Source organism: Nymphaea colorata, chromosome 10 (assembly GCF_008831285.2).
Source record: "Nymphaea colorata isolate Beijing-Zhang1983 chromosome 10, ASM883128v2, whole genome shotgun sequence".
In the NCBI taxonomy this organism is placed as follows: domain Eukaryota; kingdom Viridiplantae; phylum Streptophyta; class Magnoliopsida; order Nymphaeales; family Nymphaeaceae; genus Nymphaea; species Nymphaea colorata.
The window spans coordinates 8,207,172-8,279,260 of NC_045147.1; the positions used below are offsets into that span (position 1 = coordinate 8,207,172).

General features: G+C 39.3%; 4 protein-coding genes across 6 annotated transcripts; 2 read left to right on the plus strand and 2 right to left on the minus strand.

Annotated features, from left to right (window-relative positions):
* Positions 1-1,616: 1,616 nt before the first annotated feature.
* On the plus strand, positions 1,617-7,607 carry LOC116262541 (glutamate decarboxylase 4-like). Its single transcript, XM_031641994.2, has 6 exons — positions 1,617-1,799; positions 1,940-2,144; positions 2,783-3,198; positions 5,777-6,030; positions 6,261-6,313; positions 6,852-7,607. The coding sequence occupies exons 1-6, from the start codon at positions 1,708-1,710 to the stop codon at positions 7,296-7,298; spliced, it is 1,467 nt and encodes a 488-aa protein (XP_031497854.1). The 5' UTR covers positions 1,617-1,707; the 3' UTR covers positions 7,299-7,607.
* A 330-nt stretch (positions 7,608-7,937) lies between these two features.
* Positions 7,938-25,325, minus strand: LOC116261695 (putative D-cysteine desulfhydrase 1, mitochondrial). The gene is made up of 10 exons (XM_031640494.2): positions 25,009-25,325; positions 24,714-24,779; positions 24,443-24,637; positions 24,107-24,217; positions 22,160-22,251; positions 21,120-21,212; positions 9,901-9,958; positions 9,699-9,812; positions 8,652-8,749; positions 7,938-8,404 (listed from the first exon to the last, which is right to left on the minus strand). Exons 1-10 carry the CDS (start codon positions 25,186-25,188, stop codon positions 8,200-8,202), a joined length of 1,212 nt encoding a protein of 403 aa, XP_031496354.1. The 5' UTR covers positions 25,189-25,325; the 3' UTR covers positions 7,938-8,199.
* On the minus strand, positions 17,775-21,101 carry LOC126410446 (uncharacterized). Its single transcript, XM_050080029.1, has 2 exons — positions 18,933-21,101; positions 17,775-18,651 (listed from the first exon to the last, which is right to left on the minus strand). Exons 1-2 carry the CDS (start codon positions 20,014-20,016, stop codon positions 18,614-18,616), a joined length of 1,122 nt encoding a protein of 373 aa, XP_049935986.1. The 5' UTR covers positions 20,017-21,101; the 3' UTR covers positions 17,775-18,613.
* Positions 25,326-31,504: 6,179 nt separating the features above from the next.
* LOC116261934 (uncharacterized) lies at positions 31,505-34,874 on the plus strand. 3 transcript variants are annotated; one of them, XM_031640887.2, is made up of 4 exons: positions 31,505-31,796; positions 31,877-32,020; positions 32,109-32,258; positions 34,663-34,874. In XM_031640887.2, exons 1-3 carry the CDS (start codon positions 31,605-31,607, stop codon positions 32,250-32,252), a joined length of 480 nt encoding a protein of 159 aa, XP_031496747.1. In that variant the 5' UTR covers positions 31,505-31,604; the 3' UTR covers positions 32,253-32,258; positions 34,663-34,874. The 3 variants fall into 3 exon arrangements, with proteins under 3 accessions (XP_031496747.1, XP_031496748.1, XP_049935818.1); XM_031640888.1 differs by lacking the exon at positions 34,663-34,874 and adding an exon at positions 32,397-32,559; XM_050079861.1 differs by lacking the exon at positions 34,663-34,874 and having other exon boundaries at positions 32,109-32,559.
* Positions 34,875-72,089: the final 37,215 nt, after the last annotated feature.

The window sequence follows — 72,089 nt, forward strand, 5'->3', positions numbered from 1 at the left end:
CTCAATCTGTATTAACTTGAATGTCAGTCTACGAACCGAATCCTATAACCTTTCAATTACACAAAGCAAAGATTAAAGAATTTGTGGCAGTCAAGGTCTGTGCGATGAAATTGGCACCCTGTAGTTTGGGCAGGGCTACTTTTCCATCTAAGCAGCGACGGTAGGGTTCGACGGAAAGAAGGGCACCAACCCTTCAGAATGAGCCGTCATATACAACTAAAAGACAATTAGAAATCACTCTTTGTTCGCTTTGCTTTGTGAGTGTTTTGTGCAAAGCCCTACGGCAACAGAATATATGGCAGATTTACATAACTCGAAGATCAGGTTCTTATACAAAATGAAACTACTTAGCTTTTTACTGCAACAAATTATATGCGTGTATGAAGTTTGGTGAGAAAGACACAAAGGACGAGCAGTTGATAGCGAGGTGTAACGTTATGGAGAATCTCTATCATACAGCTCGTCGATTAAGTTGTCTGTTTTGGAAAATGTGTACGATATTTATTGTCGTCTTTTAAAGCATGACTTTTAAATTGGATTTAAAAGGTTGTTGGTGCTTCTCATCAAGTTTGTTGTTACTTAACCTTGCGTTTGAGTTGTAGATCCACACATCACTAGAATGGGGACCAAACCCAGATTAGCTAAATGTGATTATTAAAGCATTCTCTCTCTCTCTCTCTCTCTCTTGCAATCTAACCTAACACAGATATGATCATATGAATAAGTTGATGGACAATATATATTAAGTTAATCATTTTTGGAGTTTATTAATGTTTTTAAGTAAGAAAAAATGAACATTACATCAGTATTTTGATAATAGAACAACGCAAAATTTATAAAATATAACTTAAACTAAAGCACGTTTTATATTGAATTAGTTTTCACAAAATTATTAAGATGTTTATAATTTTTTTAAGATATATTTTCAACAAGTATAATTTTTTTTTTACTTAACCTTAGTGGTACGAGATTTAACAATATATATATATATATATATATATATATATATATATATATATATATATATATATATATATATATATATATATATATATATATATATATATATATATATATATATATATATATAATGAACATTGCATCAGTATTTTGATAATAGAACAACACAAAATATAAAATATAACTTAAACTAAAGCAGGTTTTATATTGAATTAGTTTTCACAAAATTATAAGATGTTTATAATTTATTTAAGATATATTTTCAACAATATATATATATATATATATATATATATATATATTATGATTGTTAGATTTCTCCCGGCTTCTCACAGATATAGGAGATGAAATGATAGGATAATTTTGAGCTTCCTTCAATCACAACCATCTGTTGTATTGTAATCGGATGGGTAATGGGTATGACTAAACACATTGCCATACGATAACGTATTGTGTCAGTTAGAAACATTTTTTTCGTCCAAATTCAGATAGAAAAATCCACAAATCCAATTATACGTATATGAAACAGACATACATACTGTGAGTGGTTAGCAACGCATCGGTCCCATATCATAGTTTTCAACCCGCGATTGATGCGCCTCCATTTTACCTTACTAGCCGTCTTTTTCTAGAAAATATACAGGCGGTTTTAAAGGGAATCTGTAACGCGGTTTTCAGCTTTTCTCTCTTAAAACACCTGAAGATTAGAGAGAGAGAAGTAAGGTCGGGAAGGAAAAGGCGAAGAAAATGGTGATCAGTACCACCGTGCCCGTGCAGAACTCCGACGAGAGTGTTCATTCGACCTTCGGCTCTCGCTATGTTCGTTCCTGTCTCCCAAGGTAAAGTACCACGAACCCCAAAATCTACACTTCTCTCTTTCTGTCTCTGTTTCTCTAGAAATGAAGTGTTGTTCCCGAACGGATTGATTATGATGGTTTACTCTCCCTGCGATATGTCGCCGGGAAATTAATGGTTGCAGGTTCAGGATGCCGGAAAACTCGATACCGAAGGAGGCGGCGTACCAGATCATAAACGACGAGCTGATGCTTGACGGGAACCCGAGGCTGAATCTGGCGTCGTTCGTGACGACGTGGATGGAGCCAGAGTGCGATCGACTGATGACGCAGGCCATCAACAAGAACTACGTTGACATGGACGAGTATCCCGTCACCACCGAACTCCAGGTAAAACCACCCTTCCTCCTTCTCCTTCTCCCCCCATTAATCCCTCTCTCAAGGTCGTCCTTTCCTTTTTCCTTCTTGATGCCTTTTATTCTCAAGAAGTGTTTGTAAAGCAGCGGTCATTCTTAGTGCTCTTGTTTTTTTTCTAATTAATTTAAGGATTTCCATTGGTGTCACCGTGGGATTTGGCCATCCGAAGACAAGTGGCCCCTTAAATATTGAATCTCACTCTTCTGCACAACCAAACCATCTTGCCGACACGCTATAAACGGGCAAGTCGACATATTTGTCTTTCCAGATCCACTTTTGGTTTTTCTTATTGCGCTTAGTTCGATCAACTCGAGCGATCAATTTTTTCCTTTTCTGTCTGTTTTTCTGACAGTTGGAAGTCGCTCGAGGTTAACTAATTTGTGCACAATCTGTATCGATCTACGTCCTTTTAGGGGCTGTTTGGCATGGCAGAATGAGTGTTGTTCCATTAATGTGCTTTAAAGGTCGGGGAAGAGACTGATGGATCTGCCCCAACCTTTGAGGCACATTCATGTTTCTGCTGCCAAACGACCTTGGAAGGATGAAAATTGGAGAGCTTGTGTTGTGCCGGAGGTCGGAAGGTGATGGGTGCTTGTGTGTGAATTTGTCAGAACCGGTGCGTGAACATGATCGCGCATCTCTTCAACGCGCCGGTGGGAGAGGAGGAGACGGCGGTGGGGGTGGGGACGGTGGGGTCGTCGGAGGCGATCATGCTGGCGGGGCTGGCGTTCAAGAGGAAGTGGCAGATCAAGAGGAGAGCGGAAGGGAAGCCGACGGACAAGGCCAACATCGTGACGGGGGCGAACGTGCAGGTGTGTTGGGAGAAGTTCGCCCGCTACTTCGAGGTGGAGCTGAAGGAGGTGAAGCTGAGGGAGGGCTACTACGTCATGGACCCCCTCAAGGCCGTCGAGATGGTGGACGAGAACACCATCTGCGTCGCCGCCATCCTCGGGTCCACCCTCAACGGCGAGTTCGAAGACGTCAAGCTCCTCAACGACCTCCTAACCCAGAAGAACAAGGAAACCGGGTATGTATGTGTGCTTTAACTTCTCCGTTTCAGTGCTTCAACCAAATCAAAAGTTGTTGACAGGTTAGGTTTATCATCATCGCGTTGAAGGCCTGAGGCCACGCCCTCCAAGTCCTACTTATCATTGAGATCGAGGCCAACCAAGCACCATAATAATTAATTGGTCCGGTCCAGTACTGACCAGTCCCTTTGTCTCGCGGAGGGCGTTGTCGTCCTCCATTGACTTGCCCCGCTGTTGTGAAGAGGCTCCATAAGTTAACAACAAAACCTTGGTAGTATACTATATCGAACTTAAAGCTCCATAACAATAAATCGTGCAAGACCTGAAGCGAGTACCAATTGGGCCTTATCTTTCACCGAGGTGGATGTGTTTTTGGTCAATATATTGATTGGAAACACGGTTTTCTTGTGTCACTTGAGCGTGGACTCATAAGAGCTTGAAATTTGACCCAACTGTATCGTTACCTTGGAGAAGAAGAAGGCTGCTGATGAGCTCCAATTGCTGGTGAAAGTTCTCAAGGTTAGAGAGGCTCTCATTCGAGGGCTTTCTGTTTTTAAAGATGAATTAGCAGAACCAGTCTAGAGGTTTACCTCTAGTTACAAAAGAAGGGGTTTAAGTTCTGCCAAAAGTACCATCCCTGCAGTGGCGGAGTCGAAAATTTCTGGCTGAAGAGCCCAGCCCTTTAAGTTTAAATGTCATATTGTAAGGGACACTCATAAATAAACAAAACCTGGAGCAAGATGAACAACCTGAATTACTTTCTAACTAATGAGAGATGCCGACTGGACCATGTGATGAGGTGACCTCGATGGCCAGACACCTAGTTACGTCCAGTCCCGAAAACAATATTGTTTTCCTTTTCAAGAACACTCTACGAAAGCACATAATAACGAAAACAGATTCACATTCGGATATTTTAAGTCCACTTCCTTCCATTAACTCTCTAATAAGTGAAAACATTCTAACTTGAGTGTGTTTTTTATGTTCAGCTGCTTGAATTAGCTGGCGAAATTGTGTGTAAATGAAAAGTTTCCAACTACTGTTTTTTCATGGTACCAATAAAAGTTAGGTACCTCTTCATGTTATTCTCTCTTCTTTTCCGTTGTTCATCCCCTCTTTTTCAAAGACAAGAAAGCGTGAAACCGCGTTGTTTGCAGAAACCAGGTTATGACTATAGCGATTCTGGTGTAAACTAGGCCGGTTTAGTAGCTCAATGTTTAAGTATTCTGTTTATCCTTTCTAACTAATTAGTAATAATATATATATATATATATATATATATATAGAGAGAGAGAGAGAGAGAGAGTTCTTATCAAAAAATGTTTTAAACCAAATTGAACGTTCTAATATACATGTCTATAAATAGTAACGTCAAATGCTTTTTAATTCAAGTTTTTCTTGGGAAAAACCTGAATTATTTTTCTACTGTTAGAATTTTGATGTTGTAAGAGCAATTCATTTCTTATTACTATCAAAATATAATTAAACTGATCAAAAAATGATTAACTTATTATATTTTTTTCATTGAACATTTTTAGGGTCATACCTATCAATTTTGGGGATTTGATTTTTTTCCTAGCATGTTATGCAGTATGGGTTTTTGATTTGAACAAGAAGAAAGATGTGAGTTACATTAGGAAAAGGATGCAAATGCTTGGTTTGAGTTTGGGTGGTTTTGATTTTATTCATGAAGCAAAGATCTTCACATTTTATTAATTATTAATTGAGCAAGCATATGACCATGTACTAGTTTCTATCAGCGTCGTCTTCTGAACCGAATTAATGCAGCTGCCGGTTTTCAGCTTAATCGGCTGTGAACGACAAGATAATTTAAAAAAAAAAAAGATATATTATTAAATCACCCACTGAATTGAATAGAATATTAGCCACCGTTCAATTATAATAATCCGAGTAATGCAGGAGCGCTTTATATACAAAGAGGATTCGTTTTACAATGATTCGTTTCGTTTATTTTCCTCATTTTCCTTTTCCCTGCTTTCCAAATCGTATTCTTTCATCTTCCTGCATCCAAACATAGCTTTCAAACGATGCAATGATCAGCTTCTCTTCTGGTGTGAGCGGTTAACCATGTCCCTACTTGAATTGACGGCCCAGATCGCATAATCAGATTGCATGGGAAATCACATCAAGTTGAACTCGGCGCGATAATTAAAAAAAGGGAAACAAAAAGAAGCCAAAACTCTGGAGCCATCCGTTGTCAAATCCAACGGCTATACTTGGGAAGAACCATATTTCCCATCAAGCAAAACGTGATTAGATTATTCCATTGTTTCGATTTTCAAGGCAACGAGAAGACACATTCTAGGTATATTGCACCTTTGATTCTTTAACTTAAAAGGTCCTAAATTTAAATCCCCAATAAATCCAACCAAAGGTAATGGAGTTTTTGTTGGTCAACTCGCTCCTTTAAAACTTAAAAGTAATGAAAACTTACTTTAATTTCCGTGTCGTCCTTAAGAGTGGTTTTCATGGATGCCTGTATTTTAAAAGCCCTACGTGTATCAAGGTGAGGGACATGAATCTTATTTAAGAATTATGGTTATTGTTTCATTACAGGTGGAACACACCCATTCATGTCGACGCAGCGAGCGGTGGATTCATTGCTCCATTCTTGTACCCCGAATTAGAATGGGATTTCAGGCTGCCATTGGTGAAGAGCATCAACGTCAGTGGGCACAAGTATGGGCTGGTGTATGCTGGTGTTGGATGGGTTGTCTGGAGGAGCAAGGAAGACCTACCTGAGGATCTCATATTCCACATCAACTATCTGGGGGCCGACCAACCCACTTTCACCCTCAATTTCTCCAAGGGTATTGTCATGTGCCTCTTACATTCCTTTAAGGGCAGTTTGAGATTAAGGATAAGATGGGAGCGTTCCATAGATTTAAGGTAGATTCATGAAACATTTGAACAAAGTGTCTCCTAAATGAACCCTAATTTTGTCATGCAACATGAACATGATGTTCCTAATGTCAGACGCCCCCCTTAATAACCCATGGTGCTTTGTGCTAATTCCAATTTGGCAATATGATGGGTGCAGGTTCCAGCCAGATCATTGGGCAGTACTACCAATTCATTCGCCTCGGATTCGAGGTAAATCTTGAGCTTGATTTAAAATCATCTGCCTATAACTTGCTTCTCTATATGGTCGCAAATGCAGGCATATATGAGAACAGTTAGATGAAAATTGCTGATGTTAGCTTGATGTAGGGGTTCTACATGACCCTGCTTATCAATTAAAGGGACAGACATTTGCAAGAAGCTGGTAGGAACTCACTGCCGAACAAGGACAAGACTTGTTTTAGTCACTAATAGGCATCACTAGAGCTAATAATCTTCTCAAGCTTCTCCTGTCTGTTGAAGGTTTACAAAGTGGGTTAATGATACTGGACGGGTTTATAATTAGTAGTATGATCCCCTTTCTTGTGCCATTGCGGTACCAGATATTAATATTGATGCACAGATTCCTAGTGTTAAAAAATGTCTAGATATCACATACTACGGATTTTATATTTATATATTTTTTATAGTTACAAAAGCAGCATTGCATAATACTTGGACCGTGAGACCTACTTTGCACTAGTAAAGAGTTGGACATACATACTTCCTACTGCTTTTTCTGATGAACCAGGGTTATAAGAATATCATGGAGAATTGCATGGAGAACGCCAAAGCATTGCGAGAAGGAATTGAAAAAACTGGTCGATTTGAGATTGTCTCAAAAGAGATGGGCGTCCCACTTCTGGCATTTGCTCTAAAAAATACTTCTAAGCATGATGTGTTTGAGATATCAGACAGCCTACGACGATTTGGATGGATAGTGCCAGCTTATACGATGCCAGCAGATGCTCAACACATTGCAGTACTTCGTATTGTTGTCCGTGAGGACTTCAGCAGAAGCTTAGCGGAGAGGTTGGTCTCTGACTTGCAGAAAGTTCTGAAAGAGCTGGATTCTCTTCCATCCAAAGTCCCAGTTCCTGTTGCTCCAACCAAGGCAGATGGCTCGGAGAATGCAGAGAAAATAACCAAGTATTGGATGAAGCTTGTTGCCAAAAACAAGACCAGTGGAGTGTGCTGAAAATCTGCTGCTTTATTTTCTTGTTGTTTGGTTGCAGAACTACGTTGAAGGTGTGAGAGAGAGACTGCAAGGGGAATAACCAAGTGCTTAAGGAAGCTTAGCTCTGCAAGCATGGGCTTAGATATGCTATAAGTGTGTTATTTTCCCTGGTTCCTTGCTTTTTCAGTTGACATTCAATAAATAAGTAGAATTTCTATGACAAGTGTAAGTCTATGACATGAGTGCAGGTGACTGTCTTGTTTGTTTCGTAGTTTTGTACTCGTGTGACTGTAACTTGTGTTCAATGAATTATTATTTCATTGTATAGTATGTCATGTTATTTTATATATAATTTCAACTTCTTCATTTATTTGTAATAAAAATACACTACAAAAATTTATGACCTGGAAAGGCCAAGTCTCCAAGTCAACTTGCTGACCTGGCGACTTAGTCTTCGGCCGACTCTGACTCGGGTTTGCCAACTATGGTCTAGAATGAAGTTCTGGGGTTTCAGACGTATGACATTATAGAGAAATTAACACATCTTACCACGTAAATTATCAGAAAAATCAGAATCTTTATGTATATATTCCAATAATCCAATCAAATGACGCACAAAAAGAAACTAAGTTTGCACAACAAAATAGTCCTTGTCCAATATTTCCACCACAAATAGTAGTCCATATGAAAGCTTATGACACCCCTTGTTCATCAATAAATTAAATCAATTCAAATATGCTAGAAGATCTTGTCAATTCCATCTTTTCTATGAATAGTTTAATCACTATTCGTTTTTGGCAAAAAAAAGAACCAATTTTCTCAACAGAGTAGTCCATGCCCAAGATTTCCACAATAAATAGCACTCCATGTGAAAACTTATGACACCACTTGATGCCCAATAACCCAAATCAATTTAAATATGCTAGAACATCTTGCCAGTTCCATCTTTTCTAGGAACGGTTTGATCAATATCCATCTTCCGCCATCTATGCACCAGTGGCATTATCTGGTCAGCCTTATCAAACAAACCAAGAAGCCCACCAGTGTGAATAAACAGAACTTTCCTCCCCACCCACTTGTCTGGATTCTTTTCCATGTCCTTTAACATTCTGTAGGCTGCCTTTCCACTGCCAGAAACGAAAGGAGTCTTTAAAAAAAATAAGTGAGGCACAACCTTTTCAAAAATATAGAAGTATTTGCCCTAATAAATGCATGTCGCATAGTCATAGGCTATCAAGAAAAATTTGCATCAGCATGATCACAGGATGTAGAACCGTTTAATGATTTCTAGCAAGAAAAAGCAGCTGAGAGCACTCCCTCTTTTTTATAATTAACAAATATGCCAGTTACGAAGGAGAGGAAAAAACTGTGCACCTGTAGACAGGATCAAGGATTACCCCTGTTGCTTCAGCTATTTCCTTGACAAATTCCATCTCTTTGGAGGTGCTTATAGCATAACCTAAACCTTTAGCCTGAAATAAACAATTTTAAGAAAAACTCAATTACATTCACTTGAGGAAGCAATGGCAAATCTAGAATCATACCAACTGACGTATAATTACTTCCTTTCATATTAATCCACTTAGTCCTCTCAATTTCAAGTAAGCTTTCCTTTTCCTCTTCCTGGCACCTTTTAGGCTCTAGCTCAGTTACTTACCTCAGGTCTCAAAAGTTCCAGACAACACCCCACCATAAACTATATTATCCAACAGCTATAGTATTTTTAGTACAATTTTCATTTCTTTCCCTTTTGCTCTTGGCCTCTTGCCCTAAATTATTTACTTATTTCTGTTTCAAATGTACCAGACAACCCCAACTGCAAAATATGAGCACCAAAAACTATCCTATTTTGTAGCACAATTTTCATTTCTTTGCAAGTTCTAGACATCTACCTTTAGTTGGATAAGAAGACTAATACCACATTACATCTACCAAGTAAATTGCCATATTTAGGAGGTGATATGTGTAATCCCAACTCTATCCTTTAAATGTATGAAACAAGGAAAGTTTTTTGGAGGAGATAAACGAAATATTTTAGATGGTCAGACTGTAATTCATAAACAAGACCTAGGTTCAAATTGGACCCACAGCCTGGCAAGGCGTTTAGGTACTTTTGATCCGCTGTCCAAACTTCTCTACACAAACAAGCAGCATCATCACAAGGAAAACAACCGGCATGATAATACAAACACAGAACTTGAACAAACAAGACCATTAACATTTCATAGCTTGAGTAAGAAGGAATCAAATGCTTTAATGATACAGACGTGTTTAACAAATTTCTTTGAACAAAAGGCAAAAACACTGATAATTTGACATACCAGGAAACTTGTATACTGAATGCACAATGAAAAATATAGAGAAAGTGCACATAAAAGCAATCTTATTGTAGCAGAATAAATATGTATTCAAGTTTCTCACATCTTCAATGTGAACTAAATCTCGTGAGTCAACTCCAGCATGTAGTCCATCAAGCAAGCCTTGAACATAATCATAAAAGTAACCAGGATCATCACAAACACCAAATGCGTGAACCTGCAAAGTTTGGTAAGTAAATATAGTAAGGAAAGCATGAAAAAATAAATTAGCATCCACAAGTAAGCTTAGAGGAGAGATGCATTACTTTTGCCTTTAGTGTGCTTAACCATGAGCCTAAGGCCAAGCCAGCAGTACTTCCTCCACTAAAAGTTGCATCAGGCATAAACAGAACAAGTTAATTGACCATTAATAAGATTTACAAGGGAGAAATCACAACATAAATAACCTTCACTTCTCTATGGTTTTCTTGGCCATATATCTCACCAACTGTTCACATAGCCTACAAGAAACAAAATTGCACCATACCGATCCTTTCGCAATTTTTGTTTTCAATGAATCTCCCACATTTCAATAAACCAGCCTAAACACCAGGCATGCCGAACGTCCTGACCTTTTTTCTCTCTAAGGAATGCAAAGAAAATGATCGCAAGCTACCATTATATAAGGAGACCAACTAACAGAAAGAACAGATTGAACTCCAGGTGCCAGCATGATTAGCACCGGGCAAAATAAATGTGATGCACAAAAATCCTAAACCAAGTCCCTTGCATCTAGTTCAGTAAGAAAATGAATACCTTCAATTTACACAGCCCATATCCAAGACTATGTGCCACTGCCATACAGCAGCCAATTTCTTGCCCATAATGACAATATTAATAGCAAATAACATGGAAATCACTGTACCAACTGCAAATGTCTAATCTAATGTCTAAATAGTTTTTTGAATCAGCCAGCGAGACGCGCACTGGCCACTGGTGCCACCTGGCTATGAGAACCTGGCCATGAGACAAAATCCGCCATGAACCCTTGAGCAAACCCATATTCCTAGGGTAACCATAAAATATCAAGCACGTGGACAAGACCAAACTTTGTGACAAGTATCAATATGAGAACCTTGGTGCTGTTAATTGTGATGCTGTATTTAGACAGAGCAGGCCATTCCAATTTCACATAAAGCATCTGTTACGAGAGAGAGAGAGAGGCAGCAAAAAGTTATCTTACATTACGTGACCCTAATCTCTATTAAGAGATTAGGGTTAGGGAAAATTACAAGAGAAGTCCACTAAAAGTAACAAAACATTTAAAGAGACCTTCCCTAACTTCCTAATATTTCAGAAAACCCCTTTTTTGTATCTTTAACACTCCCCCTCAAGCTGGAGCATATATGTCAATCATGCTCAGCTTGTTACAACATATTAGGAAATCACCTATGGGAAGAGCTTTAGTGAGAATATCTGCTGCCTGATCTTCTGAGGAGACATGAATAGTGCTAACAATTCCTTCATGAACTAAGTCCCGAATATAGTGGCAATCCACTTCAATGTGTTTAGTCTGCTCATGGAAGACAGGATTGTTAGCGATATATGTAGCTGCCTTGTTGTCACAATACATCTTCATTGGGAGATTCACTGAGACATCCAACTCTACAAGTAATGATCTAACCCACGACATTTCAGCCACAGTTTGAGCCATAGCCCTATATTCTGACTCAGCACTAGAACGAGCCACAACATTCTGCTTCTTGCTCCTCCAGGAAATAAGATTACCGCCCACAAAGACACAAAACCCGGTAGTAGACTTCCTATCATCTACAGATCCAGCATAATCAGCATCACTATACGCCTCGATGTCAACACATTCTCCTTTCTTGAACCATAGCCCCTTTCCCGGGGCTGATTTCAAGTATCTTACAATCATTAGAGATGCATCCCAGTGAACTTTTCGGGGTTTTTCCATGAATTGGCTCAACTTATTCACAGCAAAGCTAATGTCGGGACGAGTGACAGTCAAATATAACAGTTTCCCTATCAGAGATCTGTAAGATCTAGAGTCAAACGGCTCTGAGTCATCATCATGTATATGAATGCGAGGATTCATGGGAAGTGTGGCAGGTTTAGCCCCCAATAGTCCTGTTTCCTGTAGAAGATCAAGAGCATATTTCCTTTGAGACACTACAACTCCTTTATTACTACGAGCCACCTCAATACCAAGAAAATAACGAAGTTGTCCAAGGTCTTTCGTAACAAAGTGTTGCTGTAAAAACTCCTTTGTTTGAGCTATCTCTTGATCATTTTCCCCTGTAAGAACAATATCATCCACGTAGACAATCAATATCACAAGTCCTGCTGAGCCTCGCTTGATAAACAATGAGTGATCAAGTTGGGATCGGCTAAATCCACACTTAGATAACACTTCAGTAAGCTTTTGGAACCATGCACGGGGACTCTGTTTGAGTCCATAAATAGCCTTCTTTAACTTGCATACCTTGGAACACTCCCCTTGTCGCTCAAAACCAGGTGGTTGCTGCATATAAACAATTTCAGAAAGGTCTCCATACAGAAAGGCATTTTTGACATCCAATTGAAAAAGAGGCCACTCTCGTTGGACAGCAAGAGAGATAATCAAGCGAATAGTGCCCAACCGGGCCACAGGCGAAAAGGTCTCAAAGAAGTCAACACCATAAGTCTGAGTATAACCTTTTGCGACAAGACGGGCCTTGAACCTTTCAACTGACCCATCAGAATGATACTTGATGGTGAATACCCATCGTGAGCCAACCACATCACAGCGTGTTGGGGGGTCTACCAAATCCCAAGTCTCCCGAGAAAGAAGAGCATCCATTTCCTCCTGCATAGCTTGTCGCCAACGTGGATCTAACAGGGCGTGATGGTGCGAGGACGGGATAACATGACTAGATAAAGCTTGATCAAACTGTACTAAGTGTGTACTCAGATGAGCAGTAGAGACAGAATTAGATATAGGATGTAAGGTACACTGTCGCTTGCCCTTGCGAATAGCAATAGGGAGATCTGCTGCAGAATAGTCATCACTTAAACCTGAGTCAGTCTTATCAGTAGGGCTTACCTCTTGAGACGATGCTGGTGGACGGTTGAGAGAGGGACCTAGACGACGAGTGTAAACCAACGGAGGCTCAAGAAAACGTTCATGTGACCTAGGTTGAGATGATGGAAATGACTCAAGTGACACTGGTGGAATAGGAAGAGGTATAGGTGCATGCATCTCAGATGAAGAGGGACTTGACGGAGGGAAATAAGGACGAGACTCAAAGAAGGTAACATCCGCACTGATAATGTCTTTCTTGGTCACGGGATCAAAGCATTTGTATCCCTTTTGATTAGCTGAATAGCCAATAAAGATACATTTGATAGCTTGGGCAGCCAGTTTGCTTTTGTTCGGGCCTAGGATATGTGCGAAGCAAGTGCATCCAAAAACTTTGGGAGGTAAATGAAATAATGAACGCCCTGGATATAGAATTTGAATTGGAATACGGTCTTGAATGGAGGAAGAGGGTAATCTATTAATGAGGTAACACGCAGTAAGGATAGCATCACCCCTGTAGAAACATGCAACACACGAGAGAAGAAGAGAGGAACACACGATATACGTGGAAAAACCTCAGAAAGAGGAAAAAACCACGGGAAGCTCTGACCTAGGTGCACACCGCAACCCTAGGAGAGAGAAAAGTTATATTCACTTAATCACACAATTACACTTAAGTGAAGATTATATAGGAGGGAGAGAAGAATGCCGCCTAGGGTACCGAGCCGGCCTCGGTACCCGTGCCCCATGGGACCGGATCCAGAAATGGACCCGGTTCCCCATTACATCTATTTTAACACTCCCCCTCAAGCTTGGCATACATGTCAAACATGCCAAGCTTGCTAACATTTTTCTCAAATTGAGATGTACATAAAGACTTAGTTAAAACATCAGCAACTTGATCTTCAGACTTCATGTAGGGCAGGATCAACTCCTTAGAATCTATGCGTTCCCGTATGAAATGGCGATCGATCTCCACATGTTTGGTTCTGTCATGCAAGACTGGATTGTTTGCCAAGTTAATAGCCGACTTGTTGTCACAATACATCCTCATCTTCTCTTCCATTTTCACCCCAATATCTGCTAACAGAATTTTGAGCCATAACATTTCTGTAACCCCCATGGCAACCGCCCTGTATTCAGCCTCAGCACTGGACCTGGAACAAACTTCTTGTCTTTTACTTCTCCATACCACCAGGTTACCTCCAAGAAAGATGCAGTATCCTGTGGTAGACCTTCTAGTATCTGTGCAACCTGCCCAGTCGGCGTCAGAGTATCCTTCAATACTGAGTTGACTTTGTCGAGTATAGAGCAGTCCTTTCCCTGGGTCATTCTTTAAGTATCCCAATACTCTTTCAGCACTTTTCCAATGACAATCAGTAGGGGCATGCATAAACTGACTTAACACACCCACAGCATACGTAATATCCGGGCGAGTAAGGGTGAGATAAATGAGTTTACCAACCAGCCGCTGATACCTCCCTTTTCCTTCCTCATCCAAGATCGTCCCAGTTTTGATACTTATCCTTGTTACTGGGAAAAGGAATGGATGGACCGGACGTTCCTCTTCCTTGGAGGCTTGCGTGATGAGTTTGAATCCATTCGGAGTCAAATTCTCAACTGTGATGAGATTCCTGGAATAGAAGATGTTTATGCCAAAGTGGAATCCGAGGAACAAAGGCGTCAAGTGATGCAAATTGACCCCAGTCACGGGACTGGTCCCTCGGCCTTTGTTAGCCGTTCTTCTGTGTCTGGACCGCGCCCTGTTAGGCGATGTACACATTGTCACAAATCAGGACATTCTGTTGACTTCTGTTGGGATCTTCACCCTGAGAAGAGACTTGTTCGTGGTCGCCCTCCGTCTAGTCGGCGAGGTCCTCTTGTGCAGGACTCAACTCAGAGTGGTTCTTCAAGTGGTGAAAAATCGAGGCTTTCTCCTGATCAAATCAAGGAACTACAAGCTTACATCAGTCGCCTTTCTACTACGTCAGAGGACACATCTACGTCTGATGGAGCTAAATTAGCTCAGGCTCTTGTTGCTACAAGTGATCAAGGTAATTCCTCTCCCGGTGATTGGATTGTTGACAGTGGGGCTACTCATCATATGACCGGGGACCCTAAGATGTTTCAAGAATACAAGTTGACTTCTGGGCAGCAGCGTGTTTCTATGGCTGCTGGTTCTTCTATTTCTGTGGCTGGAAAAGGGAGTTTATCATTACTGAACAAATATTGTCTTCATAATGCCCTGCATGTTCCTAATATTCCCGTGAATTTGTTATCTGTCAGCAGTATTACCAAAGAGCTAAACTGTAATCTAATATTCTCTGCTGATCGCTGTTTACTGCAGGACTTGGGGACGGGGCAGAAGATTGGGATTGGTTCGGCTATTGATGGTCTCTACAGAATGCCAGTACATGTTGCCTCTGCTTTGATTTCAGCCACCAGTGGACAGTTATCTGACGTGGAGGACAGATCCGCTATTATGCGCTGGCACGAGAGACTTGGTCATCTTCCTTTTCAGTTGATTAAACAATTGTTTCCTAAGATGTTTCAGTCTGTTTCTTTGGACACCTTCGCCTGTGAAGTGTGTCAGTTGTCTAAGCATGTTAGGGCCTCGTACCCTATTTCGTTCAATAAAACCAGCCGTCCTTTTGCTTTGGTTCACTCTGATGTTTGGGGTCCTTCGGGAGTGCCCACCGGTCGTGGTTTTCATTATTTCATGACTCTTATCGATGACTACTCTCGTTGTACGTTCGTGTACTTGTTGAAAGAACGTAGTGAGATTCCCGGCATTGTCAAAAACTTCGTTGCATTTGTTGAAACTCAATTCCAAACCCCTGTTCAGACCCTTCGTACTGACAATGCTCGAGAGTATGTCTCCCTATCCCTTGATGACTTCTTGCGAAGCAAGGGTATTATACATGAAACATCCTGTAGCTACACACCTCCTCAGAATGGCGTGGCTGAAAGGAAGAACCGTCATTTGTTAAATGTCACCCGGGCCATTATGTTTCAACTTCATGTCCCTAAGCGGTACTGGGGTGATGCACTTCTCACTAGTGCTCATCTCATTAACCGTATGCCTACTCGTGTGTTGAATGGTCATTCCCCTTATTCTGTTTTGTGGCCTAATCAGAGTCCCTGGCCTTTGACCCCTCGGGTGTTTGGGTGCGTTTGCTTTGTCCATGATCATAGCCCCACTCTCAAGAAACTTGATCCTCGGTCCATCAAAGCGGTCTTTTTGGGGTATTCCTCCACTCAGAAGGGATACAAGTGTGTTGACCCTAGCACTTCCAGAGTCTATGTCTCCAGGGATGTTACCTTTCATGAACACGAGGCATACTTTCCTGCGAATCCTCTTCAGGGGGAGTGTTTAGGTGAGAGAGTGGACGAGTATTCTTCGCATCAGTTGATTCAGTTCACAGATTTCTTGGATTACACGGCTAGTTCTCCGAGTGTGAGTGTGGTTGACACAGTCAGTGAGGACAGAGACAGTCAGATGGAAGGGGGCCCTGTGGAAGAACAGTCCCGTGATCATTTGTTTGGTCAGGTATACAACAGGAAGAAGAATGATGTGATGGAGGTTGTTGATGTTACCAATCCCGATCTTGTGAGCTCCCCGGATGATCCAAGTCCAATGAATGAAGATCTTCCCATAGCCCTACGCAAAGGCACCAGGTCATGTACTTCTCACCCTATTCAGAGATTTGTCTCGTATGCTAAACTCAGTAAAGACTACAAGTGCTTTATTACCTCTTTATCTATGGCTGTTATTCCCAGGTCAGTGGAGGATGCCAGGGAGGATCCCAAATGGCTACAGGCCATGACAGAGGAGATGGACGCCCTGGCAAAGAACAATACGTGGGAGGTTGTTGATATTCCTAATGGAACTCACTTAGTTGGTTCCAAGTGGGTGTTTACTGTGAAGTACAAACCTGATAGCACTGTAGAATGCTATAAAGCTCGTCTTGTTGCAAAGGGGTTTAGCCAGAAATATGGGATTGACTATCTTGAGACGTTCGCTCCCGTTGCTAAACTGAAGACAGTAAGGGTCATCTTAGCTCTGGCAGTACAAAAGAAGTGGAGCATGGACCAACTTGATGTCAAGAACGCCTTCTTGAATGGTCACCTTGAGGAAGAAGTCTATATGAGCATGATCAGAACCACAGTCCCAGTTATCATTCACATGATAATCAAGTTCCTCCCACTTAGTTTTCAGGGCTGCATAGAAGGAGGCAACAGACAGGTCACCCTGTTTCAGAGAATAAATACTGCGTTTAATCTGATACGTACGCAGAACCCTTTTCTTGCGACCATACATCCTTGCAAGCACAGTTCACATATCAAACGAAGTCGGCTTCCGCAGAATAAGAGGCTGAATATCAGCGGACACAGAGCTGATGATCCACACCTTAACCTGACTGTCTTCCAACACCCACGTCGCCCATTGAGGATCAGTTTTGCTGGGCGCCGGTTTGTCGCCTGTGATATAGGAAAGACGACCACGGCTCGTTATCCCAATCTCGAGAGCAGCAGACCAAGAGAGATAATTGTCTTTAGTCAGACGAATGGGCGTGACCTGAACCGGCAAGATCTCGCTCTTGGGAGCGCTGCCCGCGTCAAAGGCCATATCACTTTTAGGTGCAATCTCTTCCGCCATCACAAGCAGTCAAGTCAGACACAACACCAGGCAGCAACAAGACAGCACGGCGGCGGCTGAAACACCAGCACCACACGGAACCTTAGGTGTCGGCGACGGCGTTTGATCGCCCGACGGCGGCGACGCAGAGGCGTGACGGCGCTGGACACCCACGGCAGCGGAAAGATGGGATGGCGCTGGATCGTCCGACGGCGGAAAAGGAGACACCCACGGCAGCGGAAGTCACAAGCGGCAACAGGCGGCGGCGCTGGATCGTCTGACGGCGGCGGCGCAGAAGATCCCAATGGCGGCGGCGTGGGAAACCCTAACGGCGCAGGCGGCAGCGGTGCAAGGGCGACTACGAACATACGAGACGAAGCCGAACGATCTCACGGCTCTGATACCATGTAGAAACATGCAACACACGAGAGAAGAAGAGAGGAACACACGATATACGTGAAAAAACCTCAGAAAGAGGAAAAAACCACGGGAAGCTCTGACCTAGGTGCACACCGCAACCCTAGGAGAGAGAAAAGTTATATTCACTTAATCACACAATTACACTTAAGTGAAGATTATATAGGAGGGAGAGAAGAATGCCGCCTAGGGTACCGAGCCGGCCTCGGTACCCGTGCCCCATGGGACCGGATCCAGAAATGGACCCGGTTCCCCATTACATCTATTTTAACAACCCCAAAAATAGGCAGGCATGTGAAAATGTAACATGAGGGTACGAGCTACGTTTAGGAGTTGCCGATGTTTGCGTTCGGCTACACCATTCTGTTGGGACGTATGTGGACAAGTATATTGAGGTCGAATTCCATGGTCGGCATAAAACTGAAGTAGAATGGAAGACTTGAATTCAAGAGCATTATCAGTGCGAATATTTTTTACAATGAATCCAAACTGAGTTTTTATTTCCTTGATAAATTTTTGAAGAATACATATGACTTCAGATCTTTCCCTTAACAAGAAAACCCAACTGAATCTAGTAAAATCATCAACTAGAACAAGATAATATCGAAAACATGATCGAAAAGGAACCCGACTAGGACCCCATACATCCACATGAATGAGATCAAAAGGACTCTGACTCGATGGACTCTGACTCGAAGGAAAGCTGCTCCGTGTATGCTTGCCCAACTGGCAGGCATCACATAAGAAGGACTCTGATGCAGGAATGTCTGGAAACATGCGACGAAGTTTTGGTACGGAAGGATGACCCAATCTGAGATGCCATTGGAAGGGAGAAGGCTTGGAAGGGACTGAAGATGCAGCAACATCAACTGGGATTGACAAAAAATAAAGGCCCTCACGCTCATGGCCGCCACCAATCATCTTCCCAGTTGGTAAGTCCTGAAAAGAACAAGAGTCAGATTCAAAAATGACTTTACATTGTAAGTTGATAGCTAGCTGCTTCACAGATATCAAATTAACAGGAAACTGAGGTGCATATAGCACATGTGTAATAGTGCCTAAATGTGGAAGATAAATATCACTGCTACCCAAAACAGGGGACAACTTGCCATCAGCCAGCTTAACATACTGTGGTGTAGAAAATCTGACAAATGATGAAAAATTTTGTGGTTGATTACAACAATGTCTAGAAGCGCCTGAGTCTATCATCCATGTCATACCTGGATCAGCAGTAGGAGCACCAACAGAGAATGCTGAATCTACAACAGCAGCATTGGTAGATGTAGAGGCAGATGTAGAGCCAGACCTCTGAGCAAGAACACGATCATATTCATCCTTACTTAGGTTAAGAGAATATGACATAGATATAGAAGGATCAGTAGAAGACTCAACCATAGATATTGTTGCCTTTGAATGAGTTGCCTGGGATGAAGAAGGACCTCTGCTTGTGGTGATTCTACCTCCACCACGTCCAGAGGAAACATTAGACCTGAGGTGAGGATGTTTGTCCCAACAACGGTCCTCTAGATGACCAATTTTGCCACAATAAGAGCACTGAAATCTGCCACGTCCAGCACCACGGCCTGTACCACGCCCCCTAGTGCCTCCAAAAGAACTGGGGCCCCGTCCTCCTGATATCACAAGTGCAGAGACTGGTATGTCATGCGTAGTCTGAGAAAGAGTGGCTGCAAAGCGACTCAGCCTATTATACGTGTCTGCTAAATCTGGAAGTTCACTGCCTGTTAGAATTTGAGACTTTGCCACAGAGTATTCTGAAGATAGGCCAGATAAGAACTTTGCCACCATACCAGTCTCAACGTGTGATGCATAACAATGCTGGCAAGGTGGGCGAAGAGCCTTTAACCGTTCATATGCAGCAGTCAAAGTAGCAAAATATTGAGATAGGTCCTGATCCCCTTGTCGAATGTTGCATAACTCCTCTTCTAGTTGTAGGATCTTGATTACATTAGTGGCATGCGAGTATGTCTTTCTCAAGAAAGACCACATATCCTTGGCCTTGGTATAATATGCAATAGTTGGGGCTATATGAGACTCCACACTATTCATAATCCAAGACATAACAATATAATTATCTTCATCCCACGCAACATATATTCCTTTTTTCTCAATAGGTTCATCCTCCTCAAGAATATATTTCTTCCTATGACCAGCCACCGACATTATGAATACCCTAGACCATATTTCATAATTTGAGCCATTAAGTTTCATCGTGGTTCCATAAAAGAATGAATTCCCAGCCATCTTGTAGTCAGTAGACCCTTCAGATTTACTGTTTTCAGTCATAGTAAATAAAGAAGACCAGATTGACGCAAACGTTTAAAGAAGGAGGGCTAGGAAATTACTGTCACTTCAGATCTGATTTAGCCGATGACAAAAACAAGAATGAACTCCCAACGACTGAAGACTGTTGCTCCCAACGACTGAAGACTGCTGCCACTTATAACAGCAGCTAGTTCTCATAAAACTTCCTGTCCACGTGTCAAAGAAATCCACGAAATCAAACAAAAACTTGTACTAAGGATCAGCAACAGTCCTCACGCAGCCTTTCTTTACTGAATTTGTATCCACGATCTATAGAAAAAATCTGATCATATTCAAAAACCTGAATTTATAAGCAGCACATAGACTCCACAAAGCATCCACAACACCTCACGCAGCTTGACTTTACCGAAACTGTATTTACGATCATCACAAACCACAGCGTCACACGTCACGCTGCATCCACAATAGTCTCTTCATACGACCAATATGAGGATCTGATCACGCCTTCCACATAGGCGTGATCAAGTCCTCCTTCTCACGGCACGCCCAACCCCTATTCCCTCACTGTCTCCTTATTGGGTGATAAGAGGGAATAAGGAGTAGCGGTGACAAGGGAGAGAACGAGAGAAAAAAAAAGGAACGAACTCACTTGGCTGTTCGTCGGAGAAGATGGTGATCGCCGGAGAAGGTCACCGGAAAGTGCACTCTGCCGTCGACGCCCACACCCGCTCTGATACCATGTTACGAGAGAGAGAGAGAGGCAGCAAAAAGTTATCTTACATTACGTGACCCTAATCTCTATTAAGAGATTAGGGTTAGGGAAAATTACAAGAGAAGTCCACTAAAAGTAACAAAACATTTAAAGAGACCTTCCCTAACTTCCTAATATTTCAGAAAACCCCTTTTTTGTATCTTTAACAGCATCTAATGTTGAAAATCACAAAGCCTGCTCCTAATGCATCCAGTATAATTATTTCCCATGTTATCAGATCTTAGCACGTCGGTGATAATGAGTTCACAATCCAAAAATCCTCTTTTCCTACCGTAAAGAAGAGGGAAAAATAATGGTCAGCTCATGATATAAGCTTTCGAAGAGGAGAGTAGTGCAATAGTGAGATTTTAACCTGCCACAAGCAACAACAATGTCACTGAAACCAGAATCCTGAAATTCCATCTGTATTTGTTGCTCTATCTCCCTTACTGCTTCAATGTAGCCCCTGGAGGATAAGACAAGGAAGCTCAATATGATAAGTAACTCATGAGCTATGTTAGACAAGCGTGGGAGCAGGAGCAGAAACTGATGCAGAGCATTTTCAGAAATCTTGAGGGCAGGAAAATGGCCATGTATATATAGTAGTGACAATTACGTGCTCCCAATGTACTCTTGTTTAATTGTATTTAGCCCCACAAAACGTTGGAAGAGAAACAATATTTAATTACATGCAAATTTCTATTATGCATGAATATTTCAAGGTAAATGAGCATGCAAAAGATGACTTAAATTCATGCAGGGTCTTTATCTTGGATGCTTACTCTAAAAAAGTCTCTCTATAAGGAGTGAGATTTGCATAATATTTTCAAACTGAGAACTAAAACATATTTGAGTTTCCAAAAAAGTGACTAATAGGACGACTTAAATGCATCCTTAGCCCCCAATATAAATAAAGAAAGTTATGGTTAAGATAGAATACAAATTATTAAATAAGAGATATAAAAGCACAAAGTACAATCTTTCTGTCTCCAAGCTACGTGCTATACGTGCATCTCTGTCCAGCTATGTCGACATGGGTGTGGCACCCTTCCAGGCATGTTTGTGTGACATAGCTATGCAATTTGGTGCTTAGAAGGGAATATGGAATTAAAATTCCATTTAAAGACAAATCAGCAAGGAAGATAATTAAGGCATTAAATGTCTGAGAACAATCAAATTCATCCAAATTGAAGTTTCATACAAGTTGAAAACAAAATCAAAAGAACATAAGCTTCAAAGGAAATAGAGAATTGCATTAAAGTACCAAAAGCAAAGGAGCATGTCCATTTTGCAACCCTTACAAGAAAGACTGGCAAGATGGATCCAGAATGCAAAAGGATTAGAGAATAAAGTAATGAAGCAGCTTTATAAAGTGAGAGAGTGACACTTTCTTCAAGGAGGTTAAGGGCATACCATGTTCCCAATGAATTTGATCCACCTACAGGAATAACATATGGTTTTCTACCTTCACTTAGGAGCTTCTCCCTTAATAAATTCCCAAGGGTCTGGAAAATGAATAAAAAGCAAGTTAAAGAAAGCATTATAACATTGGAACAGAAGATTTCAGGAAACAACATACAATTATACAAATAATTCTGATATGCTATTTCTTTTCAGTTTCTGAATGTTTCCCACATAATTCTTTAAATGGCATAAATCATAGTACAGCTCCTTTCATCGTCATGATGGTTATTGGAGGTCATCTCAATCTAGAATCTCTCACATGACCAAGGGAAGAAGTTAGCCTCACCTCAAACTCTATGAGAAAAGCTAAAGACAGAGTTCACCTTCTCTTACCTCTATGCTTGGAAATAAAACTCCTAATCCAAAAGGACTCAATGAAACACAAACACAGAAAACCACAGTTTCTTGCTCTTGAAATTCTTGAATCCAAGAGGTTATTTTCTTGAAGGGAGCAGCTTTAAACCTAACTAGAGATGACAATGTTATCAGGTCACAGAATTCACATGATATAAATCGAATGCATGTTCTCTAGGTTGTCCAAAACTGGATTCTTAAGTCCTAAGTCTAATGCATCATTCAACTAGTTTCAAGGTGTATCATGTTAGTTTCGTACAAAAATCACAATACCAGTAACATTGGCTTTTATGCAAATCCCTAGTTAAATAGTTAGGATGCTAAAGAAGTTATGATCTCATAGAGATTATATGCATAATGGCCATAACTCTTCTATGTATATGCCAACACTGACTAATTCAAGTAGCTATCATCCTTAATTGTAAACTGAGCAACTTACAACTGCAGTCACGAGGAAACTGAGTATAAGGTCAAGATTGACAAACGCAATACCTAAAAAATGAAGCCATTGTGCTTAGTTTATTATCAACCTAGCAAAGTGAAGCAACTGTAGTAGCCTGCATTAGCTTGGACAGGTCTTTATTTATCTAGTTTGAATGCATGGTTTGTGTTACAAGGTGAACAGCCATAATGTTGGCTAATTATGACCGCTACCTAACCTACTACCTCAAGAGAGAGAACTCTCAGGGATTTGAGATCCAAGGATCTGATATGGTATGATTTCGCTAATGTGAAAAGAGATAGACATTACATGCATGGTTGACTAAACTGAAGGCCTTGAAAACTAAGATCCATTTTGAGATCCCCATTTTGCTCCCTCGCACTGTCAAACATTGTCACAGATATTGCCATGTTTTTTAGATTATTGGCAGACATTTCAGCAGAAGAGGAAAACAAGAAACAGCAAAATGTCATGATCCTTTTTAAAAACATGGCTGGAAGTACTTTCATGATGTTACCGTGATATTTTTTTCCCTTTCCCAAGAACCCGTTGAGCCTTAATGCATTTTAAACCTTTTTTCCATTTTTTTCTTCTAATATTTTAAAATAACTTTGAATTTTTACAATGTTTTTGTAAGAAGTTATTTTAAAAATCGTAATTTCATAATTTTTATTATTTGTATATCTTTTTTAGTTTTTGAATTTTCAAAAAAAAAAAACACTTTCTGATGAATACCTGAAGAAAGTCTCGCTAATAAAAATTCAAAAAGGATAAGTAGCACAATGTTGTCAAACGGTCTCATCTAAGATGAGATGAGGGAGACACCGCTCTTAATCCAGATTTCCAGTTCTAAGGATCTAAAGTCAGGTCAAACAAGAGGTATCAATCACCTCCTCAGGTCCATATGAATCAGGAGCTTTTCCTTTTAAATTTCTTTTCCCAAGTTGGAAAAATAAATGACAGGCATTTTCATGCACACAGACAAAATAAATATCAAAAACGCATATAGAATATTCAGATAATTAAATATCATTGATTATAAAATTGCAAAACAAACACTATTCAGCAGAAAAGCATTTGGGACTTTAGGAGTTACAGACCACACTGCCTATCTTCGCATACTCTTCCTTAGAGACCAGATCAATATGGGCCCCCACCATCCGTTCAACAAGAAGGTTTCCAGTCAGACCAGGGTCCTGCTCCACTAGAGCCTACATCATACACGAGCATCACTGTTCAAATTGGTGTAAGAAACAAACCAGAAAAAGAAGAAAATAAACACCAAAAAGAACTATAACGGAGAGAGATACAAACAGAGATCAAAACTAGGTACCCAGTTAGAATGCAAGACAACTAAAAGATGCAACTGAGACACAACCATTTCGATTATAAGCATAGAAAACACCGAACATTTCGCGAAAGAGGAAAACGACGACCTTGGAAGTGCGCAATATCAGATAAGAGTCGAGGCCTAAGTATCTCGAAGCAACGGCAGTTGCGCGACAGTGATTGCTCTGGATTCCGCCAATGGTAATAATACAGTCTGCTTCTTTCTCCTTTGCATCAGCCAACAAGAACTCCAGTTTCCTGACTTTGTTTCCACTCAATTGCATTCCAGAAAGATCGTCCCTCTGTAAAACTCAGATTGTAAACAAGTACACCCAAATTCAAACTCCTGCCCACTGATACCACTTTAAGAGCGATTACCTTAATCCATACTTCAGTGTCCTTTGGCAATCCTGGAAGATGCCATTTGTGAATTGGTGTAGGTAACTAGCCAAAACCCAGAAGAAGAATAAATCTCACAAAGACAGTAACATTTATGAATGAAAGGGACGAAGACAAAAATTATAAAGAAAATAGAAAGTTGGTATGTCGTCCATAGTCTTGAGAGGTAGAACCTATCTCACCTTATAAACAAATTCGTGAAAAAAATGAAAAAAAATAATACTTGTGTAATTTGAGAAAATAAACAGTCGAAAGAGTGAGAACGAATTTTTACATGCCCAAGAGAATAGGTGTGCGACGGCATCGGATTCAGATGTGTGGCCCAACTTGGAGGACTGTAGACCTTTCTTGTGAAGAATCCACCAACTATTTCCATGGTGGTCTGTTGGGTATCGTTTCCCTGGACTAATAAGTTGCTAATTCTTCGATTGAGAAGCGAGGGAGATGCAAACATAGGGGAAAGAGAGAGTGAGAGAAGAGAAATGGTTAGACGAAAGGGCTGCACTGCAAGTCTGCAACTGAGCGTTGTGGGTTGGTGGTCAGTTATTAGGCTTGGTAACGAAGTTGGAAAGCACTGAACGTAGAAGCCGACTATCGCCTAATTTATAAGATAGTTGTTCCAAAATATAAACTATGGTAAGTTATAAAATCCTATTTCACTAACGAGATATGGCCTCCAAAGTCAGAACTGGATCCGAATTTGAACGTGCAAAATATAAAGAGATGAACTTGAATTCTTTACTTGTAATAGTAACCAGACTAGATACTTAATGAAACTGAATATCCTCCATATATGAAAGGAAAATGAGTGTGAAATTCAACATTTCTAATCAAATGTAACTAATACAGTGCGAATTTGAATAATGTAAAAATAATATGAACCCGTGAGACTAGTAAAAAAATTTTATTGACAAATTTGTTCAGGAGAAGGAAGTTTGAAGCTCAAAAAACGTCTCTTGAGCCTTGGCAAATTATAGTAAGTATAGCCTGAAAGTCTTGGCTTATTAGATCGGGCTAGTGGCCAATAGGCAGCTGGTCATTGGCTTGAGTGGTTTGCCCTTTATATAAGCTTCAGAAAGGACAGGTCATGAGGGCACTAAGCGGGTTAGATACACACCCTTGATGTAGGAAAAAGAAATGCATGTTAGTTATCTATCTGGGTACATGTCAAATTGGCGACTAGAATTGATAAACAAGAATGCCCCAAAAAGAAAAGCATGAATTATGGTGTCAGTTTGTATTTTTAGGTCGTTATGACCAATATAGTCCTCTGAGCAGCAAAGAATTTCAAATAAGCATAGTGTGAAAGCCATCAGCCAGAGAGTAGCAAGAGTGAGCAGATGGAGACATTATCGTTTGAGAAGGAGTGAGAGCTAGTGGATGGAGACATTATCGATTGGAGAAGAGGTATTGGAGACATTAAAGGTCGTCAGTTAGAGCAGAGTGAGTGGAGTCATCAAGCAAGAGGGAGTGGAGGTGGAAATGGTTGTCTGTCGGAGTAGACGGAACAGATTCCACTAGGTAGAGAAAGCATCGACAGTGATAGATCAAGATGGTTTCATCCAGGTTGATTTTTAGCCCCTTTCATTATCTTAGACGCTATAGCACGTGTTATGGAACACAATAGACTAGACAGTTTCAACAAGGTAGGTTTCCTGCACCTTTCATTATCTTAGATGCTATAGCATGTGTTATCAAAGACAATATAGCATGAAGTTTTAGCAAGGTAGGTTATTCACGCCTTTCGTTATCTTAGAAACTATAGCATGTGTTAGCAAAGACAATATAGTAGGCCGTTTCCACAAGATTGGTTTCCCACTCCTTTCATTATCTTAGACACTATAGTAGTATCTGTAAATTTTGTTTCTTGCCTCTTTTGTTACCATAGACACTGTATAGCGCACTATTGAGGACAGCATAGCAAGCGGTCCCCATAAGGTTGGTTTCTCATCTTTTTTGTCACCTTAGATATATAGCATATGTTATCGAAGACAACATAGCATATGGTTGCTGCAAGGTTGGTCCCACCCCTTTCGTTACCTTAGACGCTATAAAACGCATTATCTAAGACAACAAAACAAGCAGTCTCTACAAGGTTGGTTTTCACACCTTTCATTATCTTAGATGCTATAATAGCGTGCATTATCGAAGACAAGAAAGCAAGTGTTTTCTGCAAGGTTGGTTCCTCCTCCTCCCTTTCGTTATTTTATATGTTATAGCACACGTTATCGAAGATATTAACATATTATCTCATGGCTTTTACTTTCCACATGTTGACTATGTCTACTTCATCAAGCTACGCGGAAGAGTATCACACTGAGCATCTGTTGATGTGAAGTTAAACAGTATGTTGGACCAAATAGAGAGAGCTTGGTAACAGATGGATTGGTCGGTGTGACCAATCAGTTGGCATAACCAATAGAGGGTAGGACAGCTGAAGCTGCCATTATGGTGGAGGTGGAAAAGGAAAATAGTGAGGAAAATCAAAATGAGGAGGAGCAACTCATGAAAGCAGATGAAAAGAATAGTATGAAGGGGGAGGAGGGACGTGAAATTATAAAGGAGAATCAATTTATTGGAGTGTTGGAAGGAGGAGAAGATGAAATGCAAGGAGGAGCAGTAGCAGACAATGAGAACAAAGCATTTGCAGGGGGAGTAAAGGAAGAAAATATGCATCCAACAATGGAAGGGGTGGATGGTACGTCCGTGACCAGAGAACAAGTAGAAGGAGAAGTTGTAGAAAAGCAACAGGACGATGATGTGCAAAAGGAAGCTACACCGAAAAGGCAAAGAAAAGCAAAGCAGCCTAATGTTGAAGTGGGAGAGGAAGGTGGGAAGAAAAGGTGGCATATATATGACATCAATGTAAGTAATCTATGACGTTCATCTTGTTGTCGGATAATAGATGTTTATTCAATAATATGTAATTAAAGTTTCTGTGTTTAATAGTGTCTTTGACAAATGATATAGTGCTATAGAAATGTGGACACTGCTGATGGCGGTCTATCATCGAATGTTATGAAATGCTCTCGAACTTTCAAAAAGAGAACTTGGAGAAAATGAAATTCAAGGGGCTGCTGGCTCATGGCTCTTTGGATATCCAGTGCGGCCCTTGTACGCTCTCACCTAAAAGTGGGACCCTTGGACAAACACATTAATGTTCTTTGGATTCGAGATGATGATTGCACTAGAAGATGTTGCATGACTGTTTGATATGAACATTCATGGAAAACCTATATGTAAGAGATACAGCTATATCTTGAGAGGAAAGAACAACAATTTTCTAGGTTTGATAGAGTTCGAGCTCAAAAATGTTGTTGGCTTCAAGGGAAAGTTGATGTCGATCAAGGTCACAATGCTACAAAATAAAGGGTGGCATGTATAACATGATGCATCGTCACAAGAAGCGGACCAAACATTGAAGTGCTTTATTCTTTATTTATTTGTTTTTTGTCTATTTAGTGACCATTTAGGCTAAGAATAAGCTGGTGCTACATCCAATTCTTGAAAGATTTAGACCAGGTATCTATCTATGAATGATGGCATCTGTGATTGCGTATTTATACATCTAGCTAGAGTAATTGAAAAGCAGGGTTGCATCCGTGAGAGGATTTTAGTTGTTGATATATGTATAGATAGTGTTTTCATGAAGTTATTTTATTGCAAACAAGACTGTCGCATGTAGTGTCTTTACTTGCACTGTAGTTCCAAATGTAGGAGCACTTGTCATCTCTTAGACGGACTATGAACCGCCATTTCTGAAGGAATGACCAGTTCATCCAGGAGCAATTGTCATCTCTTAGACGGACTATGAAACAGCCATTTCTGAAGGTATGACCAGTTCAAGCAATGTGGAGAGGTATCAGTCTAGAGATTACTATGATACAGATGTATCCAATCAATCTTATTAAATTTTTAGATGGATTGGGTGTATTATGTTTAGCAAATAGTTTCTAATAGTTTGCTTGATAAGGATGGTGGAATACTTATAAACTATGTATTATTCTATCTATGTGTAGGCACAAATTAGAGCATACCGCTTCCTTAAAGAAAAGAGATAGAGTGGAATATCATAAAAGTGCATGAGCTGTTGTGCATAGATGTCAGGCTGTTCTGCATGAACAAGGTAAAAATATAGCATGACAGTTGAGTTCTCATGCAGCGTTGTCTGGACATAATCGATTTCGCAACCACCCTACCCCTACACAAGAGTAAGCAACAAAACAGCTTCCAAGACTAGAGTTAACTGAAAATCAATGTTTAAGAAGAAACACCATAACTGATCTCACAATGGCGAGATGATTGTTGTGTATGACGGTGATGGGGTTTGCAACAATGTACTATGAGTAGTATTTGGATGTAGTGTACGAGAGCTCAAACCAGTTTGGATGAGTGGTCCCCACCATGATGGTCGTTAGCAGCATCAAGAACCTCCTCGCCACTGCCACCATCTGCACTTGCAAAGACTTCCCCACCTTGATCACCATCTACACTTGTCGAAGCCTGTCCACCTCAATCATCATCCACAGATACACACAACCTATCCCATCATCATCAACGTCACCATCATAGACACCAACTTCGGTGGAGGTGCATGGTTGGAGGGAAATGCGTAGCAAGCAAGCGCAAAAACATTTTGGTAGGGAGATATGTAGCAAGTGAGCCCACAAGCATGCCTAGACTCCAGCCCAACGTCCACTACTTGAGAGGGAAGACAAATTATTAGTAGCAATAGATATTCTGATTAAGCATATTTTTGTGTTGACTCACAAAATTGACACATTGAATCAGAATATGTCAAAATCAAAATGCAAAAAATAAGACGACTTTCAATAAATGTATCTTATTGATAATTATTGCATTCAGTGGTATGGTATGAGATAATGAAAATGGTGTGAGATAACTTATATCTATTAATAGTATGAAATAACAACTATCTACAAATGGTAAGGATTGTCTGGTAATAGTGTGAGATAACAAATGTCAGTTAATAGTGTGAGATAACAAATGTCAGTTAATGGTGTGAGATAAGGACCGTCTATTAATGGTTTGAGATAAGGACCATCCATTAATCGTGTAAGATAGTCTATTAATGGTGCAAGATAAAAGAACGTCTCTTAGTTGTGTGAGATAATAAATGTTTGTTAATGGTGTGAGATAATGATCGTTTGCCAAAGAAGTAAGCTAACTACTACTTGTTAGGGTGTGTGATAATAACATAGTGACTGTTTATTAATAGTCTAAAATAACAATTGTTTGTTAATGTTGTAAGATAATGACGGTCTAGTAATAAAAAATTCTTATGTGTTGAATACTTTATATTTGTTGTGTGCACAAGGTTGATATGAGATGACAACTCTCCGTTATTGGTGTGAGAGAAGGAACATATGTTAATGATATGAAATAAAGACCGTTTGTTAATGGTGTGAGATAATGACTATCTATTACCATTTAACTTTCAAAGACTACAAAAATGTGTAAGAACAATTTGGTTAGACACAAAATGCAATGTTCATGCCATTGCCTTTCTTCTTCTTCTTCTTCATGCACGTTTAATTTCCCACGCTAGATGTAATGTAGTTCACCAAGTCTTCATATATCTGTTTTATGAGATATGGTATATCATCTTATAAAGAAAACAACATTATGTTTGTAAACAAGAAACCAATATCCTAAATGAAATATGTGATGTTTATTTGCTACCTATACCATCAAAAGCCAGTTTCCTACTATTGTAGATTGCTTCTATGTACTTGATGATACATACGCCACAATTGCATGCATTGTTTTAGAGGAGAGCATCCTTATTATGAGAAAGCACCACTGGCCATGTTGATCTCACACTCACTCTTTAAGAATTCTTTCACGAAACATCAATTATTGGTCCATGTATTTCTTATAGATATGTAGTATAAGTAAACATTGTTCTCCATGTCGAGCATGTAAAATACCTAATGATGGCGTTCTTCCTATAACATAAGAAGCATGACCTGCAGTAAACAATGTTAAACTTGAGTAGAGAGTGAACAGATTAGAATGCATTTGTTGGTAATCAGTTGAATACAAACCACTTCAAATGAGCAGAACAGATCGAGGTCAACAAGCATCTTTCTAGCATGCACTACGACAATCAAAGTAAAAATTTTATGGAGTGTTTGCGAACTAGCAGATTTCATAAGTTGAGTCTTAAAGGACGGTGGAGATTTGGAAGTTTTATGGAGACAGCTTTACTTTAGGTGTCGGATGATCCGGCTCCCACCAGCTAAACTGTAGTTGTCGGTGGTTTCCTTTTGATGGTTGTGTTGCTCGTCATCTTTGTGCTTATGGTACGTGACAAAGTAAAAATTGTTTCACATCTTGGTCAGAAAAATGAAATTGGTTCAATGATTTTCCTTGTGACTACCAAAAGGTAGGTCATTTAAGTTTCCGTATCTACCTCAATGGAAAAGAAAAACTTTTAATGAGTTTGGTTCGGTTAAACTCGAGCCAACTCGAGCTCAAGCTAAGTAAACTCGAGATCCCCCGAGCTCGAGCTTTAGGGGGAATTTAATGTCTTAATTTTGGAATCATAATTCCACCCCTTATGGTTCTAGAATTTTGATTTTGGAATGAATATATAATTTCAGAATCTAAATTCTTTGCTTCATAACACAATTTCCATTTTTAAAGAATGAGAAATTGATTGTTACATTCCATTGATTTAGGTTTGCAGACTCGAGCTTGAAGAGACATGGGTTTAGTAGTTATTGCGGGAACCGGACAAACGTGCTTTTGTTCCGCCGTTCCGGGGTTATCAAACGACTACCATGTGAGTGAACACATAACGCTTTCTCCTTCCCCGACCGAGTTCCGACAGAGACGGAGAGCGAGATGGCGGGGGTGTCGCCGGAGCAACTCGAGAGGGTCAAGGCCTCACTAGAACGTACAGGCGACCGCCTCCAGGATTCCGGCGATTCCAGGCACTTCTCCTCCTATGACTCCCTCATCTCTTCCTGCATCCGCCTCGAAGAGGCCTTCCCTGGCCGCCTCCTCTGCTCCTTCGTGGTCCCACCACACCTCCTGGTTTGCCCTCTCTCCCTCCCCATCTTTTTCATTCACCTTCCTCAAAATAAAGAAATCGTGGTTCTTCTTGATCTCCGTAGAACACAGGCAAGTTTCTCCACGGAGGCGCCACCGCTTCGCTGGTCGACATTATCGGATCGGCGGTCATTCTAACCACCGGGGTCCTAACTACTGGCGTCACCCTTGAGATCAGCGTCTCTTATCTCGACTCTGCCTATCTCAACGTGAGTGGATTTTCTCCTGAGTCTCTCTGCTAGGTTTTTCCATAGCCGTTAGAATTGTGGGTACTGATGACGTTCTTCGGTTTTTCAGGAAGAGATCGAGATCGAGGCGAAGGTTTTGCGCGTTGGAAAGGCGATTGCGGTGGTCAATGTGGAACTCAGGAAGAAAGGGAACGGCAAGATTGTAGCGACCGGGAGGCATACCAAGTACCTTGCCGTCTCTAGCAGATTGTGATTCGAGGTATATCTCTCAGTTGCAAATCGTGCTTCTGAATTGGCTGTCTTGCATATTAAGCGCAAGGTTATTTCGGATACTGTAGCTTCGATAACCTACTGATCTTTGTTAGATTATCTGTAAATTTGTTTTGCATTGTTGCAGTGAAAATCTACGATTTAAGTACATTCCCACGGATTGAGAATGAGTGGCCACATGGTGGTAATTTTATAGACTGAGCTTCGGAATATCTGAAAATTAGCTATTGTTACCAAAGAACTCGGAATCTGAATTCAGTGCATTCCTAATTTGCATGAGTGCCGAACAATTCTAAGGTGCAGTGTCTAAATAGATGTCTCGCCTTCTTACTATGTCCAGTAGTTTTATTTTATCGTGATTTAATTCTTTCAGATGTCGTGAGTATTGAGGGACAAAAACATGAAAGATAGCCTGTAAATCTCAGGCTTTTGGAATATGAGGACTTGAAAATATGAAAAAAATTGACAACTTTTGGCCTAATCAATACAGGTTACATATGCACTTTGTAACATTGGTTGTAATGTTTCTAAACTTGTATTTCTGAAATAAGAAAAAGAGATGGACGACCAACTGTAAAGGTCGTGACGTATCTATTTTCCCTCATGAAGCCTTCTTTTCATAGAATAATGTGCATGGAAATTACTACTTTCAATATGAAAAGGTCTTTAGGAGCCATACCTATGACATGCGTGTCTCGAGTCATCACTTAATAGATTCGTAAGTTGCTTAATCTTTGTCAGGAAAAGTGACCCTACTGATCTGTGTGGTACACAAATATCATCTTGGTTATGGCACATAGGTACGGGGGCTAGTACGGGTGTCAGGACAGGTAAGGGTGCAGAGTACTTTCAAAAAACTTGGGTATGAAAACATGGCTATGTGTGTGTGTGTGTGTATATATATATATATAAAATCTTAACGAAAATGATAACAATTAGATTAAAGAAGAGAAGTGTGTAGGCACAGCAGGAAGAGGAAGCAGCAAGTCAGTGTAGAGGATGTTGGGAAAACTAGCCAAAAACTAGCATAGATGGATATCCTTTTCTTTTTTTTCTTTTTTTTTTTTAAAAAAAAGGACTAGAATTTGGATGCTTTTTTGCTCAGTCAACTTTGATCGAGTTCAGAATTGGCTTGATTTGGCCTCCGGTGTCTTGATTGCAATCAACACGGACAACCCCACACCTGAGCAGCGTCCAAAGCAGTACCAGCACCAGTGTCGACTCGTGTTGACACTATTACTTCACTTCAGCAGGAGTGTCTGAGTGTCCGTATGACATAGCATCTTGGTTACATGGTTGGAGAAGTTAAAGAAGGTTGCTGTATTTATGTTGCATCCTCATAAAATTATCAGCTTATTCAATTGCTTAATAAGGTCAGTGGTGGCCTTCATATAGTGCACATGCACTATCAGTCCTAATAAAGATTATGGGAATTGGAATCATGAGAGATGGACATCTTAGAGGGATGAGTGGTTGGGAATATGCTGACATTGATGATGATATTTGATTGTTGGCATGTAAGTATATGTGAATCCTTGATAATGGAAGGAACCTCAATTCAGATAAAATTGTGTTTATCTGTGCGGATATTGACAATATGTAAACAATTGCAGCATCTGAACTGTAAAAAATTTATCATCAACTAAAAGCTAATTGTTTTCCAGCCCCATATATTGTCCAACACTATCAGGTGATGAAAACAAGAAACCATATATGATGGCAAATTTTTAGTACTTGACATTGTGGAAAATGTATATCAGTAACTTAGCCTCTGATTTGATCGTTTCCCTTGAATTACTTACCCTCTGATTTGATCGTTTCCCTTGAATTACTTACCCTCTGATTTGATCGTTTCCCTTGAATCACATATCTATGTTGATCTTCGAAACATGTTATTTTCGTCGGTTGTTCTCTCTCCTTACGGTTTCATTATGTCCTCATCCTTTGGCTTGGAACCTATTGCTGGCTGTTTGTTCCGTGGTCATGCTGTTGCTACCTTTTACGCTTGGCTTTGATCTTTCTGTCTGTTTTGTGTCATTGACAACATTAATGTCTACCTTTTGTTTTCTTAACTTCCATAGTCCTCTGCTTTTGATTTGACATTCTTTCGGCATTGTCTACTGTGCACCACGTATGCTTTTTTACTTAGTAAATCAACTGGGCTATATCCTTTTTTCCGAAAATGAGAGCTGGCCTCTAACTGTCACCGTCACCCTGCCAGATCTATTTCAGTCCTTCTACTAGCTGGGATTTGGTTGTTTTTAGATCTTTCTGTTAGCTAATGGGCATACCTTTTTATGGTAGTCTCCGGTTAAGGATGTGCTGCAAAATATTCGACACTTCAATTTCACAGGAAAGATCCACCTGTAAATAAGGGTTTCTATGCTTTGCAGGTGTGTGGCTCTTTCTTTCAAAATCACATGTTGTGATATATACTGCTTATGGTGGAAAAGGTGGGTTCGAGATGATTGGCCGTTGGACTTGTGAAAACTTCTGATATGAAAGGATCGCTTTTTGTGGGGTTTGAGTAAACAGTGATATAAGTAGGCACCACCACTGGTAAGATTATTGTTCCAATGAAATACTGCTGGGAGCAGGTTCCCCACCTTTATTCCAAAACAATAAGCTATATAGAAAAAAGAATGAGAGGGAAAAACTGCTGCAAGAACGCAAAAGCAGCAGCACAAAAAGGCCAAAAGAACAAGAAACAATAAAGAATAGATAGAAGAGACAATATACAACATGCATGCTTATCAGCCTTAGTCAGTAAACAAGAATTGAAAATAGTTGTTAGAAACTTAGAAGGTTAAAAGAAACCTCAATATATATATATATATATATGTGTGTGTGTGTGTTTTCTGCCTCATCTTCAAGAACTTATTGGAACACTTCGTGGATCGATTGCCACCACTCTATTCATTTAAGGAGCAAGCAAGCTGACATTCGGCAAGGAACATATGATGGGATTTTCCACAGGCAAGAGAAGAAGAAGATTACCGTCATTTCCGATGCAAGCTTACCAGACGATTATGCAATGTCACCTGCGACTTTAACTAAAAGTCGAGCAGGAGGAAATCCAGTAAGACTAGTCATAGAGGCCAAGAGAAAGAAAAAGGCAGGAGGAAAAGAAGAGTTTGCTACTTGTGCCTAATCTTCCAAGCCTCAAAAGCCTAGGCATCTAGGGCTGGATTGCTGCAGGAGTTTATTATCACTGACTGCTCTAAGTACTTGTTCTTTCTGACTGATCCAAATGGCGTGCCCTTACTCTTGAGGTTTACCATATTTATGATTAACGTGCTCCGAGATTTAGATAACAAAATGGCGTGCCCTTACTCTTGAGGTTTACAATATTTATGATTAACGTGCTCCGAGATTTAGATAACAAATTCACGCACAATCAGTAAATCAAATTTAAAACACCTAATTTGCCCCAAAAACATTAGAAAGGACTTATAAATCAATTGGAGATTGTTAAACTCTAGAAAACTATTGGGGAGGGGAGGTGTTACAATGTGCTTGGTAAAAAGAAAAAGCAATATAAAAGTACATATCCTGGAGGTATCCATTGAGCATTAAAGATCAGAGTAGGGACTAATCACCATTTATGTATTTGACAATCGTGGACAAATTGTGCAACAAAATATTTCCCTATTGATGACTTGGTTCACTCTATCTTACTCTATGTGATGGATGTTCATCACTAAAAGTTTGTTGCACAGTTAAGCTTGGATCCACACGGAGAATGATGTTCCGTTGATGCTTCATCAATATGTGAAATGAAGAAAATGTGAGTGGTTAAGACCATGTTTAGGTAAAGGCCAGCAACCTATTTCGCCCGACTAGTTCTACGGTTAACCATCTTGGCAATAGATTTCATCAATGTTTGGTGCAAATAAGACCTAGTGCCATTGGAAGGTGACCTTTGATTGTTCCCCCAATGTGAGTGTATCATTTAGCTCTTAGGCTCTTTGGAAGTGGGAGAGACATCTCCTTAGCAGAACGCTTGACAGTGTTAAGGTCAATTGCTCCGAACCCCATTGCTATCAACATCAATCTCTTTGCTATGTTCGAAGACATTCTTTTTAATGTTCTTTGATAAAACATGGCTCTATAACATGGGCCTAGCTCCTTGATGATGACTTCATGGGCCTCTACTAGTGTTCTCGATAGACATGGCACCTATCTATTCAGCACTAAACTTGTTCATCATAGGCAGGAACGCCCAATTTGTTTGAATTGCCACTCCTGGTAAAAGTTCAGGGTTAATTCCCTGGGGCAATGCATGTCAGAGTTTGGACTCAAGCCAAGACAAATATATATGGCAGAGAGTTCAGCTCTGGTGCCAATAGTGAGGCCTAGAGAACCTCACGCTATAGAGAAGAAAGAGAGTAAGAAAGGAAACAACAGCAATTTAACGTGGTTCGACTTGTTAGTCTACATCCACGAAAGGAAAGGTTTCTCACTCTTGTTATCACTTTTCACAAGAGGAGATATTTCATTTATACTTATTTCATTCGTTCACCAATCCCACATATCTTAGGATTGGATTGATTTACAAGATCATGCGGTTTCCCCTTTTTTGAGATAGTTGCCATTCTAGAATCATCATTATCATAATCTCTTTTAGCTAGAATCTTGGATCTGATATTGTTGGTCTGGGTGTTATTTCCTCCAGTGTGATCTCCTCCAATTGTATAGACATTACTCTTTTCAGCGATACTCTTGGAGCTGATAATGTGGTTGCTGATCATATCATGATCTGGTTTATTAAGGCCAAAGTATAAGAGCATGAGGCAGATGGGGTTGCTGCAAGACGATAGCCCAAGTGCATAGAGAAGTTTGTAGATAATTAAGATGAGCAGCAACAGTATGAAGAGTTAGGCAAGGCAAGACCAACCATGAGAAGATCTGCCAATCTTGTTGAGGGAGCCTCTAGTTAAGAGGGTGGGGCCACAGCCACAATACCCTCAACCAAGCTTAGGAACAGCACAATGTGAACAGGAGACCAACTCAAGGAGGTTATGGCCCTACCCGAGGCCTGTAGTTAGGAGATAGATGTTGGGGTGAGGAGGGGGGTGGAGGTGCTGAGGGTAATCAAGGATGATGCAAAACATTGGTGAGCTGGGTGCTCAGGATGGGAATCAACGACAATGCAAGCTGCACCTGAAATGGGCACTCACAATTGAGAGGTAACAGCGCATGAAGGACAGCCACATTTGGTAGGAGACTGGAAGAAGGTAGCAGACCTGGTTGAGTGCTCTCGGCAGGCATCTAACACAGAGCGAAAGAACACCCACTTGGTGAGGAGCGCTGGGCGCCCTTGTATTAGCGATGGGTAGTTGGGCTACCTGGGGCTGCCTGCCTGATCTACACGAGATGGGGTGGCTAGCCTTTTAAGATACTTAGATCAATTATGGCAATTGTAGTGAACCTTGGGTGACTTGTTGGGAGCTAGATGGGCAACCTGTGGCTGCTGCCTGATCTACACGAGATGGGGTGTCTAGCCTTTTAAGATAGTTGGACCGGTTATGGCAACTGTAGTGAACCTTGGTTGACTGGTTGAGAGCTAGATGGAAGTGGGATCACTGGGAAGTGGGAGGCGTGGTCTATGTGCATAAAAGGTTGAGTATGGAGTTATATGGGATTTCTAGAAATGGAACGACATTTTATCTTTATTTCTAAGGGTTAATTCTCACTATCTCAAGGATTTCCCATGGTTTTGGGGTTTACTTTGGGCTCTAGTTGCCAAAGATTTGGGCAGCAACTATTGAGGTGCGGAGGCCAGATTGAGTCCTTGGTAGTAGTTTTCGAGGACAGCTAGATAGGTGCATAAGTGCTATTGTGGCCTCTGTAGGAGCAAAAGTGAATTGCATTATGACTCCAATGTTGCCAAGACAATATTACATCTTCGTTAGTCGGAAAGTAGAGCTGAATAGTTGGGAGCGACGGCTTTGAGTGGCTGAACCATGAGATCGTTGTTGATTAGCATTTGCACAAGCCAAGAAACCCAAACTTGGCTACGTAAATGCTTCCCAAATGGATGATACAGTGATTGGATGTGGATTGCATGAGAAAGGCCAATTGTGTTTGTTTAGCGCCACGAGTAGACGCCCATTTTGAAACCCTCCTAAGATATCATAAGGAGGGTGGTTTGTCTCGCGTTGTGTGGTTGAGTCCAACAGTACATGGCCGATCGGTGATACTTCTGACCCATACCAAGGGCCATAGCTAACGACCATTGGTGAGTTTGTAGCTGGGATTTGGTGGATATTTGGTGTACCCATCTGAATGTTATATTATTATGTTGGGGGCTGGGAGAAATTACGCGGATACCATACTTTGCCAAGTGTCACATTGGTAGGTGTGCTACTGGCTGGGTAGTTTGATTGCCTATGTGTGTATGGATGTGTCAAATGATGTTTACAAGTGAACTTTTATTGAGCCGAGGGGCTGTCCTGTTTGTCAATTCTTCCTCTTACCACAATTTTATTTAAGCACACAAGGTGAGGTGATTTTGGGGGCATTAGGGGTTCCTCTTTGTCAACAGTATAATCGGCAATCCCGAATGTGATGGCAGTGCCCAAAATCTTTGACCTTGTCAAAGTGAGTATAAGGGAAAATTTGTTGAAATGAGGTGACTGTACAGCCGGGATTGACCTTTGTATTGATTCTCCCTCTTTCAAATATTTTCTAAGCACTTGGTGAGGTGATTTGAGGTCATTAAGGGTTTATATCACTGGATTTCTTTGGGTATTTGGTTGAATTGCTTTTGACGGTTATGCTTTGGATTGTAGGTGTGGATCATCTTTTTGCACATAATGTTAACTAGTTAGGTAAGGTGATCGGACCCCAAATGTCGGATACTGGGGCACTAATTCGCTCAAGGGAGAAAATCGAGAGGATTACAGAACGACCTAGTTGGACATGCACTATGGTGCAAAATTAACCCAATTAATATCCTCTTAACTCTCTCGCAAAAACCCATTCCCACCCTTAAAAAATACAAAAAATGTGAACTACATTGTTTTCCACAATGAAGATTTATAATCAAACATATACAACAAACACCAAACACGCCGATTACAATCGGTGGCACAACTCATCTTACCCAAGGGATCAAACTTGGCTACCTTCACTACATATAGATTTTTTTTGCGTCACCGGTAAGGCACTAAGGACTGCTGCTAAAGGCCAAGCTACTTAACAAATTTGAAAAAAGAAAATTGCCACCTGCATTCAAACTTATAATCTTGGGAACTTATAATCTTGGGAAGTGTTCGACCAAGGGCCATCACCTGGATGCCAAGAAAGGCGGCTGTCTACCAAGATTCCAATCAATAGGCTCAAATGTTCCCAATGTTGACAACTGAACCTCCAAGACAAGCACCATGTTAGGTCACACTGACTGACTGACATTGGGGTTGGATATCAACCGTGGCCATGGCCAATCCTATTTCAAATCAAACTTGTAGAAAGAAAATATTTTTGTTTGAAAACCGAGCACCAAAGTATACAACCAGCTTACAATCATGCAGATTATTAAATAGGCCAAATCTACAAGGAAGTTGGGTATCAAGTGTTGTATTGATAATTTGTGATGGAAATTAAACCTCTATAGTTAATAACGAAACAAAGTAAACTTACAATAGCAAAAAAGAATCGCGCAGTCAAACTGCAACACTAGCTTCGAACTACAAAAGGAAAAATAATTCATTATGAACACTAAAAGAACCACAACCATCTCAAGTATGCCTAGCAGTATGCTACTTCCAAGATCCAAATCTCGTACCTTTTCATGAGTTTGATTTCTTGTTTCATCTTAAATCTTTTACTCCAGGATTGGCAAGCAACGTACAAAGTGAGAGTGAAAATCTCTAGACTAAACGATGGCATGCAAACATTTGGACTACCAAGGACTTCCAAAGGGTAAAATAATTACTCTCTGGTTTCCGGTGTAAACCAGAACCTAACACCTAAAACAACTATTTTTAAGAAGTACAAAGACAAGACAGTAAAAAGTAGATCTACTTGAAACTTCTTCATGTAGCCTCCCTGCCGTCTTCCAACATACTTAAACGCCTAATTAACTCCTAAATACATGCTAGACACCTTGCCGTCTTCCAATATTATCTACTTGAAATGCCTTCAAGTAGCCTCTGCTTTTTTTTTTTTTTTGCTAAATTAGAGACAAACACACTTAATTGGACACCTAATTAACTCCTAATAAATTCTAGGCAAATTGCACGGTTGGAAGAGAACATACTAAAGAAAAGCCTCAAACCATTCTCACTGGACTGCCCAAACATACCCAGCTGGACTAAATTTAGTTGGGCAAATTTGGGCTGGCTCTGGTTCACATGCTAGTTTTATTAACGCAAATAATCACGACTTTTTATTTTCTTCCTTCAATAAATGTAACTTATAGTGAAAGATTTTTGCTCGTTACTCCCACGAACATATGCATCTACTTCCTAAAAACAAGTCATCCAATCAAGTGCATTCATGTGTCTGGCGGAGATGTCCCCTTTTTCCTAACCATGAATTCTTCGTTTAGAGAACTCAAGAGTTGAGTGTGAACCAATAAAATCCATATTGTAGTACTTTCATTGCATTCTTTTGACTAATAATTAAATTCCCTCCACAAGGGTATTCTTTTCGTCATTTCTTGCGAGCAATGATGAAAGTTGAGGACTCGTTTATATTCTTACTCAGGACATAATGTTCGATTAGCTGGTTCATGCAATATCTAACGAACTCGAGTTTATCCAAGAAATAATGCTTAGCCTACATAAGGAGTCTATCTGTCTCGCTTTTGTCTTAACATGCAGGTATTTGTTTGGACAACAAATAGTTCATAGTATTTAGGGGTACAGTTAATGCCTCAAATTTTGCCAAATTTTTCAGTGCCAATTTCAAAAATTTTGTGACATATTTTAGGCGAAATTTGAAACAACACACCTCAACACCTATCCAATCTAATCATAGATCAAAGTTCAGGAATCGATTGCAACCTCAGCCCTAAATTAACTCAGAGCTTTTAATTGTAAATCAAATTTTCTACTGAATTAGAAACAAAACTTTAAATTCAAATTCAATTGGAGCTAAAATTTAGCTCTAAAACCAATCCGGACCAAAGCTAAGGAACCAAGTGCCAAATTTAATTTCAGTTTGAATTTAAGATCTTCATCTAAAGTAAATTAAAAAAATTGAACTTGCTCAAATTATACATTACTGGAATTTTGGACCAAAATGTCCATGACAATTTCAGATCATAGAAACCATAATTCAACGTAATTTCAGGCCAGTCTACGCAATTCAAAATTTGTGATTGCATGTTGCAACTCAGACCACATCGAAACAATTTGATTTACCAAGCAATTGAATTGCATTCAATGAAAACTCAATCAATTTGGTGTGCACTTACCAAAAAGAGTGTTCAAAACATGATTCTAATTAGAATTAGATAAAGTCTATGTCCTAGAATAAAAATGATTAAAATTAGAGCCTAGTAAAAGCCACATGCACTTTGACTCAATCCAGACTCATCTATCCCATGCGTGTGGGCCAGGTAGGTCCCATCAAATTCAAAATTTCAAAGAAAATTCAAAACTCTTGTCATGTCATCTAATCAAAGGATTTTGAAAGTGGAAATTAGAATTCTCCTTAGTAGGATTAAAATTCCAGCTAACAAATAGAGAGAATTTAAATTCTCTCTTTCAAAATTGGTTTCATTTGAAAATGAAGCTGAACCAATTTGGAGAAGTTAATTGGACATGCTCCTCTCATTCTCTTTTTCTTTATAATTATTTTAGGTAGTTCTAATGAAGAAGCAAACCATTCGAATCAAGAAAGTTCAAGAGTAGATCATTTGGGGTGTAAATATCTTTTCTTTAAACCACTTCAAGTGATTTTAAAGAATTTCAAAACCAATTTAGAAATTGGTATAAAGGGTTGCCTTCTTGATGAAAGCCCTTCAATTCTTAAAAACAAAAATCTAAACTAGCGTACTCAAGCTGGATTTTTCCCAATAGCAGCCAATTTTAGGCGTGTTCTATTTTCCTTTTCAAAAAATATTGGAAAACCTCAAACCAGCTCAATTGGAGCTAATATTTCTAAAAAAAGAACCAGTTAAGAAGCCACCCAAATGAGGTGTGTTCTCTTTTCTTTTTCGAAATTCTCTTTGTTATGAAAAAGATCTTAAAATTAAGAACGTGATCAACTTCAAATTATGTTGATCTCCCTTTTTTTAAAAAAAATACCCAATTAAGGAGATGCCCAAATGGGCGTACTCCGCTCCTTTTTCCAAATATTTTCTTCTTTTTGAAAGGTTTTTAAATTTAAAGCTAGATCAGCCCAATTAAGGCTGACCTATTTTCAAAGGTAAAAATTAAGGAGCAGTCGCTTGGACGGCTCCTTCTTGACTTTAAAATCGTTGAAAATGTTTCAAAATCTGAAAAGTAGATCAGCCTAATCAAGGCTGATCTCTTTTCCAAGAACATATTGAAGAGCTGCCTGCAGTTGGTATGCTCTCCTTCTCTAGATTTTGAGAAAAGATCTCAATTAAGAAATATATATATATATATATATATATATATATATTCAATTTTTTTGGTTGGAGATTGATTAAAGATCAAACTCCACTAGCTTCTTACATGGTTCATAGGTTGAAAGGAATGAGCCCCAACAAGAGAAATTCTTGCCTTATAAATCTTGGACACCAACTCAAGGAGCGGTCGGGAGATTTTTGGACGATCTTTCTTCAGCAACTTCACCTTGCAACCAAAGCCTAAAGAGGGCCTCTTCCTTGGGATGATCTTCAACAGCAGCTCCAGCCTGCCAATTTCTACAGCTTGCTCTCTTCAAATCAATGCAGCAGGAGCTCCTTCATCCAATCAGCATTTCATAACAAACACCCTCTACTCCAACTGGTGTCATGAACTGAGCTCTCTCAGCTCACCTCGAGCAGGAAGCAACTTCCGTGGTGTGGCATCAGCTGTTCCTCTTTCAACCGTCTTCTTCAGCTTGGTGCAGCAAGTGCCTCCTTCCAACCAGCATCAAGCAGGAAAATATTTCTTCGAAGCAACACAGCCCAACAGCTGCAACTCCAACCAGTGCCACGAGTTGAGCTCCCTCAGCTCCCCCCAAACAGGAAACGAACTGCTTGCCGCATTTTCCTTCGTTCAGGCAGTTATTCCATCAAACGAAGACGCTAGGTTGTTGCCTTCTTCACTAACGCAGCCCATGCTATTGCACCTCAATCGGAGTTCCTTCGATTTGCCACCAGCAACAACCATCAGTTTCATCAACCTTCAAGCAGACCTAGCAACCAGCTGTGTCAATCTCCAGCAGAACCCATCCCATAAGCCAGCTATGTTAATCCCCATTCGACTCCAACAGGCTGTAATCCATCCACAACCAGCGTGTCTAGCTCTGCTGCTCATCTACTCAAGTTAGTAATTTCTTAATTGCTAAGTTCATTCTTCTTTCTGTTTCCATGCTCAGAATGTTAGTCATGCTGCTCCTTAATCCAAAACTGCAGTCGTCCAAGCTGCTTGTTAGCCCCTAGCAGCAGCTTTGCTGCTCCTTATCAACAGCACTGCTGTCTTTATAGTCAAAACAGCAGCCATGTCGTTTCCAATCTAAAAGAAACACAGCAGCTTTGCTGCTCCTAATCGATAGCCCTACGTTCCATCCTCAAAACGGCAATTCCTTTGCTATTCCCTAATGCAGAGATGTAATAACAAGTCGTTGTCTTCAGCTAGTAGTCTAACTGCTCTAGTCTCCAAGTAGCAGACCATCGCAACTCTTCTGTTGTTTTTCAGGCCCTAACCGCAGCCTAGCTGCTCCAACGGTCAGTTCTTTGTTGAAACAAGCTCAGGTTAGCAGCATCCCTTGGCAGTTTTCAAATCTATAGAACATCAGGCCTGTGCTGCTCCTAGTTCGCAGCCACTCAAACTGACCCAATTCACAGCAATTCAGGGCTGCTCCAAATTTGCAACCATAGAGCTGCCCTTAAAACGCAAGCCGCTAGAGTTGCTCCCAACCTGCAGCAGTCCAAAAGTTAAACCTAATACATTAGCCATTCTGCTAACCTTCCAATTTATGGCAACTTATGCTGCTCCAAATCAGTAGCTACTACAACTGATCATAATTAGCAGCCACTTGAGCTACTTTCAATCTACAACAGCCAATCTGCTGCAAATCAAATCAGAGTGCCCGACTTGCTATTTCAAGCCTGCAGCCACCCGAGTTGCTTCCAACCCACAACAAAAGCAACCTATTGCTCACAGCACATCTCAAGCTGCGCATGTTCGGATCAGGACAGCAACCTTACCGTTAGCTGATTGCAGCAGCCGAAGCTGTGAATGAGCCACAAAACAGTGGCTTTGCTACAATCAATCGATAGCTTAGCTGCCAACCAATCAAAACTATATATTTCCCTTAGACTCGCTCAACCCCATTCGCTCAAATAAGGTAACTGTCTTGATTGATCTTATTTTTTGCATGAATGAATGGAAGAGCCGATGTGGGGCAGGACCTCGTTGGTGTCCAGCTAGGTTGCCGACGTAAAAATGTGCATGCTAAAGCATTTATGCATGCATGTAAGCGATTTTGGCAAAACATCTACCCAAAATCATACAAGAAAAATGACGTTTTGAATCATCCCACCTATGAACTCAAAACCTAATATTTCAATGTCCTAAATCGTGCGAAACACAGTGAGAAAATCTCCAAACCAAAATGAGCTTGCTTTATACCATCACTATTTCTGAAATTTCTAGAAAATACTATAATTTTGCAAAGATGATTTTGCTAAAACATATAGTTGAATATGTGTGTGTGTGTATATATATCTATATATATATGTTTGAAATCTCAATCGACCACTCCAAGAAAGGACAAGGCCACAAAAACGAGCCTAATATGTCGGATTGTCAGATTGTTCAAAAATGAAATCTCACAAGAGATCCGACTGTTTTCAAAAATTCCAAAATCAATAAAACCTAAAAAACCATGTTTCAAATCCATGATTTTCTAACTAAAAAAATCACTTGGTGATAATTCCTAAGTGATAAAATGCTTAAAAGTCCTCAAAGCATGACTTTAAGTCCAACCAACATTAAAAAATCAAGCAGATTTCAATCAAAATCCGCCAACAATTTAGCTTAAAAAAATTGCAAATCAAATTTCAATAGGCAAGCAGAAGCTCATCAAATTGACCAAATCAAAAACCACGACTTGATTCAAGTTTATCCAAAGAGTCTTAGAAATGTACAATTCATTTTTGAAACAAAGATTTCAAAAAACCCAAATTCAAATACTTTGATTTCCAAAAATCAAGTCAAGTTCATGGACACTTCACTAGAGTCTATCCTTAATATACATTATTGATTCAAATACCAAGAATGAATCTAGAAGCTGTCCAACATTCCCAAAAACCAGCCCACACTCCATGAATAAGATCAAGCTACACCTCAAGAGATGAGAGAGTGAAGCATGACTGAAGCATATAGGTTGCTTTTGCAAAACATGCATCCCTTATTACACAAACACACAAATAGCCGCCAAGATATAAGCAAATCAATTCGAAGTTGTTACCGTGACCAAGTCATATTGCAATGCAGATTTTGATCAATCACTTATCTCAAAGCTACAAACGCCCAATTCAACTCCCAAATAGTTTTGAGAACTTGAAATTTTCAAACCTTAGGCTTTCCAAAAAGAGAATTTCATTTCAACCTCTCAATATTTGAGTCTTTGAAAAATAAGACTCCAAAATTGACATTTTGCCTCTAATTTTACACATAAAAAAGAAGTTCAAAATCTACTTCAAATCAGCTTAGAATCTAAACCTTTCAATTTCCAATTTCAAAATCAAATTTTCAAGATCAAAATTCAATTTCCAATTCCAATTCCTATTTTGGGATTAAACAAATAGTCCTGGTCAATTTCCAAATTATTGGAATTCAAAAGAATTTTCAAATTTTCAAATCGAATTTTCAAACAAGTATTTGATTTTCAAAATAACTTCAAAATTCAATTTCTTGCACTTGCACAATCATATGGCAAGATCTTTCAATCAATGACTTGTACGTTTGAGAAATGTTAGACCTTGTCCTAATTAACCTGAACGTGGCAGGAATGGTTGAACCTCATACCAATGAGTGGATCACTTTTTCTTAAAAAAATTTCAAATCAAAATCAATTTCATTTTTTTGTTGCTTTTCTATCGCACAAGAGATGTGCGAACATATGATAATCACAACGAAACTTATCATCATTCGTTTGAATTTTCCAAGTAAAAGTCATCTTGCCCAAAATGTCGGACATCAATTGCATAAAAATCTTTCATGTCCATACCTACCATTATCGTGCATATTTCTATGCATCTAGAATCAATTGATGAGAAAGGATGTTTCCCTTAGTCCTAGAATTAAGCATACTCCTCTTCAATTTAAAGTTTGAATCAAACCAATGTGTACTCTCTTAAACTTTTTAAATCTATCTCTTAAGAATGTGTGCAATAGAGCCATCTATTTTTACGTTCATTTTTTTTTAAATCCTCTACTTAAGAAGCCCTAGTCATCATGTTACCAAGCTATTTCTAGGATCCAATCTAAGATACAATGAATTGGCCCCATTAGTGCCAAAATAGATAACAGTCCAAGGTCTATTGATGGCTGAATAAGGAGAAATGGAGAGCCTTCAAACCATAAATGAACCTAAAGAAATATGTGCAAACACCACAATCATAGTATAGCAACAATTTGGATTTGTTAGAATTCCAACACCATTTTTCAAAAAATGTGCCTATAGACAAGAATTTTAAGATGTGCAATCTACTTTCTTCTATCTCTGATGAATGCATGAAACAGATAAAGTAATCATCTAGTTTCATTCTCAAGTCTAAACCCAATGTCAAATTCTTTTCAAGTCTCTATTAGGTCAACCAATGTCAGTTCGAACTAAATCTTCATTCTCGTATTCAAATGGACTTTTCAGAGTCAGATAATATTTTCACCTATGATCATATCCTATTTGGCGAATACCAAGTTTGATATGGACTTTGTGTCATCCCAAACAAAGTCAGCTACCCCAATGGTAAACCATACCTTCTGGTGTATGTTTCCAAACCACTTGGAGGATTGTAGGTTGGAAGAAACAGTCAGCTTAGTAGCTCAACCTAGCAATGGAGTTTGATCTTTGCAGTTGCTGAAAGATGCAATTCAAGAACCAATCCATTCTGGTTTCCATATTGTGAAATGACCATTATCTTTGATGAATTTTCTCACATTATGGGACTTCCTGGTCCAGAAGGAGATCTCATGGGACTGATTGAGAATCATTTCCTTATCAATCAAGAATAAGCCAAATCTGAGAAGTGATTCTCAGACTCACTGGAAAAAGAGTTGAAGACTTCTGTAGCAAGATGGACATCAATACATTCAGCTAAAAACTCCAGCAAAGAGCTTTTTTAGCATATTGATTCAACCGTACACTTTTCGTCCATGTTCAATGAATATTGGTCATTAGATCATTTTTCAAATCCCAGGTCTGTCTTTTTCAAATTAGGTGAACAACTAGTTTTATGATGGAAACCAAGAACCAAAGAAGAAAAATAATAGAGATGGAATCAGAACAACAACCCAGTCTTGAGAATAAAAATGAGGAGTCATTTTCATGTTCTAGTACTACTACAGAAATCCCTTAACCAGATAAGGAGGAATACAAAAGATTTTGCTTCATAATAAAGTTGACTAGAAACAAGTGAAAGCTGACAAGAAAAAGAGAAAGAGCATAGAATTATCATCTAGTAACAGTGAAAGTTCTGACAACGCTGTGACACAGCAAGTAGTAAAAAAACAAGAAAATTCCCAAAGAGAAAAAGAAAAAGGGAAAACCTCTGAAGATCAAACTGCAAGAAAGTTGAAAAAAGGCTAAATGTTGTTCAACTTAAAGGTAAAAATAAAAGAAGCTTCAGCTGTAAAGATTTCTATGAAAGCTTCGAGAATGACAAATACATCAAGAAACTACCAAAGAAGTTTGTAAAAATTCAATGGTCGGGGAGATTCTAATGTTCATTTGGCCATGTTCTTTGTTGAATGTTACGAGTTTAGAAACAATTGTCAAGCTCTTTTTATTGCTTTCCAAGAAGTTTGGAAGGTATTGCAGTGCAATGGTACCAAAAACATGTCAATCTGCTAGAGCTCAAAAATGTTGACAAATTGATCAATCTATTTATCAAGAGGTTCATCCAATATGTGGAAACTGCCCTAACAATTACTACCATGTGCAATCTTAGACATAAACTAGGAAAAAAGGTTAGGGACTTCACTTAGAGATGGAAATCGGCTTGCAATAGAATGAGTTATCCAAGATTCCAGTCCCATGCATTGGGATTAATCACTAACTACATTTTCCAACCATTAAGGAGCTTGATTTCAAATGCTTCCCTTAAGTCATTTATCAACTTAACAAAAAGAGCAGAGTGTATCAAAACCAGCATAAAAAAACAAAGCATTTGATGCAGTTATATCAACAAAGCATAAAGAAGAAGGCAAAAAGAATAAGGCCTAGTAGTCTCCTACCAATTTCATTGCAAATATAGCACCAACAAGGAAAGAAAAGACCAACTACACGAAAGGAAAGGATTCCTATCACAAGGCTGGAGGTGATACTAGCAACAATGTTAGCAACAAGAACAAACAATCAGGTTGGAGTTATCATAGAGAGTTCACAACACTAGAAAAGACTTATGAGGAGATCATGAATGAGTCAATAAAAAGTGGTAAGCTATCTCTACTAAAGATCTCCAATCATCCTCTTATGATGGGAAGGAATAAAAGCCAATTCTACAAATTTCACTAAGCACTGGTCATGATACTACGGACTACTTGATACTGAAGCATATAATACAAGATGTAGTGAACAAAGAACTAATCAAGGTCATTCTACGTCAGTCAGAAATAGTTATCAATTCATTCCTAAAGCATGAAAAGGAAACAATACCAACGGTTCGGTATACTTTTGACCAAATTCCAATTGAACATCAATTCATGATGACCAACAAAAAGAAGAAAGAAACTCATATAGTTTTCTTCTAACTAAAGAACTGCTAGTTAGAAAGGACAATGAAGCAACAAAGCATAAGGAAGTGCTTTCCACAAGTTCCACTCTTACGGAAAAGATACTGCCATTGGTTCAAGGTATTTGATTCAGAACTTTTAGAGGTGCTCTTCTATTGGCTTGATTCTCTAGTCACTTTGAAGACCAAAAAATTCAGCCTGAATAGAGGTGACAAATGGGTATGAGGATTGTATCAAAATGGTTCCATATTCTTCACAGACAAAGATCTTCTCAATTGAGGCACCATGCATAATGACAGTTTCCACATTTTAATCAAAACATTGGGCACCACTGTCACTCACTCACGTGCTGGTTGATGGAGGGGCAAGTTTGAATATTTTGTCTATTGCAAATAGCGCAAGCGCTGGGAATGCGAGAATTGGATTATTCTCTAGCACCAATTATAATCCATGGATATGAAGGACAGGGCCAGCCTGTCTGGGCTGTGTATGTATGGATGTAAACATCAAAGAAACAAAATTTAAAATTCTATTCAACCATCTTTCAATATGTTGTTGGGCCAACCATAGATTTATTCAGCCCATACACTTCTACTAACTCTGCACCAATGTGTCTGTTGGGCTAAAGGAACACAAGTAGTCATAGTGTATGTAGAAGATCATCAAGAACGACATCCTCTCCCAAAGCCAATCCAAAATTTCATTTGAACCCAACGTGCAGGTCTGCAAGGAAAATGAGTCAATCCAAAATTTCAGAAAGGTGTCTCTCCATAAACCAAAGAAATAGACATGGGTGGTCAAGGGTAATTGGCCTACTTCATTTGAACAAACTTGCAAGAATCATCATTTATTCAAACAATTTCTCAAAATGAGAAAGGTTTCAATATCTTCATGCATCAATGATATCAGCCATTCACCAGCCTTGGTAAAAATACAGATGGAATTTTGGAATTGGTTATGGTCCCAAGGCAAAAGGGTACTTGCGCACCAATGAAGCAGTGAAGGAATATCAATAATTCAAATTGGTGCCATTTGTCAAGGGGACCACCATGGGTGGATGTTCACTACCAATCTAAAATTAGTCATCAAAGTTCATTTTTCCATGTATAGACAAGAACCCATTGACACAATTATTGGAACTCATACTCATGTGCATACATGAACACAAAAACACAAACCTTAGAACTCATGCCATAGGCATATGGGAACCCATGGACACAAATATTGGCTCGTTCTCCTTTTTATACGTGAACACAAGCACCAATCTTACAACTCGTGTCATAGGCATATAGGAACCCATGTTCACAAACACAACACATGAGCACATCACAAGTCCTTTTCATGCTTAGGCATACACAAGTCACACTTTGGTGCACAATTTCATGCTTAGGTACATGTAAGTCTCACCTCAGTGCATAATTATGTGTCCAGGCACATGCAAGTAGCACTTTGGTATATGTTTATTTAGTCTTTTCATGCTATTGTTATTCTATGTTACATACTTTGCTTGTATTTCTTCTGTGACCTAATTCCTCAGTATATGGACACTATATGATTGCGAGTTGCCCATAGTGCACTGTTGATCTTTGCCTTGACACCTACTTGTATAATCATATTGGGTCTCTGTTTAATTATAGGAAAACCTATAAATTAGGTCACGCTTTGTTGTTGTATTGACACCAAATTTTTACTCCTTTCAATTACCCATTGAATGGATAATGATGTATGTTGATCAGAGTAGCCATCCCAAAGTGAGGTGATATTGGGGAGATGCTGATGACACCATTTCCTTTGCTGCATATTTTGGCTTATGTAAGGGCTTTTTGATATATATATATATATATATAGTTATGCCACCTATGTTGGTTTGGGGGGTGATATTGTGTATGCAGGGTTGACGTTTGAACATTTAGCATTTTGGTTATATATGTACATGAAGTAGTTTGTCTAAATGAGTAGTTTAAATGTGCACAATATGTTCATCAGTAAAATAGAGTAGAACATATTTGTCTATCTAGGATAGGTCGAGCCAAGCGTTAACTACACCATAAGATATGTATTGTGTCGTAGGGCAGATCATGTCATACACTAATTGTGTAGGCAAAAATTTTCACACATGCTTGTACTCTTCCATTGCACTACATGGCTTGGATGAATTTCACTTCTATGATACTTGTAGATTAGCTGTGAAAGTAAATGTATACATACTAGAAAAAGACAATTATAAACAAAATAACAAATCAAATAACCAAAAACCTAGGAAATGAAGATATGGTGGCACATCAAATCTTCAAGAAATAAAAACTAAAAGTGAAACTTATTGTAATTAGATTTAGGACACCTACAGGTCAACCTAAGAACCTACAAATGGAAGCAAAATGAGTGTTTGACAGAAAATCTCATGAAAGAAATAAAGACAGCTAAGACATGAGTTGAATCTATCCTACATGTAACCCTAACAACTGGACAAATGAAAAAACAAAAAAACCCGACCTGATCTTATTTGAACATGGTAAAAGAAGAATCTAACCAAATTTATACCTCAATACATACATGACACGACCAGAAAACATCCAAAAAGGAAAATAGGAGAGTGAGAGAAGAAAGAGAGATCAGCTTACCTACATAGGTTATAGATTACTTGCACAACTACATCACAGAGTGTGGATGATTAGCACCTATGTTGCACCACTGTAGAGGAAAGCTTCAAGCTGGAACTCAGCCTCCATTGAACAAACTTTTGCTTGCGTAAGAGAGAGTGAGAGATATAGAGAAGCAAAAAAAAGTAAAAGTAAAATGAAAACACAAATAAGAAGAAACATGAAGGAGGACCTTAATCGAGAAGAAAAGAAATGAAAGGTACAAAGGAAGTCTTAGAAATAGAGGTGCCCTTTTTCTAACCATTCTCTATCAGTGAGATACTCACCGAAGATCCATGATTTTGGCAATGAAGGTAGAGGATCTGATTAGGGAACAAATATCTTACGATAGCAAAAATAGTAGAACAAGCAAGCAGTTTGTTTCACAAAAGGAAAAAGTGGATCATCAATTGTTGACAACGACAAGAGAATAAGGGGATGAATCAGATAGGAAATCAGCAGCTGATTAGCAGAAGTTGAGTTGATCATCATATAGTGTGATGAAGGAAGGTGATCCAATTGGCTGTATTGAGAAGAAATCAAGAGAGAGAGATCATGTGGAAAAACAATCAAGAATAAGAATGAGCATCTAAGGAGAAATACAGTGAGAGGCTAGGAGGAGGAGAACAAGCAGAAATAAATAGACAAAAAATCAAGATGAACAGAGAGAAGGAGAACAAGCACAATATTGAGAGAGGAAGAAGGCTCAAGAGACCAACATAAAACAAGGAGTGGGAGAGAAAAAAAATGGAGCGACTAGAGATGAAAATGGCAATTATATGTCTGAAAGAGAAAAATCATTTGCTTGTCTTATCACAATAGCTTGTGGTTTAGAACAATTCCTGAATGGATGTTGGGGACCCTTCCTCAAACCTGGCAAATGTAGTAATGGTAGTTACCAACATAAAAGAATTGAGTGGTGCATAAAAATATAGGTGGAATGTTCAACAAGGATATATATATGAAAAAAAATCTAAATAATACTTAATGGGCAAAGATTAGTTGCTTGCAACAAGCAGCAACCACCAATCTTAAAAAGCAAACAACTTTGGTATAGAAGGCTTGCATATGTTGTAATTAAGAACAAAAAAAAAAAGTCAATACTCATTTATCCCAAGGTTTTTGTATATCATCTCATGTTTTTGTTTATGTGCAATAGCAGATAAGAAGTTCGTCAAATTTTGTTTGAATCCATATTTTGATAGGATATCTTACTAAACTCACTCGCCAACCAAAATTTCATGCATTTGTTTAAACTCATGCAGCATAGTTTTGCATGGTTAATGCCCTTAAGAATAAAAAGAAACTATTATTTTAAGGCCCTAATGTGGTATAGGATCTTGTCACTTTTGCTTTAGTGATCTTTTTGTCCAGAAGGAATATTAATCTTTTTAAGCATAACCATTTATTCATTCACTTTATCTGCTGAAGCTAGTGACAGTTTGGAATGAAGGTGATTCTTGAAACTCCACCATGATATGTCATCCATCTTTGAGGGGTATGAATCACTTCAAGTTAGCTAACTTTATAAAAATAGTGCATGGATGCATGTTTGTATGAGAAACATTGTAATAATCACATATGGTTGAGTAGAAAACTCATAGCATTCACATACCATTGAGATGGATTATATGGACTGGATTTTGCCTCAAGATGCATGACTCCAAGTTTACAGTAGGAATACTGAAGAATATAACAAAGAATGGCTGATTATTTGCCAAGTGCACCCTACATGCATATTAGTAAAATAGAAGCATACATTTAGTTTGTTGATAGCTCTTGCCAAAAATAATAGGTGGAGAACCAAGTCAAGGCTTGAGGATTTCTTGGTATCGTTGATAGGTAAAAGGAATAGTCGATGAGGTGGGATGGTGGCAGCAAGTTTTGCAAGATCTATTTCAACTTGTTCACTAGAATTTTAAGGTCTATATTCAGAGGGAGTGCTTCCTTTCCAACTTGAATCGGCAAAGTGGCCTTCAAAATAGTGAATTGCACAAATTTGGCAGTAACAACACAAAAACATGAATGTGAACCATTCCCAAGGAAAAGTTAATAATCATTTAGAGCTTTTCTTCACATTGTAGACTAGATAAATTCCCTAACAAACGATTACTAAATGGAAAGTCATGAATATGTCAATTGGAAAATTGGTGACATCCATAATAACCTTTGGTGTCATAAATTAGTATTAATCTACTAGCATGTAACAATGTGCGGACAACTTGGTTTAACACTACAACAGATTGAAGCAACGCGGTTTTAGAAAGAGATGTCATATAATGTTTGGAACCAACTTATACAAGAAACTAAAACGTTCATCCTCAAGCTTTTCAGAGTCACCCTATATGAAAAGAGAGAGGATAAAACAGAAACAATTAAAGTACATATTATTAGTCAAGCTGTGGCATCCATTCTACAAAAGGATTTGGCTGAACATAAGACTACTAAGTAGAACCAACAAAGGAAAAAATGTTCCTATCATTTGACTTATTTGAATGGCTCCTACCTACTACTTACAGAGAACCTTATACTTGCAAGTGCATAGGCACATGTGAAATGGAAAAATAAAATGGAAATCATGAGAAAGAAGCCCAAAAATTTAAAAAAAAATACTAGAACTAGAATTTTCTTCATAAAAACAAAAATTGCCATGAATACAATCTGTGATGGATTAAGTATCAATAATGTCAAATCAAATGGTCTTCTTCATAGCATCATGCTTTTTGTCATTGTGATGTGTGTTAGAAAAGGTAGAGAAGACATGTTTCCAGTGAAACCTTTTGCAGCTTCTCTCATAGCATTTCCATTGAGTTTGTCGGCACAATGATAGACGTAAAGTCTCTAAAATGGAAAAAATGCAAAACTAACTTCTCTCACTCAAACATCTCGATGAAGTATTCAATTAATTGCAACACACATTGCCATTAGACTATCATAAGTAAAGGCATCATAAAGTGAGTAACCTAATGACTATCATAAGCCAAAGCATCATAAATTGTAAAACAAAATAATATACTGAAACCCATTAGTTCAACTAATGACACAAAGTTCTATAAAGCTGTATATGACAAAGTTGAAAAGAATAAAATGTCAAATTGTTAACTTTGGTGAATAAAAATTTCACACAACAAAGATGTTTGACAACCCTTGAGAAATAAGAAACTTATGCAAGACTAGGGATTTCAAATAAAGGGTGCACAGAATTACTGTGGGATCATGATATCATATTCTAACTTGACTTGTTAGTTTTCTGCAATACCACAACATAACCAAACTAACAAGGAAAGAACATGTACAAAATCACCCAAACAATTGCAATCCATCTGCCATGGTCTGATGGACACTAGCCAAAATGGGTTGGTATGTGCCTATATGCCTAAAACCTTGGCTTCCACAAGCTCCAGTAGTGTCTTTGCATCATGTTGTTTTTATTGCTCCACCAAAAGTTCAACCTCTTTTTCTAATACTTGATACTTGGCCTCCACTTCCAGTAACAACAACAAAAAAGGCAAAAGGGCTATGCCTTTTGCTGCTCTTTCTCTATTTCAAAACAGCTCAAAACAAGAAAGGAAAAGGGGATGTGTTGCCCCTTTATGAATTTCAATCAACATGGCCAATATAAACTGGGAGAGAAGGTGGGGGAAGGAAGAGAAAGTGGGGGAAAGAGGGAACACCAATGATTTTTTAAAAAGAGCATTGTCCAATAAAATTAAACAAGATGCTATTGTATAGACCCCATTTTATAGATCCATTAATAACCATGTTGATCAGAACCATCTCTCTCTCTCTCTCTCTCTATATATATATATATATATATATATATATATATATATATATATATTATAGATCCCATTTTATAGATCCATCAATAACCATGTTGATGGGAACCATCTCTCTCTCTCTCTCTCTATATATATATATATATATATATATATATATATATATATATATATATATATATAGAGAGAGAGAGAGAGAGAGAGAGAGAGAGAGAGAAAGAGAGATGGTTCTCACCAATATATATATATATATATATATATTATGCCAATGCTAGATGTCGTTGGATAGCTAAAACTTAAAAATTTGTCAGTAAAATATAATAAAATGTGACAGTAATTTATGTTAGTTTTAATGATGATTTAAATTTTTTTTAGTGACAAATTTTTGAATTTTAGCCATCCAGCAGGTACTTGGTATCCAACAATGACTTTTTCTAGTTGGCTAAAATTTAAAAATTTGTCACCAGAAAAAATATAAGTCCTTGTTAAACCTATTATAAATTGTTGTTGTATCATAAACCATGGCTAATACCAATTTAATGACTTTTTAAAAGACATATATTTTAAGTTTAACCATCTGACGTCATTCGGCTATTGACTTCACACACACGTGCACACACACACACACACATATATATATCGGCAGCTCGATGGCTAAATATTTAAAGTTCATCAGGAAAATTATTATAAACTACTAATAAAATCACTATACACTGTTGGCGCACTACAAATTGTTTTTAGTGCTTCCATGACATGGTACTTTCAGCGACAGTAGTATCTTGCTTCCATCGCCCATGACATATTTCGACCATGATCATGACCGTTCATTGGACCCTAATCAATCCGTCCAAATGGTCCCACTTTTGTCTGTGAAAATACTGTCTGGAAAATACCAGTTTACACCTAATATGCCTAATACAAAATGTTGCCTAGTACTTAAAAGTTTTAATTTTTTTTTGCTGAAAGCACTATAAAGTGCCATAGACTATCATTAATACCTTCATAACAATTGTTCATTGGAGATCTATTTTTAATCATATGATAATATATATATATATATATATATATATATATAATAATATTGAAACCGGTCAACTATCTTTATGATTGGATGGTTTTCTTTTTTTTTTTTTGGTATCACTAACAACTGTCACTAAAAATAGTGGTCAAGCAATTGGCTGTTGTCGATGTACATTTTGCAACAGTTTTTAGTGACACAAAATAAAATCTAGCCAGTTGTATCTAACTGATTTGAATTCCTCACAATGTTATTTTTTATCTTGTGTCATTAAAAACTGCCACAGAATTTCATTGGTGATGGTCAATTGCTTGACTACTTTTTTTAGTGACAGAATATACCTTTTGCATCTGTTTTTAATGATACAAGATGAAAATCAACCATCTAGCCATAGAGGTAAATGCTCATTTTAATTTTCCTATATATATATATATATATATATATATATATATATACCCTAAGGTAAGGGGACCAATCTGCTCCCCACGCTTCATTAATTAATTTAAGAATGTTACTAGGTAGGAGCCATCGGCCAAGTTTTATCTACCCAAATGAACAAAGGATGGGCCACAGGTCCAAAACTGGTTAGTCTCATTTAGGAATGAACAACTAGTCGAGCTACTCGAGCTCGACTCATGAATGTGTTCTAGCCAAGACATTTGCTTAACGAGTCGAGCAAGTTCATGAGTCGACTCATCCAAATAATATAGTTGAGTTCGAGCTCAACATGTAGGTGCCAAGTTGAGCTTGAGCCTTAATCGAGTTTGTCAAGCCTTAATCAAGTCGATATATTCAAACGAGTTTACAAATTTGTTGAGCCTTAATTGAGTCGAGATCAAGCTCAACATGTAACGATGATTATCAATTCTATTTAAACGAGTTTGTCGAACCTTAATCGAGCTCGAGCCAACACGTACGAATGAATATCAATTCTATTCAAACGAGTTTGTCGAGCCATAATCGAGTCGAGCTTGAGCTCAACACATAACTGCCGAGTCAAACTCGAGCTGCTTCCATCGATGTATTCTTTAGCTCGATCCAATTTCATTAGTTGAGCCAAGCTCAGCTAACTGAACTTAGGCTCGACTCGGCTTGTGTTCACCCCTAGTCTCGTTCATGTCCGAAATTTTGACAGAGTGTTACCATTGAAGGGAGAGATGCTGTTGCAGTGAAGGGAGGCCTCGTAAGAGAAGGGGCACAACCTCAACCCCAGTCCTACACTTGCAGTCATCCTAAAAAGCCTGTAGGACCTTAAATGAGCTCTTACTTCTCAACGCTGACTCGAATGTAATGCCCACAAAAATTGAACTGAGATGGTTGGCAAAAATTTGGACCATTATTCTATTTGTGCATGACATCTTGTCAAGGATAATGGTTCTATGCCTACAGAGATGCCTCCAAATATCTCGGTGTGTAATCTTGGTAAGGGAAAATCCATATGCAGCAATATTTGTGGAAACAAGATTTGTAGGGATAGACTTGTAGCTAATAGGCCTGATTCTCCTCTAGTAAATGGGGAAGGTCAAACCACCAACGTAACGAGCATTCTTAATAATAAACTCCTATCTCTAGTTCTGGTGATTGAGACATAAGAGTTCACCGTGGACGTAGACTGATTTTGGTCAAACTATGTAAACTCTGTTTTGAAGTTTATTTTATCTCCATTATTGTACCAGAGCCATAACTCCTTTGTACAGAGGGTTGCTTTTGTTCTATGATGGTTAAAGCATGCATCAAACAACAAACATCGGTGGCTCACCATCCCTCATGCCAAATATTCCAGGTCTGCAATTTCCTAGTCTCCCTGCTCCATCAAATTTCTATTACTTCCTATCTAAGAAGCTGACAAAAGATAGTTTTTTGCCACTTCTCCAAAGCTACAAGTTGAGATTTATTGACGGCACAAATCCATGTCCTGAACAGTGGATTTCTAGATCCAATGGTGTTAAAAGGTGTAATACTAAGTATGACGAATGGCAATACTTAGACCAAATTTTGTTGAGTTGGCTTTTGTCATCATTGACACTGTCAGTTCATAGCCATGTTGTCGGCTACAAGAAGTGTCGGCCGCGTTGAAAAAGATGTATGTTGCACGCTCTCATGCTCGCACACAGCAGCTGCGCATTCAGTTTACAAAACTTAAAGAAAGAGAGTGAGAAGATTTCAGATTATTTATATAAAGCAAAAACATTGCGCATAAATTGGCCTTAACGTCAAAGCCGATTGAAGATGATGATCAGATTTCATATGTTTTATCAGGACTTCCTATGAATGATTATGGCTCTCTTAAAACAGCCTTTAACACTCATGTAGATCCTATAACTCTTGAAGATGTATTTGGCATGCTACCATCACATGAAGCACAACTTTGAGCTGATGCTGTCACAAATCAAATGGTTGCAAATTTTTTTGTTAAGAACAATCAAAACACTAGTTAGAGAGGCAATTAGAGTAGAGGTCGTGGGTTTGGCAGACCTCAAGACAAAATACAAGGGTAATTGTGTATCATGCGTGTGGAAATCAGGGCCATGTCGCTGCTCACTGTCGTACAACATGTCAGTTATGCAGAAAACAAGGGCATAGATCCCTCAAATGCAAACAATGTCAGTCCACCAAAGATGAGTCTGAATCCTTTCCAGAGAAAAATACAGCTTCCTTAAACTCTCATGAAGGAGGGTGGTACCCTAACTCAGGGATCATCCAACATATTGTGTCAGATTCCAGCAGCTTGACGAGTTACAAGTCTTACTGCAGGAGTGACCAGGCGAAGATGGGAAATGGTCTGGTCATCAAAATTAAGGGTATTGGCAATTCTACTCTTATTTTCCACAAAAACATATTTTATTTTAAAGGATGTTCTTGTGGTTCCTTCCATAACTAAGAAGTTATTATCCTAATGTGTTCTTTGAGTTATATCCTGACAAGTGTTATGTGAAGGGAACAAATAAATAGGGCCTCAAGGATGCTGGATTGCAACAATCATCCTTGGCTCTTGTTGGAGAACGTGAAACCTTGGAGGCTTGGCACCAGTGAATGGGACATCCTTCATTCAAACTTGTACAAAGTGAAGAAATATGGATTTCCTACCTACAGGAGTTTGCCATCTTTAGTATGTGAGACATGTGAATTAGGGAAATCTCATGCTCAACCATTTGGTTCGCAATAGCAGCTTGCTGGGGTATGCACCCCCCTACCTTTATTGAACAAAATTATCCGTACAAAAGGAAATGATAGGACCAAAAGATCTACTATCCTTCATACACAATATGTCCAGAGGCTCACTCAACTTTTCAATAATACAAATACCATATCACAAAAAAAAAAGGAAAAAGAAGTAAAAATCAACATTAGTTAGTCTACACACAAAATTACGTCCCTCCATTGCTTGATGTGGGAGGTAACGAAGGAGCCAAAGTCAACCATAGAATAATATTTTTCTACTTTGGCATTGTAATGAAAATCTTTTATTAGCCTGTAGAACTCCGGCCATAGCCTATTTTCTTCATAATGTTGTCATACCCTCCAGTCGAGGGCTTCGACCCTGGTGCAAATGAACATGCAACTACCATATTCCTTATAATACCTGAACATTTTTTCAAGCACCTACAACTCGCCTGCAAGCACGTTGCCCCTTGAATTCAACAATATCACATACCATTAGCTCCCTCACTAAAATAAGAGTTTCTTGCAACCCTCACCTGCTATTTTTACCTGTGTGACCTCAAAGAAGAGCATATTTGAGGGTTCTCGACACTTGTCAGAGCACATTAGTTAGAGATAGCCCAAATGCGAATGTGCCTTCCGTCTCCTTTGGCCATTTGATACCCAAAAAGGTGTCTACACATGTAGACTAAAAAGTCTTCTTTAATGTTGTTGGCTGCACTTGGTTTTTCTTCACGAGTCATATTGTTTTGATGCCACCAGATTCGCCAACATACAACAAGAAATGTGATTCTCTGACACACCCTCCTCCACCCACCATGCACCTTCTTTTGCATCCACCGTCTGATCTCAAACTTGAAATTACAGGTGGGTGAGTAGATGACACCAAACTTGGCTGAGATCCATTCCCAAATTTTTCTAGCTACCATGCAATGGAGAATAATATGTCCATTTGTTTCTTCAGCTTTCCTGCAAAAAAGGCAATAGTTAGCAAGTTGAAAACCTAACTTTTTGATCCTATCTAACATGCACTCACAAGAAAGATAAACTAGCATGCAGTGAATGGAGCTTTTTCTTGCCAAATATACTTCCTCCAGCTCTTTCTCTCACCAAATCCCCTAGAGTGACTGTGGATGTCCCCCCACCCCAATACAGGTTTGGTGATTATCTCTCCAAACAATCTTGTTTGCTTCATTTGACAAAGGAATAGACTCTAAGGTGCCATTTAGTTCTATGCACGCTTCCAGCACTTCATTTGTGTCCCTCCTACCCAAGCACATCTTTTCTTGGACTAAAACATTGAGTTCATTTGCAATGCTAGCCGAAGTCTCACCATTGGTCCTCTGAATAAGGCTACCGTGCGAAGGATCAAGCCAAAAAAAGCAGTGGCTGCCATCCCCAAGCTTCCACTCTGGCTGATCTTCTATTATTCTCTAGCCCCAGCTTCCACTTATGACCCGTTAAGAGTCCAAAGGCTATTCTTTTGTAGATATTTGTCCTTATACACCAGGGCTCAGATGTCGTCAACCATCAATAGACTATTACACTTGGGCTAGATTGCTAACCAAAATGGAGAATAAGTTGGTGAGTCAAAAAGCTCACATCTTCTTTTATGCAAGCTCTATCATTCATATTAAATATGTGTTGTCTACTCTTCTCCACTATTGGATGATGGTGTTTTGTCTCCCCCAAGATCATAGGGATTACACAATCTAGCCCAATTGATGTGGTGGATATGTCAAGCAGACTCGCTGTCTTTCCAAAGGAATCTCACACATATGTTTTCAAGTTTCTTATTTATTCTCTGAGGGAGACAAAACACCATCATCCAATAGTGGAGTTGAGTAGACAACACATATTTAATATGAATGATATAGCTTGCATAAAAGAATATGTGAGCTTTCCGACTCACCAACTTATTCTCCATTTTTGTTAGCAAGGGGTAACATATGTCCTCAGTGAGTCTATCATAGAAAAAAGGACTCCAAGATACTCAATTGGAAGGGAACCAATCGGCCATTGCAGTATGTTCGTGAGATGCTCTACCCTACAGTCCAAATTTTTGTTCAAGAAAATTATAGATTCTCTTTGTTCACCTTCATACTAGCCAACTTCTCAATTGATCTGAAATCTCTTTAATGGCACAAAATGAGCTTATTGAGGCCTTAGAAGCCATGAAAACATCATTTGCATACATCACTGCTCTTGTCTCCTGGCATAACTTTTGGATCCTGGGAGTCTGGATGCTTTTGTTGCGAATCTTCACTTGGATTTTGCGATTAAAAATTTCTATAACCAAAATGAAAGATATGGGGACATTGGGTTCCCTTGTCTGAGTCTTTTAAAGGTAGTGAACCTATCCCCAAGCATACATTGACCATTGTTTCATCCGACACTACTGAAACACATTTCATCACTAACTCTATCCATCTGGGGTGAAAGCCTAACACATACATACTGTTCTAAAGAAATTTCTAAGAAACTCTATCATAAGCCTTGGAGAGATCTACTTTACGAAAACAACCCCCTTTCGACCAAAAAATCTTTAGAGTTTGCAATCTTATTCGCCCATAAAATATTATCTTGTATCTACCTCACTTTAAAGAAAGTTGCTTGATTCCTTTGAACCAATCTCATAATGAAATCTCTCATCCTGATTACTAGGATTTTTGCAATAACCTTATAAATTGTGTTACATAAAGATATGGGCCTATGATCCTTTACCCTGATGGCATTCTGCTTTCTTGCAATCATGCATATCATGGTGTGGTTCACACTACCAACTACCTTAGCTTTTAGGAAGCAATCTTACACTGTTGCGACCACATCGTCTACTATAATGTTCCAACAATCCTTATAGAAGTAGTTAGGGAAGCCATATGAACCAGCAGCACTATCTTTGTCAAGACTCTTGACAGCCATGACTATCTCCTCTCTCGTGATTGATTAGAGTGTCGATTGGTTCTCTTCATTCGAAACCATATTGTCATCATCTATAGCAGCAAACAACTCCCCTGAAGCTACATCAGAGCCTAATATATGCTGAAAATGAGATTTACATGCCTCAGGTTGTTGTCCTCATCTATATGGTTTTGCCCCTCTACTTCAATGACTCTGCTATACCTCTTGGCCATACGATAGTTTGCCATGATATGAAAATATTTTGTGTTTTTGTCCCCATCTGTGAGTCGTCGCACCCGAGGTCTTTGCTTCCACGTCACTTCTTCCATATGAAGGGCCTCATTAAGCAAGCCTCTAATCTCGTATTCCTGTTGTGTTTCTTATAAATTCCCATTTTCATCAAGAAGCCTACACTGGTCGAGGCAGAGATGAAGATTCTCGATTCAGCTTTCCAACAGACCAAACTTAACTGCATTCCATCGCACTAAGGCTGCTTTGATGGACCTTACTTCTTAAGAAGCTTCATCATAGGGCATCTAGTGACATTGGAAACCCATTCCTTCTTAACTATATCTAACCCATCCATATCCATGATCCAAGGCTTGAAAAGCCTGAAAGGTCGACGCCCCTTGTTCAGCTTTCTTTTCATGAACGTCTGACACACTAAAAAACTATGATTTGAAGTAAAGGAACTGGAGATCTTGAGCCCTTCAATACCACCAAATTTAGAAATACACTTATCATTCACAAAACACCAATCTAACTTAACTGTAAGAGACCACATAAATTTTTGGGAGGGATCATCCACTTCTGACAAGTGACAGGAGGTAATGAAACAATTGAAGGCCAGAGAAGTTCTTACTAGAGGATGGACTCCCATTTTGTTTTAGCTACCCATCATTGCATTGAAGGCCCTGATAACTATACATGGCCCGTTGATCTTGAAGACCACTACCTCAAGCCTAATGAGGCTCTCTAGCCTATCCACAAGCCTCGTAGGCAACTAGATGCCAAAAATCAAAATTTCTCTGCCATTGCGAAGTTCCTTCAAACACACACCATATGGGTCCACAACAAAGCTAAGGACCTAAAAGACATTTTTCTTCCAAAAAGACACGATCATTAGACATAAAACCATATTTTGTAAAATGACTCATAGTAGCATGCAACTTTTGAGAATCTACCATAAAATTTTAAGAGACAAACCCAATCTGATGCTTTGCTTGAAACACGAGGTCTCTCTGCTCCTTTCGAGCCACCATCCTAGCAAGAACCTGGATATTCCAGTAAAGAACTTTCATTGGAGTTTACTAGATCCTTTTCATGAGGATCATATGCCTCCATATTATCACGATGAAAGCCTTCCCCTTGTGTAGAGACGGCATCCTCGATATTCCTTAGTTCAATAGCCTCCCCCTCTGGCCTAACCACCATTTTCCTCTTTTTGGTGCTAGGAGAGTGGGCCATAAGGAGCTCAACTAGGCTAATAGGCTTCAGGATGGTCTCCCCTTCTTTCCCCTACCCGTATATTAGAGGCCCTACCTACTATTGATAGGCTTATCCTTGCATAGAGGATCTGACTCCTCAGAAACACTCAAAAATTTGAGCACAGGGATCTACCTCTCCTCAAGCGACTTGTAGGGGCTAGCATTATTCTCTCCATTTAGGTTCAATAAGAATCCAGGAGGCCCATCCTTCTTTAAATTGAAATTCAAGCTAAAATGCATCAAATTGGCGAAAGGGTTAGGGTAAGTTGCCTTACCTCCTGCTCACCGAGTGGAGGCTGCAATAGCGGAGACTCAGCCGCTACTAGGAACCTTTGACTTGCCTTTCCTCCCGATGGCTTCAAGATCACCAACCTTGGATTGCCATCTCCCTGGTGTGCCCTCTAAATGTCGATTGTTAACTGCTTCTTTTTTGGCCCTATCATGTGGCTTGAAAGATCAAACATCTTGCTCCCTTTCCTTTTCAAATCACCACTGAGGAATGAGAACCGGTTAGCATCTGTCCCAACTAGTTTTGGGGGTTTGTGACGATTCCCCACCCAGCTCTTGGCTAAAATTTTGACCTTGATCCACTCATCCCTACTCTCTTTCTCCTCACTCCTTATGCCTTGAAGTTTACATATGTTGGAGAAATGAGAAGTTGTCTTGTGCCTGTGACAATATCGAACATGGTTCTCATACCAAACATCTTGTTTACAAACCCCATCCACACCCATGGAAATTTTCGGGATCACCCGAAAGCTAAGAGGAACTTTGATATATATGCATGCATATCCGAACCTCTCCATTTGGAGAGTACAACTATCAGCTCTCACAAAAGACCCGCCCAAGGCTTGTGAGATAGATCTATAGCTATAATCAACCTAGAAAACTAAAGGAAGTGCCAACAGTTGGATCCAAATGGGCACTGACTCCTTTTTAATTTTCATTTCCATTTCTGGCTTCCATTTACTAGCAATCAGAAACGACCGCCGACCGACCAGGTTCGGCATCTCAAAACCATCGTCAGTTCTTCCTTTGAGGAAACCCTCACCAAGAAGTGGCCATTGCTGATGATGGAGAATCTCAGGTTAGCAACCAACAACCACAACCTTCTCAGCTCTTCAAAAATATACTTGAAGTCGAAACCAACATTTTGGTGCCCTCTGTACAAACTTGCTATCGCTGGGAAGCTGAAATGCTACTCCATTTTCTCGTAGACTTCACTCGGGATGTTGATGTTTACCTCATTTCCTGTCATTACCATAGAGGTTGTGGGCCATTCAGCCTCCTCCTGTGCGCTGTCCCTGTGAACCACATTGGTCTAACTTTTTCCTTGAAGGCCAACATCTTCACTCGCTACATTGTGTTGTCCAAAAAAGCCATGATGCCCTTTCTTGAGTGAAGCTTCTTCAATTCCCTTCCATAACAGATGTACAATCATCTTCTGATCCAAAAGATTTTTAAGAAGTAGAAGAATCATCTCGCCCCTCAGGTCCATGGTCACCCATGCACCTCCCTAGCAACTCTACCTCCTTTTGGTTGCTAGATGAGGAACCCATCCTGTCTCACTGCAACTCTACCTCCTTTTGATTGCTAGATGAGGAATCCATCTCCGCTACTCTTCCCTTGGTAGGAGCCAAGAGTAGATGGAAAAACAAAATCCCTAACTCCCATTCCTCACTCACTCTCTCACCTCTGCTCGAAAACCCGAAACATCTCCCATATGAACCTTTAGATTTGGTTGATCTTTAAGTGTTGATCTTTAGGTGTTATTAATGAACCTTTAGATTTGTTTTTTTGCAGATGTGTGGGGATGTGGCCCAATTCCTTCTATGACTAGACATTATTATTATGTGGCTTTTGTTAATGGTTGCATTTGTATTACTTGGATTTTTATTCTTAAATGTAAATCTGAAGTGTTTCTGGTCTTATAAAATTTTTGATGCGAGATTGAAAATAAGTTGAACAAGAAAATTAAGGCTGTTCAGAATAATTGGGGCAAAGAATTTCAGCCATTCTCTACATGCTTGAAAAATAATGGAATTGAACATAGAGTTTCATGTCCTTACACGCATTAATAGAATGGAATAGTGGCACGACGTTATCGGCATATTATAGAACTGGTTTAGCTCTTCTCGCAATGCTGGTTTACCTCATAAAACTTGGGACTATGCCTTCCTGACTACAACTTACTTGATGAATTGTTTGCCCTCTCAATGCAGTCACTGTATTTATTTTTATTTCTAACACTAGATTATAAATTCTTAAAGGTTTTTGGCTGCACCCATTACCCTCATTTGAGATCATATAATTCTCATAAATTGTAATTTCTTTGGTTACGGTGGACAACATAAAAGGTATATGTGTTATGATTTTGAAGCTGGCATGTGGATTTTAGTGAAAGTTAATTTCCTCTTCGTGAACTTACACCAAGCAAAACCTCTAAGACCATCTCTCCCACCATAACTCTGGTGGCTATTCTCTTTCCACATATGACTGCCTCCTCAGTCCCGTCACCCGACTTCCCTCCGCTTCCACCTTCCCCACCATCTTTTACCCCCTAGACTCTATTCCCATTGATGAACCAGTTCTTGCTCCTCCTCTGCCCTCCCAAGATAACCCTCAGGACCAGCTGTTAGTAACTCGCACCCATCCTATGGTCACTCAATCCCAAACGGGCTCCTTAAAGCCTCGAGTAATTCTCTATTCTACCGCCAGGTACTTAGATACTAAGCCCTCCACCTGTGCTCAAGCATCAAAGCAGCCACATTGGCAACAAGCAATGAACGAGGAATTTGCTGCTCTTTAAAAAAACGCTACTTGGTCCTTGTGCCACCATCACCTTCTTATAATCTCATTGGCAACAAGTGGTTATGTACTTAAGAAGTTGGTATCGACTACTTTCACACCTTTAGTCCTGTTGTGAAGGTTACGACTGTTGGCACTATTCTTACTATTGCTGTCTCCTTTATGTGCTATGGAAAGGAGCATGTCATCTTTATTTTAATATAAGTTGATGATATTTTGATTTACCTTGTTCCTAGGCTTCGTAATGAATTCTCTCTCAAGGGTTTGGGGCCCTCTTCACTATTTTTTTGGTCTTGACGCACACTACACGAATGATGGCCTTCACTTGAGCCAATGGTAGTGCATTTCAGATATTTTTCAATGCACAGGACTCGATGCCAAGCCAGCCCCTACTTCTTTGTGGTATGATACTCAATTGTCTCATTATGATAGAGAGTCATTGACAAATGTGACAAAATATCATCAAGTTGTTGGGGCTTTACAGTACTTGACCCTTACTAGGCCAGATCTTGCATATCTTGTCAATAAGGTATGCCAATTTATACACTTGCTCACTACTTCACACTGGACAGCTATCAAGAAATTTTTTTTGATATATAAAGGGCATTATGGTTCATGGAATTCTCATTTTCATGTCTCCCTCCTTTGCATTGACTACATATACAGATGTAGATTGGGCCAGCAATATAGATGATTGGAAGTCAATTGGAGGGTTCGCTCTATTTCTTGGCCATTCTCTAATCTCCTAGAGTACTAAGAAACAATCTACTATTGCTCACTCTAGTACTGAGGCAGAGTACCAGGATCTTTCTGCAACTGCAGCCAAGTTGATCTCTCTTACTCATTTCCTACAAGAGCTTCAACTTCCACAAAAACGTCTTCCTCAATTATTATGTGATAATATTAGTTCCACCTTTCTTTTTGCTAATCCTATCCAACATCAACACACCAAACACATTGATCTCAACAGTCACTTTGTTCAAGACCATGTCCCGCAAGGCCACATTACCATCCATCATGTGCGCACCCATGAGCAGCTCACTGATATTATGACTAAACCTCTCCCTCGCACTTGACTTCTTGCATTACATTTCAAATTCAACTGCCTTCCATAGCCGAAATGTCAAGGATAACGGTTCTATGCCCATAGAGATGCCTCCAAATGTCTCGGTGTGTATGATTGGTACAGGAGAATCCACGCACAACAATATTTGTGAAAACAAGACTTGTGAGGATAGACTTGCAACTAATAGGACTGATTCTCCTCCTCTAAACAAAGAAGGCCAAACCACCAATGTAACTTGAGCATTCTTAATAATAAACTCCAGTCACTGGTTTTGGTGATTGAGATAGTGAGTTCACCATGGACATAGACCCATTTTGGTTGAACCATGTAAACTCTGTTTTGAAGTTTATTTGATCTCTATTACATCCATATGCTAGGTAAGAGAGAGAATCCCTCCAATGCAGTATTGCTAAAACTGGTTATGTAATGTGCAAGTTTTTGGTGAGCAGGTTGGGCCTAGATTAGGGTCCAGACCTAGACCCAAATTCTAGTCACGTGAAGGGGAAGGCCCGACGTTGGGGCTCTTCGATTTCGTCTCTTCTGCTATTGGGTTTTGACGCAGAGGAATAAGAGGTGGAAGGAGCTACAGAAGGAGAGCCAACAACGGCAGAGATGGACAGCGATCCTCCCTTTCGATCTCTCTCTGTTCTCCTCTCATTCTCGCCCTCTATTCTTCTCCACCAGCGTTCTCTCGCTCATTCTCACCCTCTACTCTCTCTCCCGCCAGTGTTCTCTTGCTCATTGTCGCCCTCTACTCGCTATCCTGTCAGCATTCTCTCACCCTCACCATCTCTCATTCTCACCCTCTCTCATTCTCACCCTCTGCTATATCTCTCTTGCCAGCATTCTCTCACCCTTATCGTCTTTCATTCTTGCCCTTTGGCCCCTCTCTTGCCAGTGTTCTCTCACCCTCACCATCAGCCTCTTTCGCCTTTACTCCTTTGTCTCTTTGCTCAATCTAGCACTCTCCCCTCTCATCTTTTATTTTTTTTCGTTTCCTAGTTCTCGTCCTTTTGTCTATCTCTTTGTCTCTCTATCGCTGCCTCACTTCGATGTGTGTGTCTCCCTCAGTTGAACCCTCTCACGGCCTTTCATCCATTCCCTCACTCTCAAACATAATCTCTCTGCTCAGCTGAACCCTCTCCCTCTCAACTGGATGCTCTCTTCAATCGTCTGACCTCTCTCTTGCTCATTCTCATGCTCTTAAGGACTATCTTGGATTTGGCAATTGGAGGAGTGTGTCTTTCCCCTCGTACCAGAAAATAGAGGGTGTTGGAGGTGAAGACAACTTATAGTTTTAGCCATTTGGGGATTGGTCAAGTGTTTGGGTGGCTGCCAGGGATACTACGACAACTAAGACTCGATAAGAAGGGTGAGTACATATAATTTTATTGAATTTTTGTCCTAAGAATGTATATACTTATCTTTTTAGCATGATGAGTTAATATTTAAGAGGTTAGAGAGCATGGTAGAGATTTTGATAATGTGAGGAAGGTTTAGCATTGTTTTAACGAATTCTTGATGCATGCTATTGTTAATATGAATATTACGCTACTTGTGGGGAAAGAATACATATTTTGGTTTGCACGTGAAATTACGAATTGAAGGGAAAACAAAACATATACATTATTAGGGTTCGGACATATACTGAAGTGTGATAAAAATATTCAATCATGTTGATTTGGTCAGTTTATGCTCTCACTAGTGAACTCATCATGTTGATTTGGTTAATTTATGCTCTCACTAGTGAGCTAGAGTTGTCGTCATTGAATTGGCAAATGAAAAAGCATGATTGCTAGGATGACACCTCAACTAAGAAAGCAAGTTGAGGAACATACTATTGATAGGTTGAATGAGGGTCTTGGGGTTTGAATCGATCGGTCATAACCTCAAAAAATGGAAGAAAACTTGTCGGAGGGTTTTGCGGGTCAATTCTATCTTTTGACACACCCATCTTGAGACGATAACATATGCCTTAATGGTCATATTTCTTACCTAAATAGATTTTAGAGCGAAGTAAATGAAAAAACTTATGGCTTTGAATTTGTGTAGATAAACTGATAATGTCCTTGAGTGATAGAATTTGCAACTCGAGGCGATTGTGGGTGTTTGTGGCAACGTGATAGGTATGGCGGCATTCTAAGCAAATCCCTACCTAGGGCCAAATATGGAGTATGTGTTATATTCTTAAGTGTGTGTTCTTTCATATCGTAGGACCCTATGACTATGTTTTGTTTGAATGATGTGTAATATAAAGTGTTTTTGCATTGTGGTTGCATGTGTGAGATTGACTGATTATGAGATTGATTGATAATTTTTAAATTATTATGTGATGGCATGTGCATGCTAGAAATTATAACTACTGAAGATAGATTAAGCAGACTATCAAGTGGAGTATCTCTTCGACCCTTATTATGCATTAGCAAGCAACCTAGCATGATATTTGCATAGAACAGTTATGAGCCAAATACGGATCGAGACTATTCTCTGTGGTTCGGCTAAGTTTTTGTATGAGATGATTGTTATGTTTGACCGTTGTGAATGTTATGAGAATATCATTTGCATTGCCGTTGAACAGTTATTTGATTGAATGGACTTAATAGGTAGAAGAGTACCCATAAAGTATGATGGCTAGCTAAGAGTTTTGATTGAGTGTCTTACCTCTTATGGAGGTGATTTGAGGTATGCGTGCACTCGAGAAGTGAACCAACCTTGTGTGCTAGCCGGTCTTGTTGTGAATTTGCTCTTATAATGATAAGTTAAGAAAGAATAATTAATTGCAAGCCAGTGGGTTATGACAATGTGTTTGGGATACATCCTGCCCCTTGCCACTGGTCTTGTCTAGCCAGAGCAGGCAATGCAAGGCACTAGGATATCGTTCTATGATGTGCTTGGAGCATTTGATTCCTGCCTTCCCAACCTGAGTGTCATAGGGAAGGCTGAGCAACTCTCATTGAAATTCACACATCCGTTGATGATTGCTTGACCGCTGTAACATGAACTAATTTGTATTGTTTCAGGCCACCACAGGGGTTTTCTCCCGACTATAGGTCACCCATGGTATGAACGTGTTTGTGTTTGCATCCACAAGAGTTGTCAATTTACTAAATCAGATGTAAATGAAAAGAATTAAATGAAATGAATATGCATGAATTTATGTGACTAATAAGTATGTGGATTGTGATATGGAGCAGTCCCCACATGTCGTGGCATGTGTGAGGGACTACCATGATAAGTTATGTGATTGAATGTGTGTAGCATGATAGCATAATGATTATGTTTTCACATATGCAAGATTCTATATTTGAGCCCTTACCTTATAAGGTTAGAGATTTATCTGGTTTGTCATCATACTGAGATGGCTAAGTCTTTTGTTATTTATCCTTTTCAGGTTTTGGCAGACTCGGGGCAGCAAGTTGATCAGATGGCTATGCCCACATCCTATTAGAGAGATTTTGAGTCTATAGTCGTGTCAGCGTGTCACATTTTAGGCTCAATGATGTCTTGTTTTTATTAGACATTGATGTTTTAGTTATATGGGCATTTTCCTCATGTGTGTTATTGACAAATGTCAAGTCATTTTTGTATGAATTGGTATTGGTACATAATGGAATGTTTACCCCATTGTTATTTTGTTTTACATCGCTCCATTTTAATTGTTGTGTCATCGCACCTCGACGTGTTTTGAAAGAAAAAATTTTTGGAGGTTAAAAAGGTCAGGTGTGATAGCTTTGTTATTAGGGTTATGGAAAAACCCCATTATGGATGTGAGCTAAAGTCTATCTATGAAGTCTTGTTGCCAGGTACATGCTACTTGATTGATCTCTTATAGTAACTTGATTTTTACTGTGATATATATGTATAGAATTGATT

Bases quoted from the DNA above. Each gene is read 5' to 3' on its own strand.
- LOC116261934 (XM_031640887.2), top strand. From the start codon at position 31,605: ATGGCGGGGGTGTCGCCGGAGCAACTCGAGAGGGTCAAGGCCTCACTA. The intron at 31,797-31,876 runs GTTTGCCCTCTC...TGATCTCCGTAG, and splicing joins TGGTCCCACCACACCTCCTG to AACACAGGCAAGTTTCTCCA. The intron at 32,021-32,108 runs GTGAGTGGATTT...TCGGTTTTTCAG, and splicing joins TCGACTCTGCCTATCTCAAC to GAAGAGATCGAGATCGAGGC.
- LOC116261695 (XM_031640494.2), bottom strand. From the start codon at position 25,188: ATGTTTGCATCTCCCTCGCTTCTCAATCGAAGAATTAGCAACTTATTA. The intron at 22,252-24,106 runs GTCTGTAACTCC...TTCATTTTCCAG, and splicing joins ATGCGAAGATAGGCAGTGTG to ACCCTTGGGAATTTATTAAG. The intron at 8,405-8,651 runs GTGCACAGTTTT...CGTTTCTGGCAG, and splicing joins ATCCTTGATCCTGTCTACAG to TGGAAAGGCAGCCTACAGAA.
- LOC116262541 (XM_031641994.2), top strand. From the start codon at position 1,708: ATGGTGATCAGTACCACCGTGCCCGTGCAGAACTCCGACGAGAGTGTT. The intron at 2,145-2,782 runs GTAAAACCACCC...TGAATTTGTCAG, and splicing joins CCGTCACCACCGAACTCCAG to AACCGGTGCGTGAACATGAT. The intron at 6,314-6,851 runs GTAAATCTTGAG...CTGATGAACCAG, and splicing joins TCATTCGCCTCGGATTCGAG to GGTTATAAGAATATCATGGA.
- LOC126410446 (XM_050080029.1), bottom strand. From the start codon at position 20,016: ATGACTGAAAACAGTAAATCTGAAGGGTCTACTGACTACAAGATGGCT. The intron at 18,652-18,932 runs GTATGACATGGA...TGTTCTTTTCAG, and splicing joins TGCTCCTACTGCTGATCCAG to GACTTACCAACTGGGAAGAT.